Source organism: Nomascus leucogenys, chromosome 11 (assembly GCF_006542625.1).
Source record: "Nomascus leucogenys isolate Asia chromosome 11, Asia_NLE_v1, whole genome shotgun sequence".
NCBI classification, from domain to species: Eukaryota; Metazoa; Chordata; class Mammalia; order Primates; family Hylobatidae; genus Nomascus; species Nomascus leucogenys.
The window spans coordinates 46,282,850-46,354,938 of record NC_044391.1 but is presented as its reverse complement, the minus strand read 5'-3'; the positions used below and the strand labels follow the sequence as shown (position 1 = coordinate 46,354,938).

Below are 72,089 nucleotides of genomic sequence, written 5' to 3'. Positions count from 1 at the left end.
CAGAGAAGATATGGAGAGGGCTGTGGACCACAAGTTTAAAACTTTGCGAAAATATTTTACTTCGTGTCCATGAAAATCTTTTATTTTCCTCTGAGAAATTAATAGGCTTTTTTATGAAAGACTGTGAAAACTATATAATGAATTTTGTTAATTTTAGTTTCATGTCCTAATTTGTTTTTCCTATGAAGGCCAGATTCAAATTTGAAGCTTAATTCTTAACTTATTTCTGTATATTTCTAATTGAAAGTTTCTCCTTAATCACTTATGTTTTCCTGACTAATTTTGATCCACTTAGGGTTTTCCATCTTATTGTTGAGATTATTGTGATCTACTTTACCTGCCTTATAGAATAAGATAATAAAATAAATACATCATTTAAAACTCACATAGGACTTCGTCATTTCTTCTTCCTGGGAGGCAGTAGAATCCTGAGATGGCCAAGGTAGGGATGGGTGAAAAAATAAGCCATGAAAAACCCCACTTGCTTAGCAGCTCTAGGAAATGCAGACTAGGAATCTCCAGTTAAGATCATCTGGAGGAACTTTGTGGGGAAATAATCTTAAAGTCTGTCAAAAAGCCAAGAATAACAACACTGTTTGCAGGCACCAATATGTACAAGCATGACTGACAAAATCCTATAGGGCTTCAATATGGATTTTTAAAAATTATTTTTAAATTAAAAGTATAATTCAGAAGATATTTTTAAGCCAGCTCCATACTTCATTCTTCAATCTATCCATCCATCCATCCATCCATCCAGTCACAAACTTACAGAAAGTTGCAAGTACAGCACAAGGAACTTGCTTGTTACTGAACGATTTGGAAATAAATTGTTGACCTAATGCTATATCACCCCTGAAACAGGAATTAAAAGAAATTAAAGAGTGTGTAAGCAAAAACTCAGTTGTATGTGAGAAAACCCAATTCCCCCTGAGAAATAGAAAGAGCTAGAGTCCTTTAAAAAATTAACTGCCTGTTTTTCTGTGGCTAGTGAGCCTTATCTCTCCCTTTCCCAGGCATTGTGAAGACCGTTTCCCTAGCTGTGCAGCTGCAAGGTCACTAGACAGATAAACTCAAGTCGCAAAACATGTTTTTCCTTGAAAAGTAAGAAATGATGTAATGCATGTCTCAATTGAATAAGTGCCTTTGTTTCTCGCTTCTGTAGTATGCTTCCCCCTGCACAGATCTCCTCCCTCCCCTGCCTACCCCCACCCGATGAAATGCTTAAAAGGTAATTTAACTCTTTGCTCAGGGCTCAGTCCTTTGGATGTTAATCCGACTGTGCAGTTAAATAATTAATATCATATCCTTCTGAACCCCATCAGTCGCTCTAATTCCTTAAAGATCCCACAACACCCCTGAATATGCTGTGTATTTCCTACAAAAAGGACATGCCCCTACCTGTATAACCACAATCCAATTACCAGAATCAAGAAATTAATATGTATTTGTTATGACCATTGATATCAGATTCAAGTGTTGCCAATTATGCCATTAATTGGATGGCATGAAAGGAACAAATTTAGAATCACACATTGCCTTTAGATGTCATGTCTCTTTAATCTCCTTTAGTCTGATACAGTTTCTCAGTTTTGCCCTTTTATATAACCTTGACACTTTTGATTATTATAAGCCAGTCTTTGAAGAATTTCCTTCCAATTTGGTTTTCTCTGATGTTTCCTTATGATGAGGTTCTGAGTTGTAGAAAGAATGCCACAAAAGTGATGTGTGTTCCTATCAGGGGCACATGATGACATTCTGTCCTATTACTGGTAATACTCCTTGATGAAAGAGTATTATATCTTAATCACTGGGATGTACCAGCCAGGCTTCTCTACTGTAAAATTACTCTTTTTTCCTTTGTAATTAGTAAAGATTTTGTGGGGAGGTACTCTGAGACTATGTAAACACACCATTCTTCATCAAACTTTCAATTTATTAATTTATGTCAGTATAGACTTGTGATTTCCTATTTCATTCAGAGGTTTGTAATCTATTATTACTTATTTTAATGACCAGTTTGCTCCAGATTTGGCAAGTGGGAGCCCCTCCTGTGTGGGTTTTGTGGCCTTTAACAGGTTCCTATCATTCTTTGAGCACCCCTTACTTAACACATATAAGATGTTCCAGGCTCATCTTGTATTTGCCCTGCCCAATGCTGGAATCAATCATTTCTTCAAAGAATGCTGATTTTTATCAGAGGAAAGAATAATAGTAGTAAAATATATATTTTATGTGTGTATTTGTGTATATGAAACATATTTGATCAGTCCCCCTAGAAGAAGCCACTATCCCATTACTGCCGCCATACTCTCCCTGGATAGATACCTCCTCATTATGCTCAAGCTACAGTGCACTGCTTTAGGCCTAAAGCAACTGCATTGGCATGTATGACTAGCTTGCTCAGCCCCTAATGGATTTAGGATTACACTACTAGGAAGAGAAGGGAAAATGAAGAATCTTTCCTGTTGGGGTGATCAGACCCAACACCAGGTCGTGGGAGTGACAAAGTCCGGTGGAGTCAAAGGATTGAGAAAAAGACAGTTTGAGGGAGAAAAGTGGGACCCAGGGGGCCATCGCAATTGTGGAGGCTGCGAAGGCCCAAGCTCTGGGAGCCCATGCTATTTGTTGGTAATCCAAGAAAGAAACAGTTGGCGAGAATGTGGAGGTCAAAAGGGCACATTGCATTAAGCACATGATTTACAGCTGTGATGGTTTAGCATTTGCTCTGCTACTTGAGATAATGGAGAGCAGATTCTTTTAACTCAAGATACAATCAATCCTGGGAGAGCAAGGAGCAAGGAGCCAGCAAGTCTAGACACGTACCAGAGCCATAAGCCCTGGATTCTGTCCAAGCCACGAGGGATTTTATGCCCTGGGCTTAGATTATGGTGCATCTGGGTAGGCTTCCACCCTTTAGCTCAGAGCTTGGTGTTCCAAAGGCCACAAGGGATTTTAGACCCTGGACCCCGGACATAGTCCAAGACTCTTTTACATTATGTCAGACATGCAAGCCCTGCCTAAGCTTCTCCTAACACTTAGCTTTTTCCCAACACTTTCCCAGCTGGATCAGAGAGATGCAATGTTTTAAGGACTTGACCCTCTATTGCTGGCTTTTGAGATCCAGGAAGGGGGCCCTGAGCCAAGGAATGTGGCAGCCTCTTGAAGCTGGGAATGGCACTTGGCTTACAGCCAGCAAGCAAATGGAGACATTGGACTTACAGATGCAAGAAACTGAATTCTGCCTATTAACCTAAATGAATAGGAAACAGATTCTCCCTAGAGCCTCTAGAAGATAATGCAGCATTGCTGCCACTTTAAATTTAGTTCAGTGAGGTCTGAACTTCTTGACCTACAGAACTAAAAGCTAATAAATTTGTGTTGTTTTAAGTTACTAAATTTGTGGTAATTTGATACAAGAAAATACTGGTATAGTGGTGACTTAATTTTCAATAAAGGTGCCAAAGACCTCCACTGTTGAAAATACCATTTGCATTTTCAATAAATGGCACTAGAACAACTAGATATCCATACAGAAAAAAAAACAAATGAACTTCAACCCCTACCTGCCACCATGAACAAAAATTAAATATAAATCCTAGAACTAATATAAAAAGCTACAACTCTAGGGCTTCTAGAAAGAATAAATATGTAAATATATTTCCAACCTGGCAGTAGACAATTTGTTAAGTCACAGAAAGCAAAATTGTAAAAGAAAAAAAATTGATAAATGTTATCAAAATGTTTTTCTTACTCATCAAAAGACACTGTTAAAAATATGACTAAGATCTTTTATAACTCGGCCAGGTGTGGTGGCTCACACCTGTAATCCCAGCACTTTGGGCAGCTGCGGTGGGTAGATCACCTGAGGTCAGGAGTTCGAGACCAGCCTGACCAATATGGTGAAACCCTGTCTCTACTAAAAATGCAAAAATTAGCTGGGCGTGGTGGCATACGCCTGTAGTCCCAGCTACTCAGGAGGCTGAGACTGGAGAATTGCTTGAACCCGGGAGGCGGAGGTTGCAGTCAGCTGAGATTGCACTCCAGCCTGGGTGACAGAGCAAGACTCTGTCTCAAAAAAAAAAAAAAAAAAAAAAGAAGAACTTCTATAACTCAACAATAAAAAGATGAACAAACCAATTAAAGATGGGCAAAAATTTCGACCAGATACTTCACAAAGATGTTTTGCCAATAAGTACATAAAAAGTGATCAACATCATTAGTCATTAGAAAAATGTAAATTAAAAATACTGTGGCACACTAATGAGATATGTAGCCAGAATGACAGCACCAAATGTTGGTGAAGAGGTAGGGAAACTGAAACTCTCATCCCTTGTTGCTGGAAGTGTAAAATCGTACAATCCCTTTGGGTATGGTGTGGCAGTTTCTTATAAAACTGAACATACACCTATACACTGTGTCTGAACAATTCCATTCCTAGGTGTTACCCAAGAGAAATGAAAACAGATGTTCATAAAAAGACATGTCCAAGAATGTTTATAGCACTATTATTCATAATAGCCAAAAACTTGGAAATAGCACAAAAGTTCACCAACAAGAATATGAATAAACTGTGATACAGTCATAGAGTGGAATACAACTCAGCAATAAGAACTACTGAGCACACCACAAACACCCACACATATAACATGGATACATTTTTAAAACATTATACTGAGTGAAAGAAGCCTTACATACAAAAAACACATATTTCAATCCCAATTATACGAAGTTCTAGAAGAGACAAAAATTAATCTACAGTGGGAAAATATCTGAATGACAGTTGCTTCTGGATATAGAGTGGGAAATGACTAGGAAGAAGCATGAAGGAACTTTCTAGGGTGATAGTATTTTTTTCACTTTGACAGAATTTTGGTTTGCACAAGTATTTGAATCCATCAAAATTCTTCAAATGATAAATTTAAGATGACACAATTTTATTGTATGTACATTTTACCTAAAAAGCTGTAACTAGATATTGAACTTTAGTTAGTGGTATGCATGCTAAAGTATTTAGGGGTAAAGTATACAAATGTCTACAACTAACTTTGAAATATGCCAAAAAATGGATCAATTCATCCTTATGGATGAATACAGGGCTGGATACAAGGCTAGTTATTTGGTAAAGCAAATACAGCATGATATTCATTATAGTACTTAGGTAGTGAATGTATGGGTATTTTTGTACAATTCTTTTAATTTCTACATGTTTGGAAATTTTCATAAAATGGTGAAAATACAAAACTATCAACTTATAATTCTACATTCAGCAAAAATATCTTTCAAGAATTGAAGTTTTTAGACAAATAAAGACAAGTTTTCAACAATAGATCCTCACTGAAGAAAATTGCAATAGATGCACTTCAGGTAGAAGAAAAGTGATGTAAGAAGGAGAGGTGAGCAAAGAAAGCAGTAAACTGGTGTGTAATCAAACACTCAGCTCATAAAACATAATAATGTCTCCATATGTGTGTGTACGTTATTTTGGTGCTTATGTTTACAATATAATTTAGCAGGACATACTTATCAAAGTCTAAATAGTATTTTTATTTCCTGCCAATGACATTGGCATACTTCAACGCTAATCACTTCTACCAACTTATAAGCTATTGCTGTGGTATTTTTAAAATATATATTAGGGTGTGTGTATATATATACACACACACACACACACACACACACACACACATAGATATATAACCAGAATATACCACAGAGATAGCATGTAGGTTGGTAGAAACAATGCTTGGTGCTAAAGTATTCTAACATCATTATTTTGCTGGGCAGAAAAATGTTATGTTCACACATTGATAACTAAAGTATGTCCTGTTAAATATTTTGCAAAAGTACTGAAATAATGTGAATAGAATGCATATCACCCCAAAGAGCAGCAGAAAAGGTTGGGGAGGGGGAACCAATCTGAAGAAAGAATAAAGGAAAGAAATGGAACATTAAAGTTACATATACATCACATCACAAAATAAAATCATAGAAATAAATACAAATGGCCAGGCACATGGCTCATGCCTGTAATCCCAGCACTTCGAGAGGCTGAGGTGGGGCAGATCACCTGAGGTCGGGAGTTCAAGACCAGCCTGACCAACATGAGGAAACCCTGTCTCTACTAAAAATCCAAAAATTAGCTGGACATGATGGTGGACTCTTGTAATCCCAGCTACTCAGGAGGCTGAGGCAGGAGAATTGCTTGAACCTGGGAGGCGGAGGTTGTGGTGAGCCAAGATTGTGCCATTGCACTCCAGCCTGGGCAACAAGAGTGCAACTCTGTCTCAAAATAAATAAATAAACAAATAAACATAAATAAAAATACGCCAGTAAATATCTGATTGGATAAATAAGTAAAATGTAACTAAAATCTGTTTTCAAGAGGTATACTAAGGGAAGTATACAGAAAGGCTGAAAATGAAGAACAGAAAAAACATCTGGAAAATACTAATCGAATGAAAGCTGGTGTCGCTATATTAATGACAGATAAAACAGACTAAGAGCATTATTATAAAGTGATCACTAACTGCATCATGATGAAATGTTCAATTTTCCATGAAGATATAAAAATTGTAAGCTTAAGTTCTAAAAATACACACTATAAACCAAAAATTAATGAAACTACAAGGAAAAATAACCTTACAGATATGGCGGGATATTGTATGCAGTTCTTTTAGTAAATGATAGATAAAAGAGATACAATCAATAAGATTATAGATTTCAACAAAAATTACAGCTTTATTTAATGGCTATGTATTTTTAAAACAGTTAATATTATACACGATAGCTGCAGAAGACAAATTCTCATCAAAGACACACTGAATATTCAGAAAACTTAGACACGTATTAGGCTTTAAAGCAAATCTCAAAAACTTTCAAAGGACTAGTTTTATATACAGTATTTTCACTGCCCACAAAGTAGCTATGTTTGATATATATGTCATCAAAGGAAAATTAGAAAGACCTATACAGTTAAGAAATATAATTCTAAATTATTTATGGTTAAAAGAAATCATAGTAGAAATTTAAAAGTATTTAAGACTGAATGATGAGATTACTACTTACTATATTGATGCTCCTGGACTCAATGAGATTATGCCCTAATAAACCCATCACAAGTTGAAAATATCATTAAGTCAAAAATGTTTTTAATATACCTAACCTACCAAGAATCACAGTTTAGCCCCTACTTTAAACATGCTCAGAACACTTATATTATCTACCAGTTAGAGGACATAATCTAACACAAACCCTATTTTATAATTAAGTGCTGAATGTCTTAATTTATTGAATACTGAACTAAAAGTGAAAAACAGCATTGTCGTATGGATATTTGAAATACATTTCTACTGAATCCATATGGCTTTTACACTATCATAAAGTCAAAAAAATCATAGAACCATTGTAAGTTGGAAACTGTATATAAAATTCTGTAGGATGCAGCCAAAGCTGGACCTCGAGGAAAAGTTATAACCTTACCAGTTTATATTAGAAGTGTAAAAATTGATATCTAGCATCCAGCTTAAAAATGTGAGAAAACAATGGCAGAATAAATCCAAGGAAAGTGAAAGCAAGGAAATAATTAAAAAAAAGAAATAGAAAAATAGTTATATTATGGAGAGGATTAATAAAGTCTCAAATAGATGTTTGTGTTATATGCCAAAAATTATTATAAAACTGCTAGAACATGGAAATAGTGCAGGGAACAAACTGACCAATATAATTGAATAATGAATTCTCAACATATGTGACACATATGTGACATATATGTTGTATGTCCCATACACGTATGGTAATCCAATTTATGACTACTGATAAGTGAAAAAAGATGGTCTTTGCATATTCTGGGACAACTGGTATATGCACACATACATAATGCATAGAAAGTGTATCTTTCCTTTAACTTACTACAGAGATGAATTCTAAGATTTTATAAAAAAAATTGTGAAAGGCAAAACTAGAAACCTTTAAGAAGATAATATAGGAAGCTAAATTTATGACTTTGATGTAGAGAAGGATTTCTTAAAATGCAAGAAAGTACAAGCCATAAAGAAAAAAATTAATAAATCTGACATTAAAACAGAGAATTTCTATTTGTTAAAAGATCCCTATTGTATACAAAGACAAGCTATAAACTGGGATATTTTCAACACATATGGTTGATACAGAATAAACATCCAAAATATTTTAACAAAGTCCTATTATAATAATAAAATGACAACCCAAAGAAATTGAGCAAAGGGTTTCAGTAGGCATTTCACAGAAGAGGAAGGGCCGATAAACATGTCTTTAAAATCTTAACCTTATTAGTAAGCAGAGAAATGTAAATTAAAACCAAAATGAGATTCTACTGCATATACATCTACCAGAATCCCCTGAACTTAAAATTTTGACCATTTCAAATGTTAGTAAAGAGTATACATTGGAAAATCCCCTTTGGAAAATATTCCACATTGTCTAGTAAAATTGAGAATATTTGCATGGTACATGTACTCTGTGTTCAGTAATATATTCTTCATATATATCCTAGAACAGGGCTTAGCAAACTATGGCCCACAGGCTAAATCCTGCCCCTGCATAAAGTTTTACTAGAACACACTCGTTCTTTTACATATTGTCTATGGCTGTGATTTCATGATACAATGGCAGAGTTGAGTAGTTGTGACAGAAACTGTATGGCCTGCAAAGCCTAAAATATTTCCTATATATCCCTTTGCAGAAGAAACTTTGATGACCCTTGCCCTAGAACAGCCTCTGCATGTCCATCAGTAAACATGTACAAGAATGTTCATAGTAGAACTATAAATTCAAACTTTGAAGCAACTCACATTTCTATCAACTGAGAATGGATTTTAAAAACTGTAATATAGTCAGGCAATGGAATACTATACAATAAAAATGAATGGATTATAGCTACACTACTTAATCTCAGCAACATAATGTTGACAAAAAAGCGAGTCACAGAATGACATATGAAATAGTTATATAAAACTCAAAAACATCCATAAACAACATAGTTTTGGAGTAAGTAGCTGAAACTATAAAGAAAAGCAAGAGCATTATAAACATAAATCTCAGGATAATCGTTATGTCTGAAGGAAAAAGGGATAGAAATGGGAATAGATGTCTAGGAGTTTTCAAAGTTAGTAGTTAATATTTTCTTTTGGCTGGGCGTGGTGTCTCACATCTGTAATCCCAACAATTTGGGAGGCTGAGGCAGGTGGATCACCTGAGGTCAGGAGTTTGAGACCAACCTGGCCAACATGGTGAAACCCCATCTCTACTAAAAATACAAAAATTAGCTGGGCATAGTGATGTGCACCTGTAGTCCCAGCTACTCAGGAGGCTGAGGCAGGAGAATCACTTGAACCCAAGAGGCGGAGGTTGCAGTGAGCTGAGATCCTGCCACTGCACTCCAGCCTGGGCAACAGAGACTCCATCTCAAAAAATAAATAAGTAAATATTTTCTTTCTTAAAAAAGGTAGTTGGTACACAGGTTTTTGTTGTATTGAGAATTAAAAAAATATATATACTTCATAAATATTATTTTGTATCTACTTGATATTTAATAGAAGCTATCTTTAAAACATATGAATTTAATTAAAAGAGAAGGTGAAGGTTAAATTCTTTTGGTAGGTCATAATAAAGTAGACTCAATTTCCTCCAAATGACTGGAGCCTCTAAGGCAAATACTCAAATAACACTGTAAAATATGATTTCTGTTGACTGAAAAACTGGGCTTGAAAAACCAATGGTTTCACTCTACCTGATTCCTCCTCCCTCACCAAGACTCTTTCATTTCTTTTTTAACCATGTTTTTCTTTCCCATGATCTGATATGGAAATTATAATGGGCTTAAAAACTTAGAAACCATCTTGCATATAGTAAAAGATAAGAAATTGGTCAGACTCTGGCTGTGGAATTGAGACCCATTCCCATGGTTGTCAGGGAAGCAAGGCCATCCTAGGAAGGGCTAAAGAAAGCTACAGTCAGAGTTGTATCCACACAATTCTGCAAAGCTCTAATTATTTTCTGAGAACAAGGGACAAAAATTCAGGCAAGCACACAGAATCCACAGAACTCACAAAGGAAGAAGATATTCCAGATTGTAAATTTTAATTTGGGGGAGAAGATGTCCTTCCCTAGCCAGATAGATTCTTCTAGTTTCCAATATAAAATCTGTAAATAATCTCTCTGAATTCAGTTATCTCTACTCCTTTTAGGAAAAGTCGTTTCTTGAAGGTCACCGGCCACTGCAATGAAAAATTGTTAATCACACAAAGCCAGGGTCAAGATTCATGACATAGATGGCCATTGTGAATGAGGAGCTATTCATATATATTTCAGGATTCTCAATCCAACAACAGTAGAATGGTTAAAAAGAATTATGATGATCAATAGACACTATGTAATCTTTAATATTTCCAATTAAAATATATCATATTAACAAATTTTAATTTTGTAATATTCAAAATGTTTTGCATCATTATTTCAAAATACTAATGATGTCTTTAAATATTATGAACATTTAAAAGGTATATGCATTTTATTGCAATATTTTGTTTTAAAACATGAAAAAAAAGATTACAAAATAGTATGTAGTAAATGATGTTTTTGATATGACTGTACAAATATGTAATGGCATTTGAAAAGATATGTGTTTATCTTTTTATTGTGACACCACTGGTGGTTTTAAAAGTTTTCTCTTCCTAGGGCTGGCCAGGGTAGCTCATGCCTATAATCCCAGTACTTTGGGAGGCTGAGGGAGGTTGACTTGACCCTAGGAGTTCAAAGTTAACATGAGCCATGATTGCCCCACTGCACTCTAGCCTGGGTGACAGAGCGAGACCCCATATCTTTAAAAAAGAAAAATGTCACTGACATAATACTGAGTACAATTTTAAGATTCATTTTTGTTAATTTAAAATTTATAATCCTAAGTTTATTGGATGCATAACATTCCACTCCCTGTCTACTATAAATTACTTAACTATTTCTTTGTTGAGAATATAGATTGAAAAGATCATCTCAAAAATTCTCCTCACAAAGTGGCTAATTCCAAGTCTGGGACAGGGAATGCACAATGTAAGTATGAAATATCTGTGCCAGGTCGGGCGCGGTGGTTCACACCTGTAATCCCAACACTTTGGGAGGCCAAGGCAGGTGGATCACTTGAGATCAGGAGTTCGAGACCAGCCTGCCCAACATGGTGAAACCCTGTCTCTACTAAAAATATAAAAAATTAGCTGGGCATGGTGACAGGTGCCTCTAATCCCAGCTACTTGGGAGGCTGAGACAGGAGAATTGCCTGACCCAGCAGGTGGAGGTTGCAGTGAGCCAAGATCATGCCACTGTACTCCAGTCTTGGCGATAGAGCGAGACTCCATCTCAAAAAAAAAAAAAAAAAAAAAAAAGAAAAGAAAAGAAAGAAAGGAAAAGGAAAAAAAAGAAATGCCTGTGTCAAAAAGTAAGGAAGTGCTCAAAGACAAATGGGGACACAAGCACCAGCATCAGGGGTTCTTACAGGCCAATTTGGAACAATTTAAGCAACATAGAGAATGATAATAACAGGCTAAAGTACTTTGGACAAAAAATAAAATTCACGAGCCATAGTGATATTCAAAAGAGAAAAAATAAAGAAGTATAGAGGGAAAGGGTGGAAAGGCAAAGCTCTTTTATATACAAGAAGGAATGGTAAAATTAAAAATCACCATTTTGCAACTCCTAACTTAATAACTGATTTAGACAGGAATCATCAATGATTATTAAAACCACTAGGTAAAAGGCTATTTGGGAAATGGTTTCAAAATATCCCCATCGGATTACTTCTTAGCCTCAAAGAAAAAAAGGTATTTTTTACCATGAAGAAATCAGGTACACATCTCCTTGAACCAAAGTAATAAAATTTAGTATCACCGGTAATGGGTCAAACTGAAATTTTGTGTCACTTAATATGATGCAATAGGAAGAACACACCAGCATTCATAGTTTTCTTGCCAAATGTATTTAAACTTAACCTAATTATGACAGAGCAATCAAACAAATCCAGAATGTTAGGCATTGTACAAGACAAATATTCTAGACTCTTCAACTCTTAAAAAATATCCTGAAATACAAAAACAGGCTGGGAGAATACTGTTCTAGATTAAAGAAATTAAAAAGATAGGCCCACCTACTGCAATATGTGACCTTAATTGGGACCATGGATGGATATTTTAAATACACGTACCAGACATTTGGGAAACGCTAGGGCAATTTAAATGTGGACTATATATTAGATAATATTATGAATCATTGTTAAAACTTATATGTATATTCATGATATTGAGGTTATGCAGGAGAACAACCTTGTTCTTCGAGATGCCTGTTGAAATCCTTAATGGTGAAATATATAATATCTGCAGCTTACCCATAAATGTTGAACAAAAAATAAACAAAAATATGTAAATACATGCAGACAGAGATGAAGCAAATGGTCCAAAATGTTAAAAACTGGTGAATCTAAGTAAAGGATACACAGTGCAAATAATTAAGCTATTCTTTTAATTTTCCTGTAGCTTTAACATTTTTCAAAATAAACACTTAAGGAAAAGTAATTATATCAGAGTGCCTCAGATATTTTTCTGGGATTGCTGATTAAATGCTGGACTCATACATACTGGCATAAACCTGATCTATTGGAAAAAAGGTCAAAATCATTTGCCAATATCGACTAAGACTCTCAAAGAAAATAATCCAGTGCCAGGAAAGAGAACAAACTTACCAATGCTGTTTAGGGGCAGACATTATAACGGAGCTGAATCTGGTAGCTGGGCTGAAGAGATAACTAATCCTTAAAGGTCAGCAAGGTCAAAATGGGTCATGAGGACATAAATATGGAACTGGCATTTCATAAACAAACAAGGCACCTCAGGCCTATGAAAACTTGTTGTCTTACTATTCCCTTCTCTCTGCAGTCTTCCTAAGGTGTAAGATTTTCTGGATTTTGTCTGCTTCCACAGTTCAGCTTCCTTGGCTCACTTCCTTGCTCCAAAACCAATGTCTCCATTGACTTGTATATTTTAAAATTAAATTTTAAATATATGAGTGATGTTACCTTGTTAAAAGAGAGAGAGAGGCCAGGCACGGTAGCTTATGCCTGTCATCCCAGCACTTTAGGAGGCCAAGGCGGGCAAATCACGAGGTCAGGAGTTCGAGACCAGCCTGGCTAAAATGGTGAAACCCTGTCTCCACTAAAAATACAAAAAATTAGCTGGGCATAGTGGCGGGCGCCTGTAATCCCAGCTACTCGGGAGGCTGAGGCAGGAGAATCACTTGAACCTGGGAAGCGGAGGTTGCAGTGAGCCGAGATCGCACCACTGCACTCCAGCCCAGGCAACAGAGTGAGACTCTGTCTCAAAAAACAAAAAAAAACAAAACAAAAAACAGAGAGAGAGGGAGAGAAATGGCCTATAATGCTTAAGTTCCCTTTGACATTTACTTCTCCCCCTTTACCCTAAATCCTCTCTTCTCTCCCTAAAGGTTACCATTAACAGAAGTTTGGTGTGTATCCCTCTATAAAATATATACTATTTTATACTAATTATATCACATAGTATTCTAACAAATCCTTCTCAGTTCCTGCAGTCTACATTTCTGATGGTCTTAACCTTTTTAGCTTAAAGTACCTCTTTGTGAATCTGAAAAGCTGCCTATACTTTTTTTTAAAAAAATCACGTATCAACACATAAAATGTCACAAGTTTAATATACAAGAAGCCCATCCACATGGAATCTATTCATCTCAGGTGAACAATTGTTTTTTACTTTTAAGTGATAGCTTCCTTTTTCTTGCAAGCACTCATCATAACTATTCAAAAGCCAAAAGTAGTGACCCAGAATCACACAGATGCGGCTCAAGATCAATGCATGCTGTTCAATTTGAAACTAGAATGTGTCTGTCACTTCTTAAAAAAAAACCAAAAAACCCAGTATATAGCTCCCACATATAATCGGACATAATTCTTTTTTATTTTTATTTATTTATTATACTTTAAGTTCTAGGGTACATGTGCACAACGTGCTGGTTTGTTACATATGTATACATGTGCCATGTTGGTGTGCTGCACCCGTTAACTCATCATTTACATTAGGTATATCTCCTAATGCTACCCCTCCCCCAGCCCCCCACTCCCGGACAGGCTCCAGTGTGTGATGTTCCCTACCCTGTGTCCAAGTGTTCTCATTGTTCAATTCCCACCTATGAGTGAGAACATGCGGTGTTTGGTTTTCTGTCCTTGCGATAGTTTGCTAAGAATGATGGTTTCCAACTTTATCCATGTCCCTATAAAGAACATGAACTCATCCTTCTTTATGGCTGCATAGTATTCCATGCTGTATATGTGACACATTTTCTTAATCCAGTCTATCATTGATGGACATTTGGGTTGGTTCCAAGTCTTTGCTATTGTGAATAGTGCCGCAATAAACATACGTGTGCATGTGAATCGGACATAATTCTTGCCCGACTTTGACCCACTCTAACTCAGTGCAATTTAATTATCTATATTTCACATAGCTATGCCTGATCACACACACAGGTTCATTCGCTCAAGAATTCTGGTCACCAAATTTGCTATTCCAGTCACATTACCGGTAAGAGATCAATGTATTTGTTTGTTTGTTTGTTGTTTGTTTGTTTGTTTTTGAGACGGAGTCTTTCTCTGTCCCCCAGGCTGGAGTGCAGTGGCGCGATCTCGGCTCACCGCAATCTCCACCCCGTGGGTTCACGCCATTCTCCTGCCTCAGCCTCCCGAGTAGCTGGGACTACAGGCGCCCGCTAACACGCCCGGCTAATTTTTTGTATTTTTAGTAGAGACGGGGTTTCACCGTGTTAGCCAGGATGGTCTCGATCTCCTGACCGCGTGATCCGCCCGCCTCGGCCTCCCAAAGTGCTGGGATTACAGGCTTGAGCCACCGCGCCTGGCTGAGATCAATGTATTTGATATATGGTCTTGAAAGACCAAGTTTTATTAATTTTTTTCCCTCTGAAGGAGTGGTGAAATTATGCTTTATCTTCTCTATGCTGGAAGTTCACAAGTTTTTGATTATTCAAAAATCATAAAAGGCCAAGAGGTCTTGAAGTAAGTAAAAATAAGTTCAGGTTTACCAACAAACTCTACAGCCTTAAGTTACTTTCTGCCGGCCAAGGTTTTCTCATCAGAAAATGAGGACAAGTGTTTGACCTAGAATTTGGGAAACCTGACTAGTGCTGTACTGTGCTAAAATTCACTCTTCTTATGTATAACGTTGTTTCATTATTTTATTAGTTGATGGCCTCTCAACTTTACCCAGTAATAAGAGAAACTTTACCCTCTAATTAGAAAATAATGGATATCTACTTTTGGCCTACTGTAGCAGAGGAAAAGGCAGTTACCCTAGGACTGGTTTTGAAATAATCTTTCTAAAAACAAAGAAAAAAACTATGTTAATTTTGGATTCTTCCTGATAACACCTATATTCGATCTCATAGAAAAATCATGTCTAAATTACTTGTCAGATAAATTGATTATCTTTTCCAGATTATTACATTACTACTTAAGGAAGAAATAACTTGGCCATAGTATTTTCACTGTCACATATGATCACACACAGCTCATTTGCTCTTGGCAGCCTTACAGACACTGAAATACAAGCACAAGGAAAGCACGTTTATATAACACAAATCACCAGTTACTCAATTACGGACACACACAAAAAAGCAAATATACATACAGATACCCTTAATAAGCAAACCACAGTAGAGATCTGTGTAGAATCATCTTACTCTGCCAGACGATTCTACACAGTTATAAAATCCCATTACTACGCAGCTTAAAAGTACAAATCACCTCACACCCCACAGCAGGAAGAATCACACACAGGCAGAAACACAACCATACACACCTGGCCACGGAAAGACTCTCAGTCCACCCGGCATCTCCCATTGTCACCCACACGCACACACACCCCAAGGGCCTGGCAGGGCACACAGAGGGTCCTCGGCAAATCCGAGGTTCCGGCGGGTCCCCGCACCGGCCCCAGCTCCTCCCCGCACCTGCCTGGCCGGCGGGTCCCACCCACTCTCCTGCCAGGGATAGACCCTGGGACGACTCAGAGCTCGCTCTCGCAGGCCCTGAGCGCCTGACGCCTGCGCATTGAGCGCGGGCGGGCGGGCACTCCCAGAAACCTCCGGGGCGCTGCAGGCGGGACAAGCAGGTTCCACAGCCCGAGCCCACGAGCCCCCAAAGGGTGAGCGGCCCGGGCCTCCTGGCTTTCTGGCCGGCCAGCCAAGCGCTGGACTACATTTCCCAGAGGCACCGCGTCCGGATCACCGGACTACATTTCCCAGAGGCACCGCGCCGGAAGCGTGGCTTCATTTCCGTTAGTTTGCGAGATTTGGAGGCATCGCGTGGGGAGAGGGCCGCGTCTGTGGAGGAGCTTGGCTCCGCACTTGCTGGGCTGGCGAACCTGAAATTGGGCTTGGAACCCGGGCGCCAGATCTTGCACCCTGAACTGCACCTCTGTCAAGGTAGGAGTGTCCGTTCCAGAGCGGACACGCGCGGAGAAAGCGTCGCTGGGGTTACTCGTGTGGCCGTGTCTCCGGTTTTGTGTGCAGGCTACAGCCTGCCTGGTATTGGCGACTGCCTGTGCATACACGACTGGACGTGTGTGGCTGTGGTTTTGTGTATGAGCATTTGTGTGAGTGTGAGTTGTGACTCTGAGCGTGTTTGTGACTGTTTGCCTACCTGGCTGGGATATACTTATGTGACTGTGATTGTGTGTGTGCCGCGTGTATAATTGGGGTTTGCCTGTGACTATGAAGTGTGTGACAGTTGTGACAAGAGTGTTTGGATGTGCTTGTGTCACTTTGAGGTTGTGTATAAACCTGATATCGTGGGACGGATTTGCCAGTAAATTTAAGGTGTGTGACAGTGTTGCCGTGACACGGTGTTTGTTACCGCGTGTTTCCCTGATCTCGTACTTGGTTGGGTGACTGATTGTGTGTGACTGTGGAGTTGTGTGTGCTGTTTTCATGACTGTGTAAAGAGACTAAAATTGCAGCTTTGAAAGGGTGTTTTTAGCGGTATGTGTCTCTGACAAGGTGCTTGGATGTAATTATATGCCTTGTACTTAATGGGATTTTGTTTGAGACGAGGTGGTCTAACAATGTAGTATAATTGGGTGATTGTGCCTCTAGCTGTGGAAATGTGATTATGTGTGACTTTATGTGGCCATCTGTATATTCTGTGACCTTATGGGGGTTTAGTCCAGTACAGAAGTAAATTTCTTTTTGGTGTTTCTGGGGTTCATTTGGGGCTGAGGTCTGCCTATGGATTATGAGTCCAATGTGGCTCTGTGCTCCTCCCATGTGGCTCTGAGGACTTAAGGACTTTTTGTTTTGACCACAGTGGCTGCCCTTTCATCCATGGCCTGTATTGCTTCATTTCTGTATCCATCCTCGGTTCACCTTGGGACATGTAGTTATGGCTCACGACTTCTTCCCTGCGTCCTCTTGCCTTATAACCTTAAGGGGATTGGGTGCAGGGAAGTGGCAAGAAGTAAGGAAGTCAGACATTTGGACACCTGAGTGAAGAATGGGAGGTATTTGCAAGCCACAGACCCGGTCTTGGGATGAGAATTTTAGGGCTGATAATACCTTCAAGACAGCCACCGGATCCTGTGCGCGGTGGCTCACATCTGTAATCCCAGCGCTTTGGGAGGCAGAGGCGGGTGGATCACCTGAGGTCAGGAGTTCGAGACCAGCCTGACCAACATGGTGAAACCCTGTCTCTACTAAAAATACAAAATTAACCGGGCGTGGTGGCGCATGCCTGTAATCCCAGCTACTTAGGAGGCTGAGGCAGAATTGCTTGAACCCGGGAGGCGGAGGTTGCAGTGAGCCAAGATGAAGCCACTGCACTCCAGCCTGGGCAACAAGAGTGAAACTCATTCTCAAAATAAATAAATAAATAAATAGGCCACTGGAAATATAATGGGATTCTAGGAGTGGGAATAGTTTAAGAGGGAGTGCTTTAGGAGACAGCCACCCAGTTCTGAACCTGAAGCACCCCATTGCAGGGCTGTCTCCAGTGTACAGCTTTGAATCCAGAAATAAATTCAAGCCCAAGACAGCTGTGACCTGGCCCTTCTTTCTGATACAGAAGGTAGAAGACCTTTTCTAGTCTTCTTCTGACTTTTCTTTATGTTAAATGAGATTAAAAGGATGGAGGAAGAGGATATGTTATAATTTAGTATATTCCCCAAGAAAGGCCTAATATCTCATTCCATTTTTCTTTTTCTGAGAGTAGAGCCCAGAGGAGAAAGAATGGCTGTTTCAGTAGCAATGTCCAAGGTGAGTATTTCCTCTTTGTTCCTAGAAATACCTTTGTTATTACAGGACATAGACATTTTTGTTTTCTTTTTGAAATTTCCTGCCTTCTCAAATGATAGAGGGGCAAGGCAATTTTTGGTAGATTGAGAGCAAAGAAAATGTGCCATTAATCGGGATAGATGCTTCCCCAATAGTGGTTAAATTTAGGAAGAATGGATTTGAGACTCATGGATTTAAAAAGGGGAAGAGAGAAATAGCTCTATTGTATTATTTAAAAAGGGAAAGAGCTCTATTGTGTTATTTCTGATACAGCGCCATTTTGATTTTTTAACTTTTTTTAGCTTTTTATGGAAAGTTGCAAATGTACACAAAAGTATAATGAATATGCCTAGCTTAAAAACGATCACGGCCGGGTGTGGTGGCTCACGCCTGTAATCCCAGCACTTTGGGAGGCCAAGGCGGACAGAACGAGGTTAGGAGATCGAACCCATCCGGGCTAAAAAGGTGAAACCCCGTCTGTACTTAAAAAAAAAAAAAAAAAAATTAGCTGGTCCTGGTGGCGGGCGCATATAGTCCCAGCTACTCGGGAGGCTGAGGGAGGAGAAGGGCGTGAACCTGGGAGGCAGAGCTTGCAGTGAGCCGAAATCGCGCCACTGCACTCCAGCCTGGGCGACAGAGCGAGACTCTGTCTCAAAAAAAAAAAAAAAGCGATCACTTTCCAATCTTGTTTCATTTATTCTACCTTCAGTTCAAAATCCTTTCTAATTTGCTCTTTTGATTTCTTGACTTACAGGTTATTTTGATGTGTTGTGTTTTCAAATATTTTGAGGATCTTCCAGAGATCTTTTGTTACTGATTTCTAATTTCGTTACATTATGTTCACAGAATATACTTTGTATGATTTGGATCCTTTTAAATTTATTAAGATTTGTTTTATGACCCAGAATTTGATGCATCTTAGTAAATGTTCCATGTACACTTGAAAAGACTATATTCTGTGGTTGTTGGGTGGAGTGTTCTATAAATGTCAACTAGGTCAGGTAGGTTGATAGTATTTTTTAAATGTTCCATATCTTTACTGATTTTTTCTTTGTTGGATTTTTCTCCTTGTCAGTTTCTGCTTCATGTATTTATTTATTTTTTTTTTTTTGAGACAGAGTCCACCCAGGCTGGAGTGCAGTGGCACGATCTTGGCTCACTGCAACCTCCACCTCCCAGGTTCAAGCGATTCTCCTACCTCAGCCTCCCGAGTAGCTGGGATTATAGGTGGGCACGACCATGCCCAGCTAATTTTTTTCTTTTTTTTTTTTTTTTTTTAGCAGAGATGGGGTTTCACCATATTCGCCAGGCTGGTCTTGAACTTCTGACCTCAGGTGATCTGCCCACCTTGGCCTCCCAAAGTGCAGGGAGTACAGGTGTGAGCCACTGCTCCTGGCCTGCTTCATGTATTTTGATGCTGTGTTATTAGGTATATAAAGGTTTTAGATTTTTACATCCTACTGGTGAATTGACCTCTTTATCATTAGGAAATGGTCTTCCTTATCCCTCATAATATTCTTTGCTCCAAACATCTACTTTGCTTGATATTTAATGTAGCCATTCCAGCTTTCTTTTCATTAATATTAGCATTGTGTATCTTTTTCTATCCTTTTTCTTTTAACCTGTTTGTGTTTTGACATTTCAAGTGCATTTCTTATAGGCAGCATGTAATTGGTTTTTTTTGTTTGTTTGTTTTTGTTTTTGAGACACAGTCTCACTCTGTCACCCAGGCTGGAGTGCAGTGGCGCGATCTTGGCTCACTGCCACCTCCACCTCCTGTGTTCAAGTGATTCTCCTGCCTCAGCCTCCCAAGTAGCTGGGATTACAAGCACACACCACCACACCCAGCTAATGTTTTTGTACTTTAGTAGAGACGGGGTTTTGCCATGTTGGCCAGGCTGGTCTCAAACTTCTGAACTCAGGTGATCTGCCTGCCTCAGCCTCCCAAATTTCTGGGATTACAGGTGTGAACAACCACACCCAACCAGCAATCTCCATCTTTTAATTGGAGTATGTAGTCCATTTATATTTAGTGTGATTATTGATATGGTTTGGTTCAAATCCATCATTTTGCCATTTGTTTTATATTTATCCCATCTGTTCTTTATTTCCTGTTCTCCCTTTTCTGCCTTCTTTTGGACTGAGACAAAGAGTTTCAAAATAACAATACCAATATTTTTACCAACCATATGAATATAGAAAAACAACATAAAGTCCTCTTGGAGTTTGATAGGATATAGCCCACTAGGGATCTATAATCAAATAACTGTGTTTAAAAGTCATCTAAAATAACACTTCTCATATGGTTAAGCTGCCAGCTGGAAATGCAGTTAGGCTCATTTGTTTTATATTGCTTTTCATGTTTAGGGATTGCTTTTCTCCCACTATGATTTAATTTTGTTTTAAAATTACATAACATATATCCAAAATCAAAATTACAGAATAAGATGAATTTGAAGAAGTCTGGTGTCCATTTCTGTCCCCTCTACCTGCTTCCTTCTTCCCTCTATAGTAGCTGGGGCTACAGGCACGCGCCACCATGCCCAGCTAATTTTTTGTATTTTAGTAGAGACAGGGTTTCACCATGTTGGCCAGGATGGTCTCAATCTCCTGACCTCGTGATCCGCCCACCTCTGCCTCCGAAAGTGCTAGGATTACAGGCGTGAGCCACCACACCTGGCCCCGTTTTTGCTTTTTTTTTTAAATTTTACTAATCCATCATACACAGTGATGTGCACTTCTCTGAAGTAGTGCATAGTATCTGGTTGTTTTCCTTTATGTGATGTTAACAGCCAGCTATTGACATCTTTATGTGAATATGTTATTTTATCAGGGGTTACAGAATGATATTCTAATTCTTCTGCATTTATTAGCTGGAATATATCTATAAAGGGAGCCATCCTTTCTCAATGTCTTGGTTACCTGAAGAATAGTTTATGAAAAAGAAAAACTAGAATAAAAGATTGGTTTTTCTCTTATTATTTTTCAGCATCTTTCAAAGCTTATTCTGTGGTTTTCTTTTAAACTATTATTATTAACTTGTGTATTAAAACATATCTGTTATGTTTCAGTCTGTAACAATAACTGTTCTTATTAATGCTCACATTGTTCCATGTATGGCAAGTGGAAGGTTTACCCTCTCTGATTTGTCTGCTTTTGGACTCCTTTTTATTCTTTTTGACATGACCCCAGTAGTCTTTGGCAGATTCCAGACTTTCTGTTCTGATAGAGTATTCTAGGCTCATTTTGTACAATTTCCTCTCCCAAACATAAAATCAGCCACTTCTTTATGGGGCCCTGGTTCCTTTTATAAGAAGTGCTTTTAAGAAGTCACAACCAGGATAGTAGGAACTCTCATTGCTCTTAGTTGTCATTGCTTATAGCCTTAACAGAGCTGGTGAAATACAAATTTTTTAGAAGGAGAAAAAAATCCTGAGTGTATACTGATATTTCCAATTGAATTAAGATTATAGAGTTTTTCTTACTATCTTTGATTTTATATTTGTGTTTCTTTTATAATCTGAAAAAAATCTTAATTCGTAATGATTAATGATATTAAGATTCTCACTGATATATGTGTGTGTATAATCATTTCAGGTTATATACATGTATTAGTTTTAGACTAACAATGCCAATATTATTAATAACAGTATAACTACTGAAAAACTCTAAGACATAACTTCATAAAGTTATAACATAAACTCTTAAGACAACTTTGAAAAACAGTTTATAGTTATTTTGTTTGGGGGTTATATTGGGTCTAATGTCAAATGACTATATTTTAAAGTTCCTGAAAATAATCACTTCCTTTATATGTTTAACCTTCCAGCTTTATGCACAGATAAGTTTGTTTCATTTTGCTTTTGGTTCTTAGAGATTTTTTTTCATTTTGATTTAATTTTGTGATTATAGTTATAGAAAACATACTTGTGGTTCCAAAGTCACATAGATTTGATTGGTAATACTTTATAACTTTGTTGTATGTCTGTCTTCCTAGAGGCTATTGAGCTGTAATTTTTTTTCACGTAATATCTTTGTGAGGTTTTAGTATTATGGTTATTTGGCCTCAAAATGTAGAACAGAGTGCTATCTCCTTTTTCTATTTTCTGAAAATGCTTGTGAAAGAATAGTATTATATCTGCCTTAAATATTAGTAGAATTTACTGGTAAAGCCATCTGGGCTTCTCTGTGGACAGTTTATTTGTTTGTTTGTACACATTCAGTTTCTTTAATATCCATGGGATGATTTTTATTTCTGTTTTTTCTTGTGTGAATTTTGGCAATTTTTGTTTTAAGGAATTTGTCTATATTGTTGAAATTGCCAAAATTATTGGCATAGAATTGTGTTATCTTTTTTAATTAAAGCTTTAAAAAATCTGTGGGGCAGTCTCCACTTTGGTAATATTTTTTCTTGAAAACTTGGTAGGGGTTTATAAACTGTATTAATCTTTTGAAAGAATCGATTTTTGAGTTTGTTGATATTCTCTATTGTAATCTACTTTATATTGTGCATTTTGTGCTTATTTTTATTCTTTTCTTCTTACTTTCGGCTTCATTTGCTCTTCTTTTTCCACCTTCCTAAGGTGGCGGCCTAAATCATTTTTCTAACATAAGCATTTGACACTATTAATTTTCCTCTAAATACTGCTTTTGTTGCAGCTCACAGAATCTGATAAGTGTGTTTCCATTGTCACTCAGTTCAGCATATTTTTCAATGTCTTTTTGCATGGGTTATTTAGAAGTATGTTTAATTTCCAAATATTTGGAGATTCTTGTTACTAGTTTGTAATTTAATAATATGTGGACACTGACCACAGTATATTCTCTGTATAATTCAGTTTTTAAAATATTTGCTGTTACTTGTTTTATGACCCAGCATCTGGTTTATTTTGATGACCTTTCCATACGCAGTTGTTAATGAAGAGTCTGACTCTTGCTAAAATTCTATGTGTGGGCTCTCAGGCTCCACCAGGTCATTCCTGGCAGGCCACACAGGGGAAAGCTGGCCTCCCCACAGCAGACTTGGTGCACATCTAGTGCATTGTAGTCTCTAAAGGGAGTTGCAGTGCAGGACTCAGGCCTCCCAGACCAGCCATGCTGTGTGTGTTTACATTCCTAACCCAGTCACCTCCATTAGGAGGCCTCTTTATCAGGTGCCTCTGCCAAGAGGACATCCTAATCTAGGGGAGAGGGGAAACCTTGAAGACACTTTTTTTCCCACTCTTAGTACTCAGTAGTTTTAATTTTTTTCTTTATTTCTTTTTTCTTTCTTTTCTTTTTTTTTTTTTTAACATATTTTTGGAGACAGGGTATTGCTCTGTCGCCCAGACTGGAGTGTAGTGGCGTGATCATAGCTCATTGCAGCCTTGAACTCCTGGACAGTTCAAGCAATCCTCCTGCCTCAGCCTCCCAAGTAGCTAGGACTACAGGTTTGCACCACAATGCCTGGCTGATGTTTTATTATTATTATTATTATTTTGTAGAGACAGATTGTTGTTATGTTGCCTAGGCTGGTCTCAAACTTCTGTCTTCAAGCAATCTTCCTGCCTAGGCCTCCCCAAGTGCTGGAGTTGCTTACAGGCATGAGCTACCGTGCCCGGCCAGGCCTCACTACTTTTTCACTCTTAGCCCTTCCCTTGTCTTCTTGTCCCCTGGTCCCAGTTCATAAAATGAATGACAGGAACTTTTTGTTCTGCATTCCCTTAGCAGTGAGATGACTCACTTCTGCACTGATCCACATTTGCACTGATCTGCCTGACCCTCTCTGACCCTCTCCAGGTGATGTTTCATGATTTGGGTTGGGGGAGTGAAACAGGGGAGTACTCAGCGCTTTCTCTGGGTTAGCCTCTTAAATTAAGTGACTACTAAGTGATTAAAGGCTGGTTGTGTTAATCACTTATTCCAACACCTTGCAGCTCAGTTCTCTTCAGCCCAGCTTAGCTTTTGGTAAGTGGGTGTGGTATTCTACTAATATATATTAACTTGGCTAAGGTACTTGTTATAGTGGTGTATAAATCCTCTATATTGTTATCGATTTTATTGTCTACTTGTTCTGTCAGTTACTGAGCAAAAGATTTTAAAATTCCCAACTCTGATTGTGGGTTTGTCTCTTTCTTCCTTTAGTTCTGTCCATTTTTGCTTCACATATTTTGAAGCTTTGTTGTTAAATCTCTACATCTGGATTGCTATCTTCTTGATGAGTTGATCCTCCTTATTGCTAGTATTTCTCTTTATCTTGAAGTCTATTTTGTCTTATACTAATATAGGCATACAAGCTTTCTTGTGATTAGAGTTTGTATGGTGTATCTTCCCATTTTACTTTTAGCCCATCTTTATATTTAAAATGTGCTTCTTGTAAAGAGCATGTAGTTGGAACTTGTGTTTTTATTTTGTCTTGATACTGTCTTTTTATCGGAATGGTTGAACTCTTATTAATACAATTTAGTTTGAGCTCTGCCATAGATGGGAGCATCCATATGTGGCTCTTAAGAAGAGCTTAGGGCCACTTGTGGTGGCTCATACCTATAATCCCATCACTTTGGGAGGCTGAGGCAGGAGGATTGCTTGAGGCCAGGAGTTCAAGACCAGCCTGGGCAATGTAGCAAAACCCCATCCCAACAAAAAAAGTAAAAATTAGCTGGGTATGATGGCACATGCCTGCAGTCCTAGCTACTTCGAAGGCTGAGGTGGGAGGATTACTTGAGCCTAGGGGTTCAAGGTTACAGTAAGCTATGATCATGCCGCTGCACTCCAGCTTGGTTGACAGAGTGAGACCCCGTCTCAAAAAAAAAAAAAAAAAATTAAAAATAAAGAGCTTTGCACTTTTTTGGAGTTTAGGTCTTTTAAATTTGTGCCCTCAGCTCTCTGATGAATTTAAAAGAAATTATGATTTTTCATCTTATCTGAATTATTTTTAGGTTGTTAGGATGGGCACAAGTATCTCTTGCAGAAATCTATATGCTGAAGAAGTCGAATTTTCAATTAAAAATGTATTGAGTACCTATATCAATGATTCTCTGCAGAGGCAGTTATTCTCCCTAGAGGGTGTTTTGGAAATATATCTAGGTACTGTTGAATGTTAAAGTAACTGGGTTGAGGGTAAAGACTTCTAGCTTTTTTGTTTGTTTGAGACGGAGTCTTGCTCTGTCGCCCAGGCTGGAGTGCAGTGGCGCGATCTCGGCTCACTGCAAGCTCCGCCTCCCGGGTTCACGCCAGTCTCCTGCCTCAGCCTGCCGAGTTGCTGGAACTACAGGCGCCCGCCACCACGCCCAGCTAATTATTATTTTGTATTTTTAGTAAAGACGGAGTTTCACCATGTTAGCCAGGATGGTCTTGATCTCCTGACTTCATTATCCGCCCGCCTTGGCTTCCCAAAGAGCTGGGCTTACAGGCGTGAGCCACTGCACCCGGCCGATTTCTAGCTTTTGAAGGAGTGAGGTCCCGGATCTAGGTTAGAGATTACCCAACTTTTTCTGTAAAGGGCTAGACATTTCACATGGCTTTGCGGGCCACATGGTCTCTGTTGCAACTCTTCAGCTCTGCTGCTGCAGTGTGAAAGTAGCCAAAGGCACTACATAACTGAATGAGTATGGACGTATTCCAGTAAAACTTTATTTACAAAACTAGTTGCTAGACAGTAGTTTGCCAACTTATGATTTAGTTGTCCATCAGTGCATAACAAAAAATTGCCTGTGATTTGCAAAATTGAGAACCATACCTGGAAAAAATGTGTTTATAATTATCCGGGTCTGGAATCTCTTACATAATGCATTTTGTGCATGACTTTTTCAATTTGCTGAATTTATCTACTTTCCTATTATTGGATAAGTTTTACTATTAACTGTATCTTCCAGGAATGCAACCATGATTTGATTGAGAAAAAGGCTGTACTTTGCTTAAGAAATTTACTGAGGCCGGGCGCGGTGGCTCACGCCTGTAATCCCAGCACTTTGGGAGGCTGAGGCGGGCGGATCACGAGGTCAGGAGATCGAGACCACGGTGAAACCCCGTCTCTACTAAAAATACAAAAAATTAGCTGGGCGCAGTGGCGGGCGCCTGTAGTCCCAGCTACTCGGGAGGCTGAGGCGGGAGAATGGCGTGAACCCGGGAGGCGGAGCTTGCAGTGAGCCGAGATTGCGCCACTGCACTCCAGCCTGGGCGACAGAGAGGGACTCCGTCTCAAAAAAAAAAAAACAAAAAACAAAGAAATTTACTGAGATTTTTTTTAACCATTTCAAAAAGTTACAGTATTGATGCAATGCTAATTGTGATATTTGTCTTGCCCATAGCAAATATGTATAGAAACCTCCACTTATAGATAATGCATTTCTATTTATTCTATACGTACACATGAACACACATATATTTAACCTTTATTTCAAAATGTCAAATATAAAAGGTGTCAACAATAGTTACATATTGTCATTTTATAAGTCTAAATTTCTTCATTATAAGTAATTGTAAGCATAAGCATTTAATTATTTGTGCCTTCTAATGTAGTTGTGTATGATCATAAATATATTGAAATATTAAGTTGTTCATTATCTCCATTTTTGACATCTATAGATGTGTTGTTATTACCTATGAGTTTCATTTCAGAAGCGGTAGAGATGTTGTTATATTTTCTTTTTGTATGTAGAAAGCATTGAGTTTGATCAAGTTAAGAACCACAACATATATCTGTCCCCCTTAGTGTGTGTTTTGGGGGTGAGAGAAACAGGAAGAAAACAACAACAAAGATAATTCTGACTGAATCATTTGTTACTTTGCAAAACACCTGGTCTCACGGTTCTGCTTTCTCCTCCGTAGCTCTGCATTCTCCAGACTCTGTGCTTTCCTAAGATAGGAACCCAGAAGAGGACTGATCATTTCTTACAGCTCTAAAAACCATGGCTCGGGTAAATTGGAGTTTCTTTGTGCTCTCTTCACTTACTTTTTTACAGAGTATGTGTGTGTTTGTATTCCTTATTCCTGAAGCTTCATTCCTAACTGACCTCACTCAGGAATATGCTCCTCAGTTTGTCCCATTCTGATAAGTGATAGTGTCTTCCCTAAGTGTGTCTTTATAATCTAACCTTTAGTCACATACTTACTCAACAATCCGTTCAGCATCTTTGACTAGGAACACTGATCTAACAAAAACAGAGTTCCCTGATTTCATAAGGTGGAGGAGGATGTTAAATGGCACCACACATGAAAACCTTTTGAACTTCTCTTTAGATCTGAGTTCCCAGGTAGACAAGACAGGAGTTGGTCTTGACTGGGATCACTCTCAATATGTGGCAAGAGCTCATGCTTTATGAGTTTTTAAGATTAGGAAGATGATTAGGGACTGAATACAGAGAGATCAGGGATCTTCCCGAGGAACATATAATTTAATATGGATCAGTTTGAAATTCGACATTATGTGCTGGTCTTTAATGTATAAATTTGGATTTTTTCACCTTTCTATTATTTAGAATGATGAAAAGTTACATTTACGGATGAATGGTAAATGTGATCATAGTGAAGATGATCATTCACCAGCAGTTGTTAAGAATAATAAACTCTGAGAACCAAGAAATACTTACAAGATTTTTACAACCTAAAATGTTAGCAAATATGAGCACTTATTAAGTCAGATATATTTATTATATGGAGCTATTCCATAGCCTATAAAATATTTACTAAATTATTGATGACAAGGAAAATGTTTATGATATAGTACTCTGATCTAACGGTGAATCTGGAGCTTCAATAAATTCTTTAATTTTGTACAAATCTTATTTTATAAGGTTTTACAGAAAAATTTTCCCAGTTATTTTGTTTATTCCTTAAATAGTGAAGAGAGAAACTTACATTTATTGAGAATGTATAATACACAATATACATATTGTATAGAATGCTTGTGTATGCTACTTCTTTTAATTGGGACATTGCATTTACTTTATTCCCAGACTTATCTGTAAAGTAAGATGTTCTATATGCAGAAAACATGTATAGCAGGCCAGGTGCAGTGGCTCACACCTATAATCCCAGCACTTTGGGAGGCCTAAGCAGGAGGGTCTCTTAGGCCAGGAATTCAAGACTAGCCTGGGCAACATAACAAGACCCCTGTCTCTACAAAAAAATTTGAAAATTATCAGGACACAGTGGCACGTACTGCGGTCTCAACTACTCAGGAGAATGAGACAGGATCACTTAAGCCCAGGAGTTCGAGGCTGCAGTGAGCTATGATGGCGCCACTGCTCTCCAGCCTGGGTGACAGAGTGAGACCCTGTCTCCAAAACAACAACAAAACTATAGCAATAGGAATAATCAGGAACATAGTTGTACTTTTCAGCCCATGTGCTCTGTTGCTTCCTTTGTGGAGGGTTCCCCTTCATCTCCCTCTCCATTGAAAAAGTATTTTTTTGGCCGGGCACGGTGGCTCATGCCTGTAATCCCAGCACTTTAGGAGGCCAAGGCGGGCAAATCACAAGGTCAGGAGTTCGAGACTAGCCTGGCCAAGCTGATGAAACCTTATTTCTACTAAAAATACAAAAATTAGCTCGGCACAGTGGCAGGTGCCTGTAATCCCAGCTACTCAGGAGGCTGAGGCAGGAGAATTGCTTGAACCTGGGAGGCAGAGGTTGTAGTGTGCCAAGATTGTGCCACTGCACTTCAGCCTGGGTGACGGAGCAAGACTCCATCTCAAAAAAAAAAAAAAAAAAAGAGCATTTTTTTAATTTCCAAAACTGACATTTTGTTTGTTGTTTCAGAAATTAGTGATGTTCAGGGATGTTGCCATTGACTTCTCTCAGGAAGAGTGGGAATGCCTGGACTCTGCTCAGAGAGATTTGTATAGAGATGTGATGTTGGAGAACTATAGCAACTTGGTATCACTAGGTAAGGAATCTGGCCTTCATATTTCAGGATCTACCTTTGGAATGGCTGCTTTCTCTGCTGTTATCTCAAGGTTCCTTTTTAACTAATTAACTGAATTTCTTATTCTTTTCAAAGGAGGAGTTTGAAATTACTGGAAGTAGACATGGTTTCTGAGGGCACCTTTATCTTTTCCATCCTTCAAAAAGCCTTACCAATGCCTTCTAATACCATCTTCCTTGATGATCAAAGGGCTAAATTTGAAGTTTGGGATACTTGGAATATTGGCAGATAAAACAGCCTATACATTGTTACACTTTAGATCTGCTAAAGGAGCTCTAAATAATTCACAGGCCCAGTCACAGATTTAAAAAATAGATGCAGAGATGTATGTTTTTTCTGATAAAAGAGTTTACATCATTTATATAGTGATAGAGTGGATCAATGCATTTCACCAACAACTCAAATGAACGTAACCCATTAATTAGAACAAACACATTGTCTTATGTGTGCTTGGTAGTTGAATATTACATATTAAGAACTTTGGGCTGGGCTCGGTGGCTCACGCCTGTAATCCCAGCACTTTAGGAGGCCAAGGTGTGTAGATCACCTGAGGTCAGGAGTTCAAGACTAGCCTGGCCAACATGGCGAAACTCCATCTCCACTAAAAATACAAAAATTTAGCTGGGCATGGTGGTGTGTGCCTATAATCCCAGTTACTCAGGAGATTGAGGGAGGAGAATCACTTGAACCCGTGAGGTGGAGGTTGCAGTGAGCTGAGATCATGTCACTGTACTCCAGCCTGGGTGACAGAGCGAGACTCCATCTCAAAAAAAAAAAAAAAAAAAAAAAAAGAACTTTGCATTGGACGTTGAATGAATATGCTAGAATCATCTTTTATTGTAAAATAGTTGAGGGGGAACCTGTGATTGTCTAAGAAACTTTATTGTTTTCTTCTGTAGTATTTTTATATGAAACAAAATCCATATCAATTACAACTTTAATAAGTGATTTTCCAACCTAGATGATAACTTTATTCCTTGTGCTGGAATAAACTGTCTCTTGCCTCTTCCTTCCTTTCTCCTCTGAAGACTTTAGGAAGTCAATGATTAATACATGTCCCTAGAGGACCCAAGTTCTGTGGAAAAAAAAACCTATGACTTGAGGAGAAAAGCAAGGGTTTTTCACCATGATCTTCCTAAAGACTCTTACCTAATTTCTACTGCCTCCTTTCCCTGTTGGTCTTTTGTTATAATTCTTCCCACTTTCAAAAGAGGGAAATGGTTGGCCGGGCGCAGTCTTATATGTGCTTGGTAGTTGAATATTACATATTAAGAACTTTGGGCTGGGCACGGTGGCTCACGCCTGTAATCCCAACACTTCAGGAGGCCGAGGCGGGTGGATCACCTGAGGTCGGGAGTTCGAGACCAGCCTGACCAACATGGAGAAACCCCGTCTCTACTAAAAATACAAAAAATTAGCCAAGCATGGTGGCACATGCCTGTAATCCCAGCTACTCGGGAGGCTGAGGCAGGAGAATCGCTTGAACCTGGGAGGCGGAGGTTGTGGTGAGCCAAAATCGTGCCATTGCACTCCAGCCTGGACAAGAAGAGCGAAACACGGTCTCAAAAAAATAAAATAAAACAAAAGAGAGAATGGCTCTTCCTCTTCCACAGTGACAACACTTTTATGTAAACTTGGGAGTCAATTCCTTTCCAGATTGTTTCTTTAAATTTAGACTTACCATCTTTATTCTTTAATATATTCATTTATCCAAAATATGTTTATTGAAGGCCTATTCTCTGCCAAGGACTATAGTAGCCATTGGGGAAATAATGGTCTAGTTAAGGTTCTTACTCTGCTGAAACACTTTCTTGTGGGAGAAATACAAAATACATAAGGAAACAAAATTATATGTATATGTGTGTGTATGTGTATACATATGTATGCATTTAATAAAAACATAACAACAGGTAGTGATAAGCAGTACAAATAAAGGTAAAGAAAGGTAGGCAAATAAAGAATAATGGGCGGTTGGAATGGCCTATTTTAGATTGGTAGATTTTGGAAAATCCTCTCTGAAGAAATAATATTTGAACAAAAACTTAACTAAAGTAAGGGCATGAGTCAAGCCATATCTGGGAGAGCAGTGTAAAGGCCTTGGGGTGGGTTTTAACTTCATAAGAGGAACAGAGAAACATTATGTCTAGGGAAAAGTGAATATTAGAGTAATAAGAAAGACTGTTAGGCAATGGGAAAAAAAAGACTGAAATTTTATTCTCTAGGGTGGTGCCTTCTGACTCCCATCTAAAGCAACTGCAAATCTCCAGAGGAAAGTAAGAGGCCTTTAGAATTCTCATAAGTTAAGATCAACAAAAGGTGAGCTCATAAAGATCATCAAACCCACAGAGAAATAGGTCACAGATGAGTGACAGGTAATCTGAAGAAACAACATATTACATGGCAAAATCTTTACATAGTAGAATGATTAGATGTAGCTATAAGCTAGTGGTGATAGTTTAAAGAAATAAAGAAATTAAACAACAAAAATGATGACTAATAGATTTTCATAAAGGGACAGATTTGAAAGACAACCAAATAGATAATTTAAAGGTTCTATTTAGTTCTTTTTAAAAATAATCATTAAAAGATTGATAAATTTGGCTACATGAAAATTACTCTATCAAAAGACATTATAAAGACAGTAAAAGACAAGCCATGAATTGGGTAGAGATACTTGCACTGCATATAGACAACAAGGAAATTAGTATCAGAATAGAAAAAACTTCTACAGATTGATAAGAACAAGATAAATAACAATACTGAAAAATTTGATAAGAGATATCTATTGGCAGTTCAAGGGGGAAAAAATGCAAATTAGGCTGGCGTGGTGGCTCACGCCTGTAATTCCAGCACTTTGGGAGACTGAGGCGGGTGGATCACTTGAGGCCAGGAGTTCGAGACCAGCCTGGCCAACGTGGGGAAGCCCCATCTCTACTAAAAATACAAAAATTAGCTGGGCGTGGTGGCAGGCACTTGTAATCCCAGCTACTCGGGAGGCTGAGGCAGGAGAATCGCTTGAACCTAGGAGGCGGAGGTTGCAGTGAGCCAAGATCGTGCCACTGCACTCCAGCCTGGGCGACAGAGGGAGACTCCATCTCAAAAAAAAAAAAAAAAGCAAATTAAAACCACAATGATATAATTATTTCACATGCTGTAAATTGCAAAAATTAAGATGCTTGACAGTACCAGGCATTCTCAAGATTTGGAGGCAGAAGTGCACTATATCTTGATATTCACAATAGCCAAAAAGTGGGAACAACCCAAATGTCCATCAACTAATGAATGGATAAAATGTTGTATTTTCTTACAACGAAATATTATTCAGCAATAAAAAGGAATGAAGTTCTGATACATGCTTTAACATGGATGAACCTTGGAAACATGCTATAAAGAAATACCTGAGGCTGGGCCGGGCGCGGTGGCTCACGCCTGTAATCCCAGCACTTTGGGAGGCCAAGGTGGGCGGATAAGGAGGTCAGGAGATCGAGACCTTCCTGGCTAACACCGTGAAGCCCCGTCTCTACTAAAAATACAAAAAGAAATTAGTCAGGCGTGGTAGAGGGCGTCTGTAGTTCTAGCTACTCGGGAGGCTGAGGCAGGAGAATGGCGTGAACCCGGGAGGCGGAGCTTGCAGTGAGCCAAGATCTCGCCACTGCACTCCAGCCTGGGCGATGGAGCAAGACTCTGTCTCAAAACAAAAACAAAAACAGAAATACCTGAGGCTGAGTAATTTATAATGAAAAGAGATTTACTTAGCTTATGCTTCTGGAGGCTGTACAAGCATAGCACTAGTGTCTGCTTGGCTTCTGGTGAGGCCCAAGAAGCTTTTAGTCATGGTGGAAGGGAAGGGGAGTCAGTGTGTCACTGGCAAGAGAGGGAGCAAGAGAGAGAGGAGGAAGTTCCAGCCTCTTTTAAACAACAAGATCTCGCGTGAACTCATAGCGTAAGAACTCACGACGGAGTCTTGCTCTGTCGCCCAGGCTAGAGTGCAATGGCCCGATCTCGGCTCACTGCAACTTCCTCCTGGGCTCAAGCGATTCTCCTGCCTCAGCCTCCTGAGCAGCTGGGATTACAGGCACTTGCCACCACACCCAGCTAATTTTTGTATTTTTAATAGAGATGTATTTCACCATGTTGGCCAGACTGGTCTCAAACTCTTGACCTCGTGATCCACCCACCTCGGCCTCCCAAAGTGCTGAGACTACAGGCGTGAGCCACCGCACCCGGCCAAGAACTCACTCTTTACCACAAAGATGGCACGAAGCTATTCATGAGGGATCCACCCCCATGATCCAGACACCTCCCACCAAGCCCCATCTCTTGGCACTGGGGATTACATTCAACATTAGATTACATCAACATGAGATTTGGAGGGGACAAACATCCCAACTACATCCCATGCCAAGTGAAAGAAGCCAAATACAGACACTGCATATTATATGATTGCATTTATATGAAATGTCCTCAACAGGCAAATCTATACTGACAGAAAGTAGGTTACTGGTTACCCAGCACTGGGGATGGGGAAGAGGTAGAACGGGTGAAGAATGAGGAGTGGGGAGATGAGAAGTGACTGCTAATGAGCACAGACAGCATTTATTTTGGGGGTGAAAAAATGTTTAAAAATTAGATTGTTGTGATTGTTGCACAACTCAATGGGTATACTAAAAGCCATTGAATTGTGCAGAAATAATATGGAAATGGTTGCCAAACTTGTGTGTACTTTAGAAATAGCTATGGTCTTTTAAAAAATTCCACAGCCCAGGTCACACCCCAGACCAATTAAATAATAATCTCCAGGCATGGTACACAAGTATCATTATTTTTTGAAATTTTCTAGGTTTTTCAAATGTTTAGCCATGTTTGATAACCACTGCACAGTGGTATTATCTGAGAATTTTTTTTAATTGAATGTTCACTGCATTTAATTTATTACCAATACACTTGGATTTATTTATCCTCTATTTTATGCTTTTTGTTTCCTCCTTTTATCTTATGGGCTTAAAAAATTTCTCCCTCCTTAATCAGGGTGGATACAATCTTGTTTTATTTTTTGCAACTCCATTATCCCCCTTGTTTTATTTGGAAAACATACAGTATTTATATATTTTTAGAAGTTATCTTTAAATTTTATCATATGTACCTAATTCCTTTTAATGTCAATGATATTTTATAGTTTTTATTCATTGTAATTGTGTCTGAAAAATTATATATTTAATGGACATTATATATTTTGATGGATACTAAAACATATTTATTCAGTCCACATACAATATTTGGTTTCCATATTGCTTTGCAATAAACTTGCTCTATCTCCACCCCTAGGATTTCAAGGCCAGCAAGTTGAAAAACAGACATATAAATAATAGTATCTACCGTGAAATAAATTGGTAACCATTGTGGCAATTAGTTGAGGTTCTAAGGAGAGATAAGAAATTGACATCTGTATGTCAAATATATATTTTATTGTCACAGAATTCTTATCAGAAGTATACCAGCAATGTATACCTATTATATACTTTATCAATAGTGGCTATTATCACTTAGAAATATCTTTGTTGAGGCCAGGCACGGTGGCTCACTCCAGTAATCCCAGCACTTTGGGAGGCTAAGGCGGGCAGGATCACGAGGTCAAGAGATCAAGACCATCCTGGCCAACATGATAAAATCCCATCTCTACTAAATATACAAAAATTAGCTAGGTGTGGTGGCGCATGCTTGTAATCCCAGCTACTCAGGAGGCTGAGGCAGGAGAATCGCTTGAACCTGGGAGGCGGAGGTTGCAGTGAGCTGAGATCGCACCACCGCACTCCAGCCTGGCGATAGAGCAAGACTCTGTCTCAAAAAAAAAAAAAAAAAAAAAAAGAAATATCTTTGTTGATTTGTAGATGAAAAACAGAAGAACATTTCTGCCATTGCCGGTGAATTTAAATACTTTGGGGGTATTTCTGCCTGTTTTGGTACTTTAATTATTATCATTATTGTTTGTGTCACTTTACAAATACATACTTAATTTAGTGAAGTCTAAAATTCATGTCTAACTTTCCTTAAGATAACGTAAAGGATATTGGAATGCTTTAACTTTGATCTATTTCTCCAATCTGGTATTGTTGTCTGGTATTTTACTTCTGTTCTTTTTTTAACGTACAAAATGGGCATTATTTTTGTTTCATAATGGCAATGTTTGCTTGTGGATTTGTTGATGTAATTATCTTTTATTTGTATGCTATTCCTCTTCCATTATACCTTCTGGGATATTTTATTTATCATGAAATACATTAGGGAAGGCTTATTGGTTTTTTTTTTTCTTTTTTCTTTTCTTTTTTTTTTTTGAGATAGGGTCTTGTTCTTGTTGCCCAGGCTGTAGTGCAGTGGCGTGACCTCGGCTCACTGCAACCTCCGCTTCCTGGGTTCAAGCAATTCTCCTACCTCAGCCTCCCCAGTAGCTGGGATTACAGGCACCTGCCACCATGCCCAGCTAATTTTTTTATTTTTAGTAGAGACGGGGTTTCGCCATGTTGGCCAGGCTGGTCTTGAACTCCTGACCTCAGGTGATCCACCCACCTCCACCTCCCAAAGTGCTGGGATTACAGGTGTGAGCTACCACCCCCGGCCTGTCTTATTGTTAATAAATGCTCTAAGTGTTTATTTTTGTCATTGTTGCAAAATAACCTTGTTTCACTGTCATTCTTGCCTGATGATTTAACTAGGTATAAAATTCTATACTGACAATTATTTTTTTCTCAGCACTCTGAAGATATTATTCCACTGTCCTCTGGCTTCTATTGTTGCTCTTGAGAAGTCTGCCATCTGTTTCATTGTTATTCCTTTTGTAAGTAATCTGTATTTTCTCTGGCTGCTTTTAAGATTTTTTTCTTAAAGATTTAAATGTAATTGATTATATTGTTTCACTTCTAGGTGTTTGATGTTCTCCCCCTCTCCCAGATCTTTTTTTTTAACTGGTCCCTTTCTCATGGTTTTTATCTTATACTTTCATATATTTCCAGCACTTATGTGTCATACAACCCCAATTTCTGGGAAACAGGTCTAATTTTGCTGTTTCTTGTATCCATGGGGACTCTTGTGTAATGATGAATTATCCATAGCACTTTTTTTCTCCTTTTCTTTGAGAGTCCAGGTCAAGACTGAAAAGTCCCTTGTCATTTTCCTTTAAGGTTTGCTGGATTTGTTTTTCTTTCTCTGACCTTTATGTCTTGACTATTTCCAATTTTGTAAAGAGGTTTATTTGTAATCCCTGCTCTTTTGTGGAGGAAAGGTCTTGTCTGTTCAGTTTTTTCAGGCCATTAATATACAAACATCCAGGTAATTAAAATCAACAAATATCCCAAGGGTAACTGTAACTTCAGAGCATATTTACCCCCTCTACTTTCTGGTTCCTACTTCATTGTAGCACCCCTGGATCTTCTTTACTTTCTTTTATGCTTCACATACTTTTGAAAGGACATTTGTCATATTTTTCCAGTATTTATTGGTGTTTTTTTAAGAAATCGGATGTACCATTTACATATTAACAATATTGAATCCTTCTATTGTTGAACATGCTAAATCTGCTTTTCTTTTCATGGTTTTTTTCTTTTTTTCTCTTTTTTTTTGTTTTTTGAGACAGAGTCTCGCTGTGTCACCTAGGCTGGAGTGCAGTGGCGCGATCTCAGCTCACTGCAACCTCCGACTCCCTGGTTCAAGCTATTCTCCTGCCTCAGCCTCCCAAGTAGCTGGGACTACAGGCACCTGCCACCACACCCAGATAATTTTTGTATTTTTAGTAGAGACAGGGTTTCACTATGTTGGCCAGGCTGGTCTTGAACTCTTGACCTTGTGATCTGCCCGCCTTGGCCTCCCAAAGTGCTGGGATTAGTTTCATGGTTTTTTCTTAAAAGATCTTGCACATTTCTTAAGCAATTTCTCAGTACATTTTGTTTATAATATGAATAGGAATATTTTGTTCTGTAACATTTTCTAAATGGCTAATACTGATATATATTATGTATGAGAAAGTGTTGATTTGTATAAATTGAAAATCTTATGGAAATATCTAATAGTTTTTCAGTGGATTATAGTGGATTTCTAGGTGGACAGTTTTGCTCTCTACATACAATATGTGGTCTCTTCCTTTTCTGTTTGTACCTTTAAAAAAAGGCAACTATATTCAGTAGGACCCTGTAGCAGAATTTGAAAACAAATCATCCTTATATTTTCTCAAACTTTATTGGCAGTGTTTCTAATGTTTAACTATTAAATATATTTCTATAGGCATCTGGTAAATACTCTTAACTAGGTTTTTACCTAATTCCAGTTTTAGAGAACTTTTAATAACGGGTCTTAGAATATATTAAAAAATTTTTTGCATTTCTTGAAATCACGCTATTTTATTCTTTAAGTTCTTTGTGTGGGAAAGTGGACTCTGATGTTGAATTATTCCTGCATTTGTGGGATAAAGTTTATATGATCATGATGTGTTACCCTTAAATACACAGCTAGATACTATGTTCCTAATATTTTATTTTAAAAGTTTACCTTTGTTTGTTCACGAGATTGGCTTACTTTTCCTAAGGTCATTTTTCAATGTTGTTATACGAGTTAATTTAACTTTGTAAAATGACAAGGGTAGATTACCATATTTTTATATGTTCAACAACAGTTATGTATGATTGGAATTATATATCCTTTTTTCTTTTTTTTTGAGACAGGGTCTCCCTCTGTCACTTAGGCTGGAGTGCAGTGGCCCAATAACAGCTCACTGCAGCCTCCACCTCCCTGAGCCCAGGTGATCCTAGTTGAGACTACAGGCACATGCCACCATGCCTGGCTAATTTTTGTAGTTTTTGTAGAGATGAGGTTTTGCCACATTGCCCAGACTAGTCTCGAACTCCTGGGCTCAGGCAGTCTACCTGCCTTGGCCTCTCAAAGTGCTGGGATTATGGGTGTAAGTCACCACACCCGGCCTATATATTCTTTAATGTTTGGATAATATTGCCAGTAAACCTACCAGTCACTGGAATCTATTGCTTTGAATATTAGATATAATAGGTACTATGACCAGCAGATACAAATGATCATCAGTCATAGGTATCTATTGCCTTTTAGGAGCACAGACACTGAGCTCAAATTTAAATTTTTTATGTGGTTATTGCTGTATATCAGTTATTATATCTTCATGGGTTATTTTTCATGTTTTTCATCTATTTCATCTGGTTCTAATTTACTGTTGCGTTGTTAATAGGTTTTTTTCATAAACACTTTTAAAAGTTTTATTTTATTTTTAGTTGACACATAATGCACATATTTATGGGCTACAGTGTGATGTGTTATACATATGTATATTGTGTAATTATCAAATCAGGATAATTAGCATATCTGTCACCTCAAACACTTGTCATTTCTTTGTGGTTAGGACATTCAAGATGCTCTCTTCTAGCTATTTGCAAGCATTCAGGACATTTTTGTTGACTATATAGTCACCTTATTGTGCAATAGTACATCAGAACTTATTTCTCCTATCTAACTGTAACTTTGTACCCATAGACCAATCTCTTCCCAGCCACCCCCTCAGCATCTGGTAACCACTATTCTACTCTCTACTTATATGAGATCAACTTTTTTAGGTTCCACATATGAGTGAGATCATGTGATATTTGTCCTGTTCTTGGCATATTTCACTTAATATAATGTCTTCTAGCTTCATCCAAGTTGTTAAAAATAACAGGATTTTATTCATTTTTATAGGTGAATAGTATTCTATTCTGCATATGTACCACATTTTTGAAAATTCATTTATCTTTTGATGGACGCTGAGTTCGAGTCCATGTTATTGCTATTGTGGATAGTGCTGCAGTAAACATGGGAATGCAGATGCCTCTTTGACATACTGATTTCATTTCCTTTGGATATATACCCAGTAGTTAGATTGTTGGATCATATGGTAGTTCTATGTTTACTTTTTTGAGAAACCTCCATACTGTTTTCCATAATGGCTGTGCTAATTTACATTCCTACCAAGAGTGTATAAGAGTTCCCCCTTTTTCCACATTTTTACCAGCATTTGTTATCTTTTGTCTTTTTAATAGCCACTCTAACAGCGGTGAGGTGATATCTGATTGTAGCTTTGATTTGCATTTCCCTATAATTAGTGATACTGAGCATTTTTTCATTTACCTGTTAGCCATTTGTATGTCTTGAGAAATGTCTGTTCAAATCTTTTGACTATTTTTTAATCAGATTATTTGTTTTTTTGCTGTTGAGGTGACTTTCTTATATATTCTTGGTATTAACGCCTTATTAGATGCATAGTTTGTGAATATTTTCTTCCATTCTGTAGGTTGTCTCTTTTTTGTTTGCTTTGAGATGGAGTCTCGCTCTGTCACTCAGGCTGGAGTGCAGTGGTGCAATCTCAGCTCACTACAACCTCCGCCTGCTGGGTTCAAATGATTCTCTTGCCTCAGCCTCCCAAGTAGCTGGGACTACAGGTGCGTGCCACCATGCCTGGCTAATTTTTTGTATTTTTAGTAGAGACGGGGTTTCACTGTGTTAGCCAGGATGGTCTCAATCTCCTGACCTTGTGATCTGCCCACCTCGGCCTCCCAAAGTGCTGGGATTATAGACGTGAGCCACCACGCCTAGCCTGTAGGTTGTTTCTTTACTCTCATTTCGTTTGCTGTACAGAAGCTTTTTACTCTGATGTAGTACGTTTATCTGTTTTTGCATTTGTCAGTGCTTTTGAGGTATTATTAAAAAATCCTTGCCCAGATCAATGTCTGTTTCCCTGTGTTTTCTTCTACTGGTTTCATAGTTTCCAGTCTTACATTTAAGTCTTTAATCCATTTTGAGTTGAGTGGTGAGATAGGGGTCTAGTTTCATTCTTTTGCAGGTGGCTATTCAGTTTTCCCAGCAACATTTACTGAAGAAAGTATCCTTTTCCCAATGTGTGTTCTTGGCCTTCTTGTTGAAAATCGGTTGGCTGCAAATACTTGGATTTTTTTTTTCTGGGTTCTCTATCCTGTTCCATTGGTCTATGTGTCTGTTTTCATGCCAATACCATACTGTTTGGTTACTGTTGTTTTGTAGTGTATTTTCAAGTCATGGAGTTTGATGCCTCCAGCTTTGTTCTTTTTGTACAAGATTGCTTTGGCGGCCTGGCGCAGTGGCTCACACCTGTAATCCTAACACTTTGGGAGGCTGAGGCAAGTGGATCACCTGAGGCCAGGAGTTTGAGACCAGCCTGGCCAACATGGTGAAGCCCCATCTCTACTAAAAATACAAAAAATTAGCTGGGCGTGGTGGCGGGCGTCTGTAATCCCAGCTACTCAGGAGGCTGAGGCAGGAGAATCACGTGAACCTGGGAGGTGGAGGTTGCAGTGAGCTGAGAGTGTGCTGTTGCACTCCAGCCTGGGCGACGAGCAAAACTCCATCTCAAAAAAAAAAAATTGCTTTGGCTGTTTGGGGACTTTTGTGGTTCCATATGAATTTTAGGATTATTCTTTGTATTTCTGTGCAAAGTGTCATTGGTGGTATTTTGATAGGGATTGCATAGCATTTGTAGATTGTTTTGGGTAGTATGGACATTTTAACAATGTTAATTCTTCTGATCCATGAACATGGAGAATATTTCCGCTTAATAGTTTCCTCTTTAATTTCTTTTGTCAATGTTTGTAGTTTTCATTGTAAAACTCTTGCCTCTTTGGTTAAATTTATTCCTTGTTTTTTTTTTTTTGCTATCTATCATAAATGGGATTGATTTCCTTTTCACAGTTTCCTGTTGGCCTACGGAAATGCTACTTATTTTTGTACATTGATTTTGTCAGTCATTAGCACCTTATTTTGTTCATTTGATGAGCTCATATTTTCCTGAATGTTCTTGATGTTTATGGACCTGTGACGTCTGCGCACTGAGCAATTTATTCAAGAGTTTGCAGGCCAGAACCTGGTGTCTCACGCCTGTAATCCCAGCACTTTGGGAAGTTGAGGCGGGTGGATCACCTGAGGTCAGGAGTTCGAGACCAGCCTGACCAATATGGTGAAACCCCATCTCTATTAAAAATACAAAAATTAGCTGGCCATGGTGGTGTGTGCCTATAGTCCCAGCTACTCAGGAGGCTGAGACAGGAGAATTGCTTGAACCCCGGAGGCAGAAGTTGCAGTGAGCTGAGATCATGCCACTGCACTCCGGACTGGGCAGCAGAGCAAGACTCCATCTCAATCAATCAATCAGTCAAGTTCGCAGTCTGACTTTGTTTGTGCCCATTCTTCTTCCAAAGGCCTTCCAGACATTGTAAACAGACTATCTGTTGTATTCCCTTGAGCGTGTAACCACCGAATCCATCTCAGCATTAAAGGGCATTAAGCCCAGGCTTCCTGCTAGCCTTGTAAGGGCTCCAAGGTTGTTGTGGCTCCCACCTGGGTGGACCTAGAGAAAACCCAAGAAGGATACTGGTGCTGTATGGGAGTCCAGACAGGGACCTGAGCCCAGAAGACTGTCCTGGTGGCCCAGATGGGTGTGCCTTGAGCAGGTCCTTGCACAGGCAAGATAGGACTCTAATTACAGTGAGAGGGCTGGAGCTGAGACTGGGCCCCCTCAGGATTTGCTGTTGGACAGAGGCTGGCAAGCCTAACTTGTTGGCTTAGACAAGTGCACATCTCCCAGCATGTCTCTGCACAGATGGGGTAGTTCTATGACTACAACAAGAGGGGCTAGAGCTTAGACTGGGCCCTCTCGGGATCTGCTGTGGGACAGAGGCTTCCATGCACAGATGGAGTAGTTCCCTGACTGCAGTGGGAGGTGCTGGAGCTGAGCTTGGACCCCCTGGATCCCCCTGTGCTGTGGGATGGCAGCTGATGAGCCCATCTCAGCCCACATGGGTGTATCTCCCACCGTGTCTGCACAGAGGGGATAGTTCTCCAGTTATTGCAGGAGGGCCCAAGGCAAAGACTGGGCTTCCTCAAGGTCTGATGTGGGACAGAGGTTGGTGAGCCCATCGTGAAGACTCCAACTCCCAAACCATGAGATACAGATGAATCTTACTCTGGATCCTTGTATGAGCAGTTCTGAGCTGGCACCCCAGCTGAGGAGGCTGGAGCTAAGCCACAGAGCAACTGTGAGGTTCACTACCAGGACTGTTGTCAGCAGGCGTAAGAGACTCTCCACCTGGGCACTAGTGTGCATGATTCCTCATGGACCTTTTGGCAGATGGTTTTGATTGCACGCCCAAGGCCAAATGGGGCTATAGCTAAGCCCTCTGGGGAATGGGGCCATTTTCAAGCTTGAACCTGGGATCAGCATGGGAGATCAGCCACCTGGGTGCCAGTCTGCACTCTCAAAATGACTCTCCTAGGTCTTGGGCTTTACTCGAGTTTTACCATCTCCTACCTGAATTCCAAAGCTTCTGCAAAGAGACTTTTATCTGTGGATGGGTGCAGAATTCTTGTGAGGGGATATGAGTGGGTTACCTCCTATTTCTGCCATCTTGCTGACATCACTCCCATAATCTCTCATAAACACTTTTTAACTCCTAAATTTATGGTTTCCTTTTTCTCTCCAGTGCTTTGGATTTGTGCTAAATCTAATTTTTTTCTACACGTCACTTTTTTTGTATTATTTATGGATATTTTCAAATAATTTTGGTATTTTGATAGTTATTTCTGCTGTTTCTACATTTCTGATTTACTCATTTTCTGATTTTTATCTCATATTTTGGTTTTTAGTTATGCTTTTTGCTCACTTCTTGAGGTGAAATCTTAATAATCTTAACTATAATATTTCTTATTTTTTAATAAATGCACTTAAGACTGTAAATTTCCTTGGGTACAATTTTAGCTGATTTCATGGGATTTCATACAAAGTTTCTTTTGCTATTTGGCTCTAAATTGTTTTAAAATTTTAAAATTTTATTTTTATTTCCTTCTATAACAAACATCATATAGAATTGTCTTAGTAACTTAATTCTAGGATTATAATTTTTAGTTTTATGCTAATGTGATAATTGAAAACATTTTGTGTCAGTTTTATCTATCTTCCTATATTATTAATTATGTTATAGTCTTCCTTGTTTTTATTTCTGGTCTGTTTATATTCTATTCTCTACTATGACGGTGATTAATTTCTCTGTGTGTCTGCTAGTTTTTGTTTATTTAGGAGCTAAGTTGTTGGTTACATAATGGTCATGACTATTCATCCTCTTGCCTGGCTCTTAGATGATTTCCCTGAGCTGATTTTACTGAGAAAACTGAAGCTAGCAGAAGAGAAGAGAGATTCTTGCTTCCTTGTGTGTTTACCTACCTTCATCTATACTCATTCGACCTCTTTTCCTATTGACATGTAACCTTTTTGTGCCTTTACTTAAGCCCAGTACCCTCACTGGTATACTGAATTCCATTCCTTCTCATATTTTTAAGGACACTGTTGAAGCAATTGCCCTTTGTCTCTTCTAACATGAACTTGTCCATACCTTTTACAGTAATTTTCATCAGCATACAAACATGCCTTAATTTCTTCTATCTTAAAAGGAAAAAAAACAAAAACAAGTCTTTTGACACACATTTTCCTCTTGATATAGCCCCATTTCTTTGCTACTTTTTACAGAAAAATACAAAAGAATTTTCCATATTTCCTAACTCCAGCTCTTCTCTCATTCTTTTTTTTTTGTCTTTTTTATTATTATACTTTAAGTTCTAGGGTATATGTGCACAATGTGCAGGTTTGTTACATATGTATACATGTGCCATGTTGGTGTGCTACACTCATTAACTCGTCATTTACATTAGGTATATCTCCTAATGCTATCCCTTCCCCCTCCCCCGACCCCACAACAGGCCCCAGTGTGTGATGTTTCCCTTCCTGTGTCCAAGTGTTCTCATTGTTCAATTCCCACTTATGAGTGAGAACATGCGGTGTTTGGTTTTTTGTCCTTACAATAGTTTGCTAAGAATGGGTTTCCGGCTTCATCCATGTCCCTACAAAGGACATGAACTCATCCTTTTTTATGGCTGCATAGTATTCCATGGTGTATATGTGCCACATTTTCTTAATCCAGTCTATCATTGATGGACATTTGGGTTGGTTCCAAGTCTTTGCTATTGTGAATAGTGCCACAATAAACATACGTATGCATGTGTCTTTATAGCAGCATGATTTATAATCTTTTGGGTATATACCAGGTAATGGGATAGCTGGATCAAATGGTATTTCTAGTTCTAGATCCTTGAGGAATCGCCACATTGTCTTCCACAATGGTTGAACTAGTTTACAGTCCCACCAACAGTGTAAAAGTGTTCCTATTTCTCCACATCCTCTCCAGCACCTGTTGTTTCCTGACTTTTTAATGATCACCATTCTAACTGGTGTGAGATGGTATGTCATTGTGGTTTTGATTTGCATTTCTCTGATGGCCAGTTGATGATGAGCATTTTTCCACGTGTCTGTTGGCTGCATATGTGTCTGTTGGCTGCATAAATGTCTTCTTTTGAGAAGTGTCTGTTCATATCCTTCGCCCACTTTTTGATGGGGTTGTTTTTTTCTTGTAAATTTGAGTTCGTTGTAGATTCTGGATATTAGCCCTTTGTCAGATGAGTAGATTGCAAAAATTTTCTCCCATTCTGTAGGTTGCCTGTTCACTCTGATGGTAGTTTCTTTTGCTGTGTAGAAGCTCTTTAGTTTAATTAGATCCCATTTGTCAATTTTGGCTTTTGTTGCCATTGCTTTTGGTGTTTTAGACATGAAGTCTTTGCCCATGCCTATGTCCTGAATGGTATTGCCTAGGTTTTCTTCTAGGGTTTTTATGGTTTTAGGTCTAACATTTAAGTCTTTAGTCCATCTTGAATTAATTTTTGTATAAGGTGTAATGAAGGGATCCAGTTTCAGCTTTCTACATATGGCTAGCCAGTTTTCCCAGCACCATTTATTAAATAGGGAATCCTTTCCCCATTTCTTGTTTTTGTCAGGTTTGTCAAAGATCAGATGGTTGTAGATATGTGGCATTATTTCTGAGGGCTTTGTTCTGTTCCATTAGTCTATATCTCTGTTTTGGTACCAGTACCATGCTGTTTTGGTTACTGTAGCCTTGTAGTATAGTTTAAAGTCAGGTAGTGTGATTCCTCCAGCTTTGTTCTTTTGGCTTAGGATTGGCTTGGCAACATGGGCTCTTTTTTGGTTCCATATGAACTTTAGTTTTTTTCTAATTCTGTGAAGAAAGTCATTGGTAGCTTGATGGGGATGGCATTGAATCTATAAATTACCTTGGGCAGTATGGCCATTTTCATGATATTGATTCTTCCTACCCATGAGCATGGAATGTTCTTCCATTTGTGTTCTCTTTTATTTCATTGAGCAGTGGTTTGTAGTTCTCCTTGAAGAGGTCCTTCACATCCCTTGTAAGTTGGATTCCTAGGTATTTTATTGTCTTTGAAGCAATTGTGAATGGGAGTTCACTCATGATTTGGCTCTTTGTCTGTTATTTGTGTATAAGAATGCTTGTGATTTTTGCATATTGATTTTGTATCCTGAGACTTTGCTGAAGTTGCTTATCAGCTTGAGGAGATTTTGGGCTGAGACGATGGGGTTTTCTAAGTATACAATCATGTCATCTGCAAACAGGGACAATTTGACTTCCTCTTTTCCTAATTGAATATCCTTTCTTTCTTTCTCCTGCCCGATTGCCCTGGCCAGAACTTCCAACACTATGTTGAATAGGAGTGGTGAGAGAGGGCATCCCTGTCTTGTGCCAGTTTTCAAAGGGAATGCTTCCAGTTTTTGTCCATTCAGAGTATGATATTGGCTGTGGGTTTGTCATAAATAGCTATTATTTTGAGATATGTCCCATCAATACCTAATTTATTGAGAGTTTTTAGCATGAAGGGCTGTTGAATTTTTGTCAAAGGCCTTTTCTGCATCTATTGAGATAATCATGTGGTTTTTGTCTTTGGTTCTGCTTATATGCTGGATTACATTTATTGATTTGCATATGTTGAATGAGCCTTGCATCCCAGGGATGAAGCCCACTTGATCATGGGTAGATAAACTTTTTGATGTGCTGCTGGTTTCGGTTTGCCAGTATTTTATCTTCTCTCATTCTTTTGAATCTGGTTCAGTCAGAACTTGCTCCCATTATTCTGCGAATACTATTCTTGTGAAGATTACCAGTAATCGCCATTTTTAATTTAGGAAGCACCATTTAGGCCGAGCATGGTGGCTCACACCTGTAATCCCACCACTTTGGGAGGCCAAGGCAGGGGGATCACCTACAGGCAGAAGTTCAAGACCTGAAGGGGTGGCCTGCCCGTCCATACCTGTGGGTGTTTCTCGTCAGGTGGAATGAGAGACTGAGAAAAGAAAGAGACACAGAGACAAAGTATAGAGAAAGAAAAGTGGGCCCAGGGGACCAGTGCTTACTGGTCTCTGAGTTCCCTCAGTATTTATTGATCATTATCTCTACCATCTCGGAGAGGGAGATGTGGCAGGACAATAGGGTAATAGTGGGTAGAGGGTCAGCAGGAAAACATGTAAACAAAGGTCTGTGTCATAAACAAGGTTAAGAAAAGGTGCTGTGCCTTGATGTGCATGTATACAAACATCTCGGTGCATTAAAGAGCAGTATTACCACTAGCATGTCTCACCTCCAGCCCTAAGGCGGTTTTCTCCTATCTCGGTAAATAGAACATACAATTGGGTTTTACACTGAGACATTCTATTGCCCAGGGATGAGCAGGAGACAGATGCCTTCCTCTTATCTCAACTGCAAAGAGGCCTTCCTCTTTTACTAATCCTCCTCAGCACAGACCCTTTACGGGTGTTGGGCTGGGGGTGTCGGGCTGGGGGATGTCAGGCTGGGGGACAGTCAGGTCTTACCCTTCCTACGAGGCCATATCTCAGGCTATCACATGGGGAGAAATCTTGGACAATACCTGGCTTTCCTAGGCAGAGGTCCCTGTGGCCTTCCGCAGTGTATTGTGTTGGGTACTTGAGATTAGAGAATGGTGATGACTTTTAACAAGCATACTGCCTTCAAGCACTTTTTTTTTTAACAAAGTACATCCTGCTTAGCCCTTTGGTAAATCCATTAAACCTTGAGTCAACACAGCACATGTCTCTGCAACCACAGGGTTGGGGCCAGGGTTACAGATTAACAGCATCTCAAGGCAGAAGAATTTTTCTTGGTACAGAACAAAATGGAGTCTCTTATGTTTACTTCTTTCTACATAGACACAGTAACAGTCTGATCTCTCTTTTCCCCACATTTCCCCCTTTTCTTTTGGACAAAACCGCCATCGTCATCATGGCCCGTTCTCGATGGTCACTGTATCTTCAGAGCTGTTGGGTACACCTGCAGACTAACAACAGACAGAACAGGCACACAAGGATTAATATAAAATTTACAATAGTAGAACTTCCGATGGTCTTAACCCAAGTGACAGGGTTAAGATTTGTGAGACCATCAGCAACTCCGCGATTGCCTCAGTTCCTGGTACCAAATTTAAATGGGCTTTTGATCCTTCAAAAATTTGCTGTTTTAATTTGGAAATGTCTAAAGTGAGATTATCTTTTCTTCCCTGTACAGTGATGCTCAGACTCATTATAAACTCCAGGTATAATACAAAAATCTGACGTATTCCAGTATCACCGTAACCGGAAATGATGTTCTAAGCTCATGAGCCTATCTCCCATATCTCCCATCCAAATGACAGTTTGTCTAAGATCATTAATTTGATTTGCCAATTTTTGATCAATACCAGATTGTGAATTCCACCATCTTGTAGAATTCTTTTGCCAATCATTAACAAAAAGTTTACTGTCTGAACAGAAGAGTGCAATGCAACTCCTGCCACAGTGGCTGTAGTTGTGACTGCAATTAACCCCATAATCACTGAAATTAAAGTAAAAATGAATCTTTTGGATCTATTTAAAACGCCTTTTAATACTTCAGTCAAAGTATGGATGGATGGCGAGGCCTCCCACAGTTGGTCCTTGGACATAGGGATCCACACGCCTTCCCTTGCTCTCACTAGCAGAATACGGTGCTGCCAATTGAAAGTTGAATCAATGTAAGTGAACAATCTGCAATTTTCACAGGTTATAATTTGGGAGTCTGGTTTAATAACTGTATTTCCTACAACTAGCATATAAGGGCACTTTACACAACCTTGTAAAGGAACCGTTAGACTGGAATAGTCGATAGTATAAAATGGCTTACGATCTCGTTTCTATAGCTTGATTTCCAGACCAAATTCTAATGCAGTATGAGGCCACAGTAAGCCTCCATAATTCTGGATGTTCAGGACCAGAAACAAGACCTATTATTTTTGGTCTTGGAGTAGAGATTCTTTTTTCTCCCCATTCCCAAGGGTAGAAAGACTGTAATTTTTTGTGCTTATGTTTGTCTAAACTTTCTGTTAAGTCACTATCAACAGTTGGACTCACTTGTGCACTGGAACACGATTGAGTTTGGTCCTGTGCAATTGTGGTAGAATTGACCTTGAGGTGCCCAATCTATAATAGTTGCAAATTCATCATTTTGTAATATCACCACACTATTGGCCACACATTCTTCCCAAACTAAAACTTCTGTGTCTTTTGATCCTTTGGGAATTTCCTTGGGGCAAGGTTTCCCTTTAGGCCTAAATTTTAATGATCTTTGATAAGAAAAGTCCTGTAAATAATTTACTGTGGCCTGAGTGACATTCCGCTTACCAAGTGATAAGTTAGTCTACTGGTGGTACTGACAGTAGGTTCTTCTACCAACCAATTTTGGATTGTAGGCATTAAACATCCTGGTGTTCTCCCTAGGCAAATAGGAGGATAACGATACCCAGTGGAAATATTTATCATCATTCCTTCTTCCTCAGGTTTGGCAGGGCAGTGATCATCTGTGGCGCCAGGTACCCATACACTATTATTAACATATACTTCAATAGGATTATCCATCCCTGTGACTGCCCGAATTAAGGGCGGGAAAGGCACATAGGCCCAGTAGGTATAACTAGCTGCAGCTGCTGCTCCTACAGGCATGGGGAGACTTACCACCGTTGATACAATCATCAAAGCTGCAAGCAGCATACTCTCTGGAGTTTGTGTCACCTTTGTATTCCCAAGGCCTTTTTTAGCTAACTGTGTCAGCTTCTTTAATTGTGCCCAAGTCGGCGGCTCTGCCTTCTTGGTGAATGGCAACTTCATCTATACTTCTGACATCACCATTTTCTCTTGTGAGTTGATGGTGCTCGATTGTGGTGTTTGTTTCTGTCTCCGTGGAGGTGCTTTTCTTTGCATCTCCAGTGGGTTCATTGTAGAACTTCAAATGTCTAGTTGGTATCCAAACAGGAAACTGATTTTCTCCTGGTGAAACACAAGCAAAACCTCTCCTCCACGTTACCACCTTCCCTCTTTCCCATGTCTTATTTTTGTTGTCTTTCTACCAAATCAGTTTTCCTTCATGTGGGCTATTCTTTTTACCAGTAAGATGTTGTTCTGCAGGAGTAGTAGTCTGATTTCTATAAATGTTTAAAAAATTTAAAGTATAGAGTGCTAGATTAAGTTGCATCTGAGGAGTGGTACACTCCTTACTGTCTCCCCCTTCTTTTTGTTTAACTAATTGAGTTTTGAGTGTTCTATTAGTTCTTTCAACTATGGCTTGTCCTTGGGAATTATAGGGAATTCCTGTTGTATGTGTAGTTTTCCACTGATTTAAGAATTTTTGGAAAGCTTTACTACAGTATCCTGGTCCATTGTTAGTTTTAATTTTTTCTGGAACTCCCATTACAGCAAAATAAGATAATAAATGTTTTTTAACATGAGAAGTACTTTCTCCTGTCTGGCAGGTTGCCCATATGAAATGTGAGTAAGTATCAACTGTTACATGAACACATGATAACCTTCCAAATGAAGGTACATGTGTGACATCTATTTGTCATAACGCATTAGGACACAGACCTCTGGGATTAACTCCTGCCTCTTGAGTGGGCAGGTGCAGGACTTGACACTGGGTGCAATGTTGTACAATATTTTTTGCCTGTTTCTAGGTGACATCAAATTTGTTTTTTAATCCTGCTGCATTTACATGAGTCAAAGCATGAACTTCTTGTGCTTTTATGAATGCAGATGATACCGGTAAGTCAGCTTGTTCATTTGCTTTAGTTAAAGGCCCTGGTAAATTAGTGTGTGCTCAAATATGAGTAATATAAAATGGGAAATTTCTTTTTCTTACAATTTGTTGTAATAAATTGAACAGCTGGTTTAACTAATCATCCATGCTATAATTAGAGCTGTCTTAACATCCTTCTGGCCTGTACTACATATGCAGAATCGGATACAATATTAATAGGTTGATTAAAATCTTGCAACACTGTAGTGACTGTAACCAACTCTGATTGATATTGAGTTTTGGTTACTTGCTCTTTTGGCCCTGTGTAAGCCGCTTTTCCATTGTTGGAACCATCAGTATATACTGTCAGAGCATTTTCTAAAGGTTCATGACTGGTAATTTTAGGTAAAATCCAAGTAGTCAATTTTAAAAACTGGAGGATTTTTGGTTTTGGGTAATGATTATCAGTAATTCCCACACAATCAGCAAGACCAATCTGCCATGCACCAGAATTGATAAAGGCTTGTCTAACTTGTTCCTTGGTTAAAGGGACAACTATTTTGTCTGGGTCATTTCCACAGAATTTAATTATTTGTAATCTTGCCTGACAAATTAATGTAGCTATTTGGTCCAAGTACAATGTAAAAGTCTTAATTGTACTGTGAGGAAGGAATGACCACTCCACAAGATCAGTATTTTGAACAATGATGCCTGTTGGAGAATGTGCAGTAGCAAAAATCAAAAGTTGGAGTGGGGCTAAGGGATCTATTCTATTTATTTGCACTGACTGAAATTTTTCTTCCACTAATTTAGTTTCTTTTGTTGCCTCTGGGGTTAATATTCTTTTACTATTTAAGTCTGGGTCTCCTCTTAAGATAGAGACCAAATTTGACATGGCATAAGTAGGAATGCCTAGAGTTGGCCGAATCCAATTAATATCTCCTAGCAATTTTTGAAAATCATTTAATGTTTTTAATGTGGCTTTTCTTATTTCTATTTTTTGTGGCTTAATTTTTTTATTTTCTATCTGCATCCCCAAATAATGAAAAGGAGTAGAGGTTTGAATCTTATCAGATGCTGTTGCCAGTCATGCATTGGCAACCTCTGCTTGCAGAACTGTGTGTAACAGTCAATTAATTTGTCTCTCGTTTCTGCAGCACATAAAATATCAACATAATGAAAGATATAACAGTCTGAAAATTTATCTCTAACTGGTTGAAGAGCTTGACCTACGAAAGTCTGACAAATAGTTGGACTATTAAGCATTCCCTGAGGTAATACTTTCCACTGAAACCTGGTGGCCGGTTCTCTATTATTTATGGCTGGTATAGTAAAGGCAAATTTGTCACAATCCTGCTCCGCCAGAGGAATGGTAAAAAAGCAGTCCTTCAGATCAATTATAATTAAAGGCCAGTCTTTGGGGATCATGGCCGGAGAGGGCAACCCCGGTTGGAGATGCCCCACGGATTGAATTAAGGCATTTACGGCCCTTAAGTCAGTTAACATACGCCATCTGCTGGATTTTTTCTGAATTACAAACACAGGAGAATTCCAAGGCGAGAATGAAGGCTCAATATGTCCGTTTTCTAATTGTTCCTTTGCCAATAAATGTAAAGCCTCGAGTTTTTGTTTTGGTAGCGGCCACTGATCTACCCATACAGGTTTTTCTGTTTTCCAAGTTAATGGAATGGGTTTAGGAGGCTCTACAGTGGCCGCCCCTAAAAAGGATACCCTGTTGCTTTTCTTTCTTGACTTTCCTCAGTCTCGATTGGGACTTTAATGCCATTTTCATTTTTTCCTAGTCCCTTTCCTAGTATATATCCCATCTTAGTCATGATTTTTTGACTCGTGGGGCTGTATAATGGAGTGGGCATAGTGATTTCCACACCCCGTTGTGATAAATCTTGACCCCACAGATTAACAGGAATTGAAGTAATCATTGGTTGAACAGTACTTTCTTGATTATCTGGCCCTAAAAAATTAAAATCATAGTACTTTGATATACTTCTGAGGCACTGCCTAAGCCGACAAGTCCTGTAACAGCCTTTTGTTTAGGCCAATTTTTTGGCCACTGATTTAAAGCAATGGTAAGAGACATCTGCTCCAGTGTCTACTAACCCTTCAAACTGTTTTCCTTGAATAATGGCCTTACACACAGGTCTGCTCTCTGAGACCTGACTTGCCCAATATGCAGCCTTTCCTGCTGGATCAGTGCTTCCAGACCCTCCTGTTCTTTTTATCTCACTGTTTTCAACCTTAATATAAGGCAGGAATAATAATTGGGCAATCCTGTCTCCTGGACTGGCACTCCAAGGAATTGAGGAGCTAATAACCAATTGAATTTCACCTTTGTAGTCTGAATCAACCACACCAGTATGAATTTGAACTCCCTTTAGATTTAGACTCAATCTTCCTAAGATTAGTCCTACAGTCCCCTCAGGCAGTGGACCATATATCCCTGTGGGGATTTTTTGTGGGGGCTCCCCTGGAAGCAGAAAGACTGTATAGTACACAAATCTACTGGTGCACTGCTGCTTGTGGCCAGGGACAATTGCTGTATTGTGGTAACTGGCCCATTCCCTGAGGCACTTGTGACAGTGGGGGTTGTTGTCCCTGAAAACCCTGAGGAACAAAGGTCTGAATTGGGAATGCCCCAGTTTGTTGCGGGGCCTGAGGCTGGCCCCTCTTCTCGTTTCCCAACAATGGTTGCCCATTTTTATCAAATTTAGAACGACATTGATTAGCCCAATGTTTTCCTTTTTTACATCTTGGACATAAGTCAGGTGGCTGTTTATCTGTTGTTGTAGTAGTTTGAATAGTTATATTTTGTTTATTTGAAGCTGGGCAATTCTTTTTTAGATGACCAATTTGTCCACAATTATAACATTTTCCCCTAAATGTTCTAACTTGTCCTCCTAAAGCAACTCCCATTATTGCTTAAGCCATAAGCATAGCTTTATGCATAGCTCCTCCAATTCTATCACAGGCTTTTACGTACTCTGAGATTACATATGATCCTGCTTGGACCTTTCCTTTTAACGGCTTAATGGCTGATTGACACTCAGGATTGGCATTTTCATATGCCATCAACTCCACTATGACCTTATGGGCATTCTCATCGGTAACTGACTTTCCAGCAGCATCTTGGAGCCTTGCCACAAAATCAGGGTAGGGCTCCTTAGAGCCTCGTGTTATTGTATTGAATGAGGGGCAGGCGGTTCCTGGGTCTTGGATTTTTTCCCAGGCTCTAAGGCAGATAGGTCTAACTTGCTCAATGGCCTCATTTTACATTATTGCTTGTTGATTAGTAGTGCTCCAATTTTGACCTGTTCCTAATAGTTGATCTGCATCTATGTTAACTGGAGGATTGGCAGCCCTATTTTTTCGGACCTGTTCTTGTGCCCCATCAATCCACCAAGTCTTAAATTGTAAAAATTGAGAGGGTGAGAGTGATGATATGGCCAAAATCTCCCAATCATAAGGAATGAGTCTATGTCCATGAGCAATGGAATCTAATAATGTCCTCATATAAGGGGAATTGAGTCTATATTGTTTTACTCCCTCTTTCATATCTTTTAGCATTTTTATAGAAAAGGACTCATATCTGGCCTCAGCTAGGGGAGGTGCTCCCTCTTGGGCCTCTTCTTCAGGTGGTGTCGGTTCTAATATTACTGGGAATTACCACGCCTCAATATCTCCTTGTTTTCTTGCCTTATCAATAATTTTATGTAATGCACTACCCTGTCCACTAGGTGGTGGTGTAGGATTAAGTCTCATAGTGGGCGGCTGAGGATATAGCGCCCTGCCCTGTGGTGCTGGAAACATTCCTGGCTGTCCATACTGACTTTCTGGGGAGGGCTGATCCTGAAGTTTGGCTGGCGGCCAGTATCGATAGGCTACTGGCGGTTGGGTCTTATTTTCCACTGGCTGATATTGTGGATATTGTATTTGGATTGGCATTGCCGTGACAGAGACTCTATCTTTTTCTATCTGATATTCTTTTTGGGTTTGTACTTGTCTAACCTGCATTTGAGGTTGTAATGTTACAGGCATCTGAACTGCTGGGAGAGGATTTGGCCATCGTGGTTTAGACTCTGATGGCCCCACTAATTCTGGAGCTTTTTCTTCTAATTTTAACATTTCAGGATATATCACTTCCTGTAGTTGATTATAGTCAACATTTTGCGTTGACCAAGCCATTACCGGCTCTGCTACATATAGGTTCTTCCGAGCGCATAAGCTTACCGCAAGGCTGACCATAGACGTACTCAGGAATCTCTTGTTGACTTGTCCTCAATGACCATGCTCGAGTGTACCTTCACCCTAGAGAAAAGCACCTACGTTGGGCACCAGATGAAGGGGTGGCCTCCCCTCCACACATGTGGGTGTTTCTCGTCAGGTGGAACGAGAGACTTGAGAAAAGAAAGAGACACAGAGATAAAGTATAGAGGAAGAAAAGTGGGCCTAGGGGACTGGCGCTCACCATATGGAGGACCCACACCAGCACTGGTCTCTGAGTTCCCTCAGTATTTATTGATCATTATCTCTACCTTCTCGGAGAGGGGGATGTGGTGGGACAATAGGGTACTAGTGGGGAGAGGGTCAGCAGGAAAACATGAACAGAGGTCTCTGTGTCATAAATAAGTTTAAGGAAAGGTGCTGTGCCTTGATGTGCACTTATACAAACATCTCGGTGCATTAAAGAGCAGTATTGCCGCTAGCACGTCTCACCTCCAGCCCTAAGGCAGTTTTCTCCTCTCTCAGTAAATAGAACATACAATTGGGTTTTACACTGAGACATTCTATTGCCCAGGGACAAGCAGGAGACAGATGCCTTCCTCTTATTTCAACTGCAAAGAGGCCTTCCTCTTTTACTAATCCTCCTCAGCACAGACCCTTTACGGGTGTCGGGCTGGGGGGCGGTCAGGTCTTTCCCTTCCCACGAGGCCATATCTCAGGCTATCACATGGGGAGAAACCTTGGACAATACCTGGCTTTCCTAGGCAGAGGTCCCTGTGGACTTCCCCAGTGTATTGTGTCCCTGGGTACTTGAGATTAGAGAATGGTGATGACTTTTAACAAGCATGCTGCCTTCAAGCACTTTTTTAACAAAGCACATTCTGCATAGCCCTAAATCCATTAAACCTTGAGTCAACACATGTTTCTGCGAGCACGGGGTTGGGGCTAGGGTTGTAGATTAACAGCATCTCAAGGCAGAAGAATTTTTCTTAGTACAGAACAAAATGGAGTCTCTTATGTCTACTTCTTTCTACATAGACACAGTAACAGTCTGATCTCTCTTTCTTTTCCCCCCAAAGACCAGCTTGGCCAACACGGTGAAACCCTGTCTCTACTAAAAATACAAAAAAATTTAGCCAGGCGTGATGGCACATGCATGGATTCTCAGCTACTTGGGAGCTGAGGCAAGAAAATCACTTGAATCCGGGAGATGGAGGTTGCAGTGAGCTGAGATCATACCACTGCACTTCAGCCTGGGCAACAGAGCAGGACTCTGTCTCAAAAAAAAAAAAAAAAAAAAAGAATGCACCATTTTGCCTCATCTCTCAGCATTTGACGTAACTGATCATTCCTTCTTAAAACACTTTTTTCACATGGCCTCTGGGTTTCCATGCTCTCTTAATTTTTCTCCTTCCTCACTGGCTATTCCTTCTTAGTCTCCATTGCTGTTTCCTTCTCATCTACCTGAAGTGACCCAGGGTTCAATCCTCAAACTTCCCTTTTTCATCCTTCCCCTTCTGTTTTGTATATAAAGGTATGCCCTGGGTGACCTTATCAAACTCTTGTAGCTTTAAATGTTATTTCGTGATGACTTTCAAACATATCTGTAATCCAAACACCTCCCTAGAGTCACATACTTGCACATATATGTCTATTGAACATCTTCATTTGCTATCTAGTAGTTCAAAACCAGACTTTTCACATTCCCTCCCAGGTCTGCTCCTATCACAGTGAGGAGTTCTCAGTAAGTAGCACTTCCATTGTTCCAACCTTTCAGGCAAAACATGCATAGTCTTCCTTGTCTTCTCTTTTCATGTTACATGTCCATTCCACCAACAAATCCTCTTTAGTATACCTTCAAAATATATCCACTATCTAATGATACCTCACTTCCTCCACCCTTACCTCCACGATCATCTGGTCTGAGCCAGGTGGATTATTGTTGTAGCCACCTAATTTCTATCCATGTAGCTTCTGCACTTTCCCATTAACTATCTTTGTATTTACTAATTTTGGCTCCCCAACTCAGAGTAAAAGTCAATTTTTTAAAAAATGGCCCAGACTGAGGTCAGATGGATTTTTTCCTGTCTCTGAACTTTAGGCCTTGAATAGGTTCCAATTTTGTAAAGTGGTTTATTTCTAATCCCTGCCCTTTTGTGGGTGAAGGCCTTGTCTCTTGAATTTTTTCAGAACGCCAAGATACAACCTTAGGCTATTGAAGCCAGCAAATGTCCCAAGGGTAGCTCTAACTTCAGAACATGTTCACCTCTCCAGTTTCTGGCTCTCACTTCATTGCTTGATCTTATTTTCTTTTACTTTTTTTTTTTTTTTTTTGAGATGGAGTCTTGCTCTGTCACCCAGGCTGGAGTGCAGGGTGCAATCTTGGCTCACTGCAACCTCCACCTCCTGGGTTCAAGTGATTCTCCTGCCTCAGCCTCCCAAGTAGCCGGGACTACAGGTGCATGCCACCATGCCCAGCTAATTTGTGTGTGTGTGTGTATTTTTAGTAGAGACGGGGTTTCACGAGTGTTAGCCAAGATGGTCTCAATCTCCTGACCTCGTGATCCACCCACCTCAGCCTTTCAAAGTGCTGCTATTACAGGCGTGAGCCACTGCACCCACCCTTAATCTTGTCTATATTTTTAAAAGGATGTTTGTCATATTTTACCCACCATTTATTGGTGTTTGTTAGGAAATCTGATATACCATTCAGATACCAACTGTATCCACCTACTATCACAGTCATAATATACAACAGTTCTATTAACCATCCCTAAATTCCCTCATGCTTTCTTGTCAACCCCTCCCCTTTCACCATTCCCAGCCTATGAAAAACTACTCACCAAATTCCATCCCTATAGTTTTGCTTTGTCAAGAATGTCCTATAAATAGAATCAAAATATGGCTTTTTTCACTTAGCAAAATATATTTAAGATTTATCCATATTGTTGCATGGATCAATTTGTTTCTGTTATTGTTGAGTAATGTTGCATGAATCAATACTTTGTTTCTCTTATTGCTGAGTAATGTTCCAGTGTCTGGAGGTGCCAAAGTTTGCTGATTGATTCATTCGCCTTTTGAGGGACATCTGGTGTTCCAGTTTGGAACACTTCTGAATAAAGCTGTTATAATCTTTGACATATTGATGTTTGTGTGAGCATAAGTGTGAATACTAATGTGACCACTGTATCATATGCTAAATGTATGTTTAACATTATAAGAAACTACCACATTCTTTCTTACCATAGTTACAGCGTTTTGCACTCTCAGCAACAGTATTTGAGAATTTTTGTGTTCTGTTTCTTGATCTGTATTTCTAACTGAGGTATTCTTTATCACTGCAGACTCCTTCCCTTATATTGGATAATTGCTTTTCTTTTTCTTTTTCTTTTTTTTCTTTTTTTTGAGCCGGAGTCTCACTCTGTTGCCCAGGCTGGCTGGCTTGCTAGTGGTGAGATCTTGGCTCACCGTAACCTCTGCCTCCCTGGTTCAAGTGATTCTCCTGTCTCAGCCTCCCAAGTAATTGGGATTACAGGCGCCTGCCAACACACCCAGCTGATTTTGTATTTTCTTTTTTTTGAGACAAAGTCTTGCACTGTCACCCAGGCTGGAGTGCAGTGGTGTGATCTCGGCTCATTGCAACCTCTGCCTCCCAGGTTCAAGCGATTCTCCTGCATCAGCCTCCCGAGTAGCTGGGATTACAGGCACCCACCACCATGCCTGGCTAATTTTTTGTATTTTTAGTAGAGACGGGTTTCATCATGTTGGCCAGGTTGGTCTCAAACTCCTGACCTCAAATGATCCACCTGGCTTGGCCTCCCAAATTGCTGGGATTACAGGCGTGAGCCACTGTGCCTGGCCTGAATAATTGCCTTTTTTCTTTCCAACATTCCATGAGATTATAGAACGCTTTCATTATGTTTTAGACCTGTAGTAGTGCCTGGGAGCTCTAGGATATGTTCTTCCCAGAACACACAGAATTGTCCTTGAATAGACAAGTAAATAAGAGAAGACATGAGGCAAAGCATGAAGAAACAAAGGAAACTATGAACTAAGGATAAGTAAACAAAAGCAACTTAGTATCCTATTTGAAAGGGATAGGGAGAGCTAAAGAAGAGCAATTGGAGAGGCATGTAGGATCATAGATTTAGTATGGAGGTGCTTTTGTTTCTATCTATAAGGAAGTTATAGGGAAACCACAGATCACTGGTTCCTAGGCATATACCACTAGGGTGGTATGAAGGGTTGATTACAGAGGAACAGGACAACGGTATTTTGGAGTGACAGAAGTATGATGGTGGGTGGATACATTATTTGAGTCCTTATAAGTCAAAGTTTCTTTTGTTTTTTCTCCTGTTTTTCATTCACCTGGTTTTTATTGAGTGCTAGACATCACAAAGAAAAGTTACAAGATTTCAGTCCTTGGATAACATTATACAAAATCCAATAAAGATTTAAGTTTGCTATGGCAAGCAGTATTGAATCACCTTAATCCAAATGTTTGAATTTGAGCTGATTCAATGATGATTCAGACTTCAGACTCTGTCCAGATCGGTCTACTGTTTCTCCTTTATTCCTCGGTATAGCCCTCAGGGTTCCCAACCCAAAGTATAAAGAATTTATGGCAGGCCCTGTCCTCCAGTTATTGTTGCCCAGCCCTGTGACACAGTCCAAAACACTGTTTAGTTTCTCCCCCTGTTAGCTTTTTCTAGAATTATAAGACTTCTCTAAGTGGAAATGTGGACCCAAATGTTGGGCTTATCTCTTTGACTTTTCATATTTTTCAATTTTTAGCCGCCCACTCTTTATTCTTATGTAAACACTCCAGTCCCTTCACTCAGGTGCCTTTTATAATTTGTTTAATTTGTATAATTGCTATCATTTAGAAAGTTGGTGTAAATTACCTAAATTACCAGAAATGAATGTTTAAGATTTAGGGACTGAAAATTAAATTGAGACCTGAAGAATGAGAAAGAGCATTTGTATAGTCTCATCCAGAGCAGTCCAAAGAAATGGAATAGGCTCTGGCTAGCTTTTAATTGAAAAAGGTCTGTGACTTTTTCAGAGTTGAAAGGAAGCTAGTTTTTCTGGCAAATAAGGAGCAAAGCTGAGAAGGCTGAACAGACACATAAGCAAGGACAAGATCATGGAAGGGGAAATAAGTCAAAGTCATTGAAGAGTTTGGATTTTATATTGTTTAACATGGAAGCTACTAAAAAGTATTAAGCAGATAAAGAAAATCATCATCTGAATCTGAATCAGTTAATAGGAAGGATTAAAAGTACAGATCTCCAGGATCTTTTTCTGATTCACTAGCAGTTAGTCTGGTGTAATGTTGGACAGCTATAATTTTAACATGCTCCCCAGGTGATTTTGATCCCCACCAGAGCTTGAGTACTCACTTTAAAATTTTTCTTAATCTCTTTCCTTATCTTCTCAGGTGAGTTTTCATTATTCTCTAATCTCTCAGATGCCCCTTACATATATTAATACATGAGATCCTTCTAAGCTAATTTTTTTAATTCTATATAGGAACATTAGTGTACCATGAAATCAGTGTAGTGGGGTTTGTCTGTGTGTGTATGAGAGAGAGAAATTGAAAAAAATAGAAATGTTGCAGAATAGAACAGAAAGCAGGGAAGATACTGTTTTATGAAACTGTGTATATATAGTAGGTTGTGATGTGAAAGGTAGGTATCATTATGGGTCATAATATTTGAAACAAACTCATGCATGTCTGTTATTTCTTATGGGCATTATTTTCCTATTATTTGTCTTTGCTATAGAAGTTATATTTCTCAATTTTTTTATTCTCTCTTATCTTTCAGACTTGCCTTCAAGGTATGCAAGTAAGGACTTATCTCCAGAAAAGAACACTTATGAAACACAATTATCCCAATGGGAAATGAGTGACAGACTTGAAAACTGTGATCTTGAAGAGTCCAATTCCAGGGATTATTTGGAAGCCAAAGGCAAGAGGGAGAAGCAACAAGAAAATCAGAAGGAATATTTCAGGCAAGGGATGATCATATATGACAAAATGTCCATTTTCAACCAGCATACTTACTTATCTCAACATTCAAGATGTCATTCTACTGAGAAACCCTATAAATGTAAGGAATGTGGGAAAGCCTTCAGACGAGCCTCACACCTAACACAACATCAAAGTATTCATACTGGTGAAAAACCTTATGAATGTAAGCAATGCGGGAAGGCCTTTAGTCGTGATTCACAACTCAGTCTTCATCAGAGACTTCATACTGGTGAGAAACCCTATGCATGTAAGGAATGTGGGAAGGCCTTTACTCAAAGCTCACAACTTATTTTACATCATAGAATTCATACTGGTGAAAAACCATATAAATGTGAAGAATGTGGGAAAGCCTTTATTCGTAGCTCACAACTTACCCGACATCAAAAAGTTCATACTGGTGAGAAACCTTATGAATGTAAAGAATGTGGGAAGGCCTTTACTCAGAATTCACAACTTACACTACACCAGAGACTTCATACTGGTGAGAAGCTCTATGAATGTAAAGAATGTAGGAAGGTCTTTACTCAGCTCTCACAACTTATTCTGCATAAGAGAATTCATACTGGTGAGAAACCCTATGAATGTAAGGAATGTGGAAAAGCTTTTATTTGTGGCTCACAGCTTTCTCAACATCAGAAAATTCATAATGGGGAAAAACCATATGAATGTAAGGAATGTGGAAAGGCCTTTATTCGGGGCTCACTACTGATGCAACATCAGAGGATTCATACTGGTGAAAAACCCTATAAATGCGAAGAATGTGGGAAGGCCTTTATCCGTGGCTCACAACTTACTCAACACCAGAGAATTCACACCAATGAAAAGCCCTATGAATGTAAGGAATGTGGAAAGATGTTTAGTCATGGCTCGCAACTTACTCAACATCAGAGAATACATACTGGTGAGAAACCCTATCAATGTAAGGAATGTGGAAAGGCGTTTAATCGTGGCTCACTCCTTACACGACACCAGAGGATTCATACTGGTGAGAAACCCTATGAATGTAAAGAATGTGGAAAAACCTTTAGTCGTGGCTCAGAACTTACTCAACATGAGCGAATTCACACGGGTGAGAAACCCTATGAATGTAAGGAATGTGGGAAATCTTTTATTCGTGGCTCACAGCTTACTCAACATCAGAGAATCCATACTGGTGAGAAACCTTATGAATGTAAAGAATGTAGAATGGCCTTTACTCAGAGTTCACATCTTTCCCAACATCAAAGACTTCACACTGGTGAGAAACCCTATGTGTGTAATGAATGTGGAAAGGCCTTTGCGCGTGGCTTACTACTTATACAACATCAGAGAATTCATACTGGTGAGAAACCATATCAATGTAAGGAATGTGGGAAAGCCTTTATTCGTGGTTCACAGTTGACTCAACATCAGCGAATTCACACTGGAGAAAAACCCTATGAATGCAAGGAGTGTGGTAAGGCCTTTAGTCATGGCTCTCAGCTTACTCTACATCAGAGAATCCATACTGGTGAGAAGCCCTATGAATGCAGAGAATGTAGAAAGGCCTTTACTCAGAGCTCACATCTTTCTCGGCATCAGAGAATTCATACTGGTGAGAAACCATATCGATGTAAGGAATGTGGAAAGGCCTTTACTCGTGGTTCACAGCTAACTCAACATCAGAGAATTCATATCAGTGAGAAATCTTTTGAATATAAGGAATGTGGGATTGACTTTAGTCATGGCTCGCAAGTTTACATGTGAATTGTCTGATTCTTTGAGATCACTATGAAGAGGTTCTCTGGTTGTTATCAGCAAAGAATTCTCACAAATGTGAATATGGGCACACATTTGCCTCAAATCACAGCATCAGATAATTTATGTGAGAGAAAGAAAATGTTAGTGTCATTCATATAGAAAAACCTATCATTACTGGAAACCTATTAAACATTAGCAAATCGGAGAATAGTTTTAATATAGTAAATGTAGGAAGCCCTTTAGCCATATTGAAAACAAATATCTTTTTCAACATTATCTTAGCTCTACTAGTTGATCTTTTTGTTATATGTATCATGATACTTAACCTCTACCTTGGTTTAATCATTTTAAGGTAGACCTAAGTATATTACCTTTATTATAAGATTCTTGGAAGTATTATGTAAGTTATTACATGTAAAAGCTCTTAGAATGGTGCCTTGAACATAGTATACTACAAATATTAGCTACCATTTTCACTAGTATTATTTTAGAGAATTTGCATGAGAGGAGAGTACTTATGAGTGTAATGAAAATAGGAGAGTACTTATGAGTGTAATGAATATCAACACATCCTAGATGACTTGGTTGGGGGGCACTGTATGCCATAATGAATGTGAGAAAGCTGTCATTTAAATCTCATCCATTATTGCTATAAGAGGAAATTCATACTGTTAAAAAAAAAAACCCAGTGGATTTAATCAGTGTATTATTGCGCACAGCTGTTAGAGAAGTGGGGCAAGGTGTGAAGTGATTTTTAACAAAGTCTAAGATCCAAAGTCTAATAAATCTAGGAATTTTTTTAAAACCTGAATGTATTGCTTTTGAAGTAAACAAAATAAGAACTGATATTACAGACTATTTTGCAATGAAAAATGATGAGAGTTTGTGATACAGACTGCTTTTTTCCTACCCTATATCTATTTTCTCTTTTTTAGTAACAAATTTCTGGGCAGAAAAACTATCCCAGCCTTCCTTGCAGGTCAACAAGCTAGAAGTGGTATTTATATGAGTAGGAGATTTATGAAATCCATTTTTCCTGTCTTTTTTTCCCTGCCTACAATGTGGACATCTAAGCTGGAGCTCCGATACTCTCATGGGGACTTTGAGAATGGTATCTGGGTGTTATGGATCATGGAGCAGAAATACAGAAGGAGTCTGCAACCCTGATGACTTTGTGGAATAGCCATACTAGCTCTGGTCTGCTTGCCTCCTGTATTTCTTTAAATAAAATTAAACATCTTATTTGTTGATGCTATTGTAGTTCTGTTATTGAAAATAAAAATTCTTAAGGATATAAAATTTTGTACCTGGAAGTGGGATGCTATGGGTAAAAGAAATCTCAAATGGGGTATTGACATAGGGCCACTGAGAATGAGGAACTGCCCAAATTAAGCTAGGAATTTGAAGTTTCTTGTTTTAATAGGCAGGACGTTTTGTCACTGCCTCCCACTCTTACAAGCATGCCTTGTATCAGTTGATGCTATAATGTTAGAGGAAATGCTAGAAGTGATTCAGAATATGTGTGTTGCATGTTTCTTGCTGCTTTCAGTAATGTCTTGTGAAAGAGATAAATTTAGAGTAGAGCTAGGCAGCCCACTAGCAGCAACTGAAAGCAATATTGCTTTGGTAAGATGTTATCTATGATGGCAGGCTCTCAGTCCTCCACCCTTAATCCACTTACAGTGATTTAATATGACAACCTGAACAAGAAATTAGGCCAGTGCCAATGCATACAAAGGCAGTCTGCTAGTAAGTATGGTTATGCTTTCCTCACAGGAGCCTATTGTTCTAAAAGTAGTTATTAGGTACTTAATATATTCCAGCCACTATGTTAGGTGTTTCGGATATTTGTCAGTGAACAATTCTAACAGGAGGAGATAATCATACACACAGAGTATGTTAGAACGTAAGTGTTAGGGGGAAAAAGTCATTCAAAAGACAATGGGAAGGATATCATTTAGGTTGCTTTGGGAAATACAGTGATCAAGGTAGAACATCAAGAAGGATAGACATGAGCCAAGACTTGAAGGACTGTGGTGATTCCAGGCAGAGGAGAGAAGTCCTACAATGGGACTACACTGAAGTGTTTTAGGAAAATTGAAGTTATTGAAGAACACTGTGCAAAGGGATGGTTCCTAGAGCAGAACTGAGAGATAACAGCTATGTCTTGCCAAGCGTGCAAGCCATTATAAAGATACTTTATTTTGAGGGAAACACGACTGTTGAAAAAAAAACAAAATCGATGGGAGGAACCAAGATGGCCGAATAGGAACAGCTCTGGTCTACAGCTCCCAGCGTGAGCAACGCAGAAGACAGGTGATTTCTGCATTCCCAACTGAGGTACCGGGTTCATCTCACTGGGGAGTGCCAGACAGGTGCAGGACAGTGGGTGCAGCACACCATGCATGAGCCGAAGCAGGGCGAGGCATCGCCTCACCTGGGAAGTGCAAGGGGTCAGGGAATTCCCTTTCCTAGTCAAAGTGGTGACAGACGACACCTGGAAAATCGGGTCACTCCCATCCTAATACTGCGCTTTTCCAACGGTCTTAAAAAATGGCACACCAGGAGATTATACCCCACGCCTGGCTCAGAGGGTCCTACGCCTATGGAGTCTTGCTCATTGCTAGCACAGCAGTCCGAGATAAAACAGCAAGGCTGGGGGAGGGGCACCCACCATTGCCGAGTTAGTTTGATGAGGTAAACAAAGCAGCCAGGAAGCTCGAACTGGGTGGAGCCCACCACAGCTCAAGGAGGCCTGCCTGCCTCTGTAGGCTCCACCTCTGGGGGCAGGGCACAGACAAAAAGCAGTAACTTCTGCAGACTTAAATGTCCCTCTCTGACAGCTTTGAAGAGACTAGTGGTTCTCCCAGCATGCAGCTTGAGATCTGAGAATGGGCAGACTGCCTCCTCAAGTGGGTCCCTGACCCCTGAGTAGCCTAACTGGGAGGCATCCCCCAGTAGGGGTGGACTGACACCCTACATGGCTGGCTACTCTTCTGAGACAAAATTTCCAGAAGAACGATCAGGCAGCAGCATCTGTGGTTCACCAATATCCGCTGTTCTGCAGCCATCACTGCTGATACCCAGGCAAACAGGGTCTGGAGTGGACCTCCAGCAAACTCCAACAGACCTGCAGCTGAGGGTCCTGTCTGTTAGAAGGAAAACTAACAAACAGAAATGACATCCACACCAAAAACCCATCTGTACATCACCATCATCAAAGACCAAAGGTAGATAAAACCACAAAGATGGGGAAAAAACAGCAGAAAAACTGGGAACTCTAAAAATCAAAGCGCCTCTCCTCCACCAAAGAAAGGCATCTCCTCACCAGCAATGGAACAACGCTGAAAGGACAATGACTTTGACGAGTTGAGAGAAGGCTTCAGACGATCAAATTACTCCGAGCTACGGGAGGAAATTCGAACCAATGACAAAGAAGTTAAAAGCTTGGAAAAAAAATTAGACAAATGGATAACTAGAATGACCAACGCACAGAAGTCCTTAAAGGACCTGATGGAGCTGAAAACCAAGGAATGAGATTACGTGACGAATGCAGAAGCCTCGGTAGCCGATGCGATCAACTGGAAGAAAGGGTATCAGTGATGTAAGATGAATGAAAATGAAATGAGAGAAGTTTAGAGAAAAAAGAATAAAAACAAACAAACAAAACCTCCAAGAAATATGGGACTATGTGCAAAGACCAAATCTACGTCTGATTGGTGTACCTGAAAGTGACGGGGAGAACGGAACCAAGTAGGAAAACACTCTACAGGATATTACACAGGAGAACTTCCCGAATCCAGCAACGCAGGCCAACATTCAGATTCAGGAAATACAGAGAACGCCACAAAGATACTCCTCGAGAAGAGCAACTCCAAGACACATAATTGTCAGATTCACCAAAGTTGAAATGTAGGAAAAAATGTTAAGGGCGGCCAGAGAGAAAGGTCGGGTTACCCACAAAGGGAAGCCCATCAGACTAACAGCTGATCTCTCGGCAGAAACTCTACAAGCCAGAAGAGAATGGGGGCTGATATTCAACATTCTTAAAGAAAAGAATTTTCAATCCAGAATCTCATATCCAGCCAAACTAAGCTTCATAAGTGAAGGAGAAATGAAATACTTTACAGACGAGCAAATGCTGAGTGATTTTATCACCACCAGGCCTGCCCTAAAAGAGCTCCTGAAGGAAGCACTAAACATGGAAAGGAACAACCGGTACCAGCCACTGCAAAAGCATGCCAAATTGTAAAGACTGTCGAGGCTAGGAAGAAACTGCATCAACTAATGAGCAACATAAGCAGCTAACATCATAATGACAGGATCAAATCCACACATAACAATATTAACTTTAAATGTAAATGGGCTAAATGCTCCAATTAAAAGACACAGACTGGCAAATTGGATAAGGAGTCAAGACCCATCAGTGTGCTGTGTTCAGGAAGCCCATCTCACGTGCGGAGACACACCTAGGCTCAAAATAAAGGGATGGAGGAAGATCTACCAAGCAAATGGAAAACAGAAAAGGCAGGGGTTGCAATCCTAGGCTCTGATAAAATAGACTTTAAACCAACAGAGATCAAAAGAGACAAAGAAGGCCATTACATAATGGTAAAGGGATCAATTCAACAAGAAGAGCTAACTATCCTAAATATATATGCACCCAATACAGGAGCACCCAGATTCATAAAGCAAGTCCTTAGTGACGTACAAAGAGACTTAGACTCCCATGCGATGATAATGGGAGACTTTAACACCCCACTGTCAACATGAGACAGATCAACGAGACAGAAAGTTAACAAGGATACCCAGGAATTGAACTCAGCTCTGCGACAACCGGACCTAATAGACATCTGCAGAACTCTCCACCCCAAATCAACAGAATATACATTCTTTTCAGCACCACACTGCACCTATTCCAAAATTGACCACATAGTTGGAAGTAAAGCACTCAGCAAATGTTAAAGAACAGAAATTGTAACAAACTCTCTCTCAGACCACAGTGCAATCAAACTAGAACTCAGGATTAAGAAACTCACTCAAAACCACTCAACTACATGGAAACCGAACAACCTGCTCCTGAATGACTACTGGCTAAATAATGAAATGAAGGCAGAAATAAAGATGTTCTTTGAAACCAACGAGAACAAAGATACAACATACCTGAATCTCTGGGACACATTCAAAGCAGTGTGTAGAGGGAAATTTATGGCACTAAATGCCCACAACAGAAAGCAGGAAAGATCTAAAATTGAGACCCTAACATCACAATTAAAAGAACTAGAAAAGCAAGAGCAAACACATTCAAAAGCTAGCAGAAGGCAAGAAATAACTAAGATCAGAGCAGAACTGAAGGAAACAGAGACACAAAAAACCCTTCAAAAAATTAATGAATCCAGGAGCTGGTTTTTTGAAAAGATCAACAAAATTGATAGACCGCTAGCAAGACTAATAAAGAAGAAGAGAGAAGAATCAAATAGACGCAATAAAAAATGATAAAGGGGATATCACCACCAATCCCACAGAAATACAAACTACCATCAGAGGATACTATAAACGGCTCTACACAAATACACTAGAAAATCTAGAAGAAATGGATAAATTCCTAGACACATACATCCTCCCAAGACTAAACCAGGAAGAAGTTGAATCTCTGAATAGACCAATAACAGGCTCTGAAATTGAGGCAATAATCAATAGCTTACCAACCAAAAAGAGTCCAGGACCTGATGGATTCACAGCCAAATTCTACCAGAGGTACAAAGAGGAGCTGGTACCATTCCTTCTGAAACTATTCCAATCGATAGAAAAAGAGGGAATCCTCCCTAACTCATTTTATGAAGCCAGCATCATCCTGATACCAAAGCCCGGCAGAGACACAACCAAAAAAAGAGAATTTTAGACCAATATCCTTCATGATCATCCACGCAAAAATCCTCAATAAAATACTGGCAAACCGAATCCAGCAGCACATCAAAAAGCTTATCCACCGTGATCAAGTGGGCTTCATCCCTGGGATGCAAGGCTGGTTCAACATACGCAAATCAATAAATGTAATCCAACATATAATCACAACCAAAGACAAAAACCACATAATTATCTCAATAGATGCAGAAAAGGCCTTTGACAAAATTCAACAACTTCATGCTAAAAACTCTCAATAGGCCGGGCGCGGTGGCTCACGCTTGTAATCCCAGCACTTTGGGAGGCCAAGGCGGGTGGATCACGAGGTCAGGAGATCGAGACCATGGTGAAACCCCGTCTCTACTAAAAATACAAAAAATTAGCCGGGCGTGGTGGTGGGCGCCTGTAGTCCCAGCTACTTGGAGAGGCTGCGGCAGGAGAATGGCGTGAACCCAGGAGGCGGAGCTTGCAGTGAGCCGAGATTGCGCCACTGCACTCCAGCCTGGGCGACAGAGCGGGACTCCGTCTCAAAAAAAAAAAAAAAAAAAAAAAAAAAAAAAAAAAACCTCTCAATAAATTAGGTACTGATGGGACGTATCTCAAAATCATAAGAGCTATCTATGACAAACCCACAGCCAATATCATACTGAATGGGCAAAAACTGGTAGCATTCCCTTTGAAAATGGCACAAGACAGGGATGCCCTCTCTCACCACTCCTATTCAACATAGTGTTGGAAGTTCTGGCCAGGGCAATCAGGCAGGAGAAGGAAATAAAGGGTATTCAATTAGGAAAACAGGAAGCCAAATTGTCCCTGTTTGCAGAGGACATGATTGTATATTTAGAAAACCCCATCGTCTCAGCCCAAAATCTCCTCAGGCTGATAAGCAACTTCAGCAGAGTCTCAGGATACAAAATCAATGTACAAAAATCACAAGCATTCTTGTACACCAATAACAGACAAACAGAGAGCCAAATCATGAGTGAACTCCCATTCACAATTACTTCAAAGAGAATAAAATACCTAGGAATCCAACTTACAAGGGATGTGAAGGACCTCTTCAAGGAGAACTACAAACCACTGCTCAGTGAAATAAAAGAGGATACAAACAAATGGAAGAACGTTCCATACTCATGGGTAGGAAGAATCAATATCATGAAAATGGCCATACTGCCCAAGGTAATTTATAGATTCAATGCCATCCCCATCAAGCTACCAATGACTTTCTTCACAGAATTGGAAAATACTACTTTAAAGTTCCTATGGAACCAAAAAAGAGCCCGCATCGCCAAGTCAATCCTAAGCCAAAAGAACAAAGCTGGAGGCATCACGCTCCCTGACTTCAGACTATACTACAAGGCTACAGTAACCAAAACAGCATGGTACTGGTACCAAAACAGAGATATAGACCAATGGAACAGAACAGAGCTCAGAAATAATGCCACATATCTACAACTATCTGATCTTTGACAAACCTGACAAAAACAAAAATGGGGAAAGGATTCCCTATTTAATAAATGGTGCTGGGAAAACTGGCTAGCCATATGTAGAAAGCTGAAACTGGATCCCTTCCTTAAACCTTATACAAAAATTAATTCAAGATGGATTAAAGACTTAAATGTTAGACCTAAAGCCATAAAAACCCTAGAAGAAAACCTAGGCAATGCCATTCAGGACATAGGCATGGACAAGGACTTCATGTCTAAAACACCAAAAGCAATGGCAACAAAAGCCAAAATTGACAAATGGGATCTAATTAAACTAAAGAGCTTCTGCACAGCAAAAGAAACTGCCATCAGAGTGAACAGGCAACCCACACAATGGGAGAAAATTTTTGCAATCTACTCATTTGACAAAGGGCTAATATCCAGAATCTACAATGAACTCAAGCAAATTTACAAGAAAAAAACAAACAACCCCATCGAAGAGTGGGCAAAGGACCTGAACAGACACTTCTCAAAAGAAGACATTTGTGCAGCCAAAAAACACGTGAAAAAAATGCTCATCATCACTGGCCGTCAGAGAAATGCAAATCAAAACCACGATGAGATACCATCTCACACCAGTTAGAATGGTGATCATTAAAAAATCAGGAAACAACAGGTGCTGGAGAGGATGTGGAGAAATAGGAACACTTTTACACTGTTGGTGGGACCGTAAACTAGTTCAACCATTGTGGAAGTCAGTGTGGCGATTCTTCAGGGATCTAGAACTAGAAATACCACTTGACCCAGCCATCCCATTACTGGGCATATAGCCAAAGGATTATAAATCATGCTGCTATAAAGACACATGCACACGTATGTTTACAGCAGCACTATTCATAATGGCAAAGACTTGGAACCAACCTAGATGTCCAACAACAATAGACTGGATTAAGAAAATGTGGCACATATACACCATGGAATACTATGCAGCCATAAAAAAGGATGAGTTCATGTCCTTTGTAGGAACATGGATTAAACTGGAAACCATCATTCTCAGCAAACTATCGCAAGGACAAAAAACCAAACACCGCATGTTCTCACTCGTAGGTGGGAATTGAACAATGAGAACACGTGGACACAGGAAGGGGAACATCACACACCGGGGACTGTTGTGGGGTTGGGGTAGGGGGGAGGGATAGCATTAGGAGATATACCTAATGCTAAATGACGAGTTAATGGGTGCAGCACACCAACATGGCACATGTATACATATGTAACAAACCTGCACGTTGTGCACACGTACCCTAAACCTTAAAGTATCATAATAATAAAATTAAAAAAATAAATCGGGGGGGGGGGTGTGGAGCCAAGATGGCCGAATAGGAACAGCTCCGGTCTACAGCTCCCAGCGTGAGCGATGCAGAAGACGGGTGATTTCTGCATTTCCATCTGAGGTACCGGGTTCATCTCACTAGGGAGTGCCAAACAGTGGGTGCAGGACAGTCGGTGCAGCGCACCATGCACAAGCCGAAGCAGGGCGAGGCATTGCCTCACTCGGGAAGCGCAAGGGGTCAGGGAGTTCCCTTTCCTAGTCAAAGAAAGGGGTAACAGATGGCACCTGGAAAATCGGGTCACTCCCACCCTAATACTGCGCTTTTCCAACAGGCTTGGAAAACGGCACACCAGGAGATTGTGTCCCGCACCTGGCTCGGAGGGTCCTACGCCCACGGGATCTCGCTGATTGCTAGCACAGCAGTCTGAGATCAAACTGCAAGGCGGCAGGCAGGCTGGGGGAGGGGCGCCCGCCATTGCCCAGGCTTGCTTAGGTAAACAAAGCAGCCAGGAAGCTCGAACTGGGTGGAGCCCACCACAGCTCAAGGAGGCCTGCCTGCCTCTGTAGGCTCCACCTCTGGGGGCGGGGCACAGACAAACAAAAAGCAGGAACCTCTGCAGTCTTAAATGTCCCTGTCTGACAGCTTTGAAGAGAGTAGTGGTTCTCCCAGCATGCAACTGGAGATCTGAGAACTGGCAGACTGCCTCCTAAACTGGGTCACTGACCCCCCGAGCAGCCTAACTGGGAGGCACCCCCCAGTAGGGATGGACTGACACCTCACTCGGCCAGGTACTCCTCTGAGACAAAACTCTCAGAGGAACAATGAGAGAGCTGAATTTGCGGTCCATGAAAACCCGCTGTTCTGCAGCCACCGCTGCTGACACCCAGCAAAACAGGGTCTGGAGTGGACCTCTAGCAAACTCCAACAGACCTGCAGCTGAGGGTCCTGTCTGGCAGAAGGAAAACTAACAAACAGAAAGGACACCCACACCAAAAACCCATCTGTACATCACCATCATCAAAGACCAAAAGTAGAGAAAACCACAATGGTGGGG

At 39.6% G+C, this 72,089-nt stretch overlaps 1 protein-coding gene across 2 annotated transcripts; it reads left to right on the top strand.

Moving 5' to 3' along the window:
- Positions 1-16,394: 16,394 nt before the first annotated feature.
- On the top strand, positions 16,395-63,612 carry ZNF420 (zinc finger protein 420). Of its 2 annotated transcripts, XM_030822284.1 has the most exons (6): positions 16,398-16,551; positions 18,332-18,375; positions 27,202-27,290; positions 29,133-29,259; positions 36,046-36,130; positions 60,446-63,612. In XM_030822284.1, the coding sequence occupies exon 6, from the start codon at positions 60,523-60,525 to the stop codon at positions 62,374-62,376; it is 1,854 nt and encodes a 617-aa protein (XP_030678144.1). In that variant the 5' UTR covers positions 16,398-16,551; positions 18,332-18,375; positions 27,202-27,290; positions 29,133-29,259; positions 36,046-36,130; positions 60,446-60,522; the 3' UTR covers positions 62,377-63,612. The 2 variants fall into 2 exon arrangements, with proteins under 2 accessions (XP_012365842.2, XP_030678144.1); XM_012510388.2 differs by lacking the exon at positions 36,046-36,130 and having other exon boundaries at positions 16,395-16,551.
- The last annotated feature ends 8,477 nt before the right edge of the window (positions 63,613-72,089 follow it).

Bases quoted from the DNA above. Each gene is read 5' to 3' on its own strand.
- ZNF420 (XM_012510388.2), top strand. The intron at 29,260-60,445 runs GTAAGGAATCTG...CTTATCTTTCAG, and splicing joins TAGCAACTTGGTATCACTAG to ACTTGCCTTCAAGGTATGCA.